General features: G+C 38.2%; 1 protein-coding gene across 1 annotated transcript in view; it reads left to right on the forward strand.

The window, feature by feature from the left end:
* Positions 1 to 273, forward strand: part of LOC108700662 (protein FAM162A) — a 4877-nt gene extending 4604 nt beyond the window's left edge. The window contains exon 4 of the mRNA XM_018233837.2: positions 47 to 273. Coding sequence (XP_018089326.1) covers positions 47 to 139 — 93 coding nt within the window. The 3' untranslated portion in view covers positions 140 to 273. The remainder of the gene's footprint in view (positions 1 to 46) is intronic.
* Positions 274 to 72089: the final 71816 nt, after the last annotated feature.

The raw sequence follows: 72089 nt of genomic DNA on the forward strand, positions 1-72089 counted from the left end.
ACTGTTGGCATCAGATCCATCATTATCCATGTATATGTCTTTGCAGGCTTTTAAAGAAGATAACACACTCCTCCAAAAGAATATTGAAAGAAAGAAACAATGGAGAGAAGAACACTCCACAGAATTCAAATCCCATTGAATCGAATGATACTGATCCAGCTCATTGTCATGTATTGCTAGTGTTTAGAATATGGCCACATTTATTGCATTTTATAGATGCTCATTTTTAACAGAGCACCAGAATCTCAGGAGTTATTGTAAAGTGGTTTCTGTATTTCAGGCAATTATTCAGGTTTTTGGATTGTCACAGTCATTCTTTCTCCGGCATGCTCGGGCGACAGCACATGTTGGTTTTCTATTTGCAGTGGCGGAACTACCAGGGGAGCAGAGGGTGCGAGCGGGCCAGGGCCCGACCCCCTCAGTGCCCCCCAGCAGCGCCGCATGCCACTGAAATCAACCCGGCAGTGCGCCGTACGGAGGGGGGGCGGGGCCTGGCTGCGCTTCACGCACCAGGGCCCGCCCCCCTCTAGGAACGCTGCTGTCTGTTTGGATGTCAAATATGGACAGCAGAGTATAAATGAGGAAACAGAACAGCATACATACATGTATATATTTTTCTGTATTTATATTTTTTTTAGCCAAATAAATATTTTGGAGAAAATAGTTGTTGGTCATACTCAAAGATATTACAGAAGGCTTTCTGTATTTAAATGTAGCACCTTTACATTTTTAGATTTTCTTTAGAGAATATTTTTAATAAATAATAATACTTGTTATTATAATAAATATTTTTCTTTTAAAGTCAGATATAAAACCAGCCAACCCTGAACTAACCAACAGCTGCTGAATCTCAGTCAGCACAGAACTAACTACTTCCTACATAACTCAGGGTGACCAACAGCTAGAATATAAACCTAAACTCGAGTAACCTAGCTACAATGCATGCCAAATACTGCTGAAAGAAAGCAACCCTGCATTCAAGGACATCTACCAAAGCCAGAAGCCCTAAGAACTGCCACTAAGGAAGAGGCATGCTTGCCAATGGCCATAGCAAGACCAGCAGTCACACTTGCCAAGGTGGCAGCCACATGCGGCTCACAAAAAACTTTAGATATCAAAATAGCCATTGCAAAATGCCCCAGAATAACACCTGCACCTTACTAGACAGCATAAGTTTGTCAAAATAAAAATTTCATTCAGACCCCTGTAGAAAGACTGCAATTAAGTGCAAAGAAAGGAGGGAGCTACTATAGTGCCAACCCCCAACTAGTTCTGGAAACACCTCGTATAATGAGACACCTACCAGCTGTATCTACACAGAAGACTCAGGCTCACAAACAAAACCCTTACATATCAAAACTGATATGGCTATTGGCAGACGGGAAAATTAATCACCCAGCGACTAATCTCCTCCACTGTGGGCGACTAAATCTCCCTCCATGGCAATAATATGGGCTTGCTTCCGATTTTCTCGCTTCGGATTTTCGAAGTCGTCCTAAGTTGCCTGTGTAAATGAAGGAGGATAACTACAGCATGAGGTTTACCTGTCATATAAGCTGATGTGCCTAAAATTATTTACTAATAGTGATGAGTGAATCTGTTCTGTTTTGCTTTAGCCAAAAATTTGTGAAACGCATTGAAGTCAATGGGTGGCAAAAAATTTTACGCGCAACAAATCTTTAAGTGCGACCCTTTTCTCTCACTCCAAATGCGACTTTCTTGTCCAAATGCATTAAAGTCAATGGGGTCGTTTTTTTTATGGTGTCTCTGGAACAATTTTGTCTTGGCAACTTTTTTTGGCAGTGACTTTTTAGCCTGCAGATTTTTGCCGCAGTTTCTTAGTTTCGCATGGTGAAAAAATCTGCTCATCACTATTTACGAAGCAGCCTCAGTCTCAGCCTCATATTGTGATATTTATGTCCTATTAATATATTCAGTATATTGTGCGTCAGTCCTTAAGCTCAGTAAGTGACAGCAGCACAGAGCATGGGCACTAAATCAGTAGAAAAGAGGAGCTACAGGGGTATCTTGGAAGCACAGTTGATCACTGCTAAAGGTCTGTGGTTGCCTTGGCCTGGTACAGAAGCCGAAAACATAATGTACAACATTTGTGTCCTACTTCTAAAGTTAAGCATTAGTTCTCCTTTAAGTCAGCAAACAAATCATCTGCATTAACCCTATATGCTAGGCAGTTGATTCTACATTGTGTGGCACTTAAAGGAGAACTCAACCATCCCCCCAGTACCCTACATAGCCCCCCTTCCCTGCTCTCCCCCCACATAGGTGATAACGTTTATAAATGTCCCTATTCCTATACTCACCTATAAGTGCAGAGTAAGCGCAGTCAATGAAAATTGGATTCAATACACTCACGATTTGTAGGTAATTCAAAGTCTTCCTTGTCGGTGCTATGCTCAGTTCACATGACTCTACGTGAGGACTTGCACTCAACTAATTCAATGCGGTGTACCTGAAGTACCTCCAATGGTTTATTGGTGCGGAGTATAAAGATCAAACACCTCCTTCGTCTGTGATAAAGTACACACATACAAACATAGCCCGCTTGAGTTCAAATATCCCACAATCTCCACCTCCCCTGAAGTGTCCTGCACTTCCAAAATCACGTGAGAATGTGCCGTGACGTATAGAAGCCATTCAGCCTACGTCACTATCTTGCCAACCAGCATTGATGCTCACATCGGCCATCTTGCCAACCACTCTTATGGTTTGCATTCTTAGTAGTTCCACAGAATGTCCAGAATTATCTTCCCACAGCACGATCTTCCGATATCAAAAGTTAAGCAAGCTGTTGTTAATGGTCCCATGAATAACATCTAGTGCCCTTAGCCACCCTCACCAACACCTTTCACAAATCAAAAAAAGGAAACAAATGAATGCATTTTAAACATATGTCAGGGTTTTACAGTTGGTATGTATCCAAGGTATAAGCAAAGTTCACTCTGGAGAGCCAAATTGGATTCAGTGTACTTTATTCAAACACAACATGTTTCGGACAGACATGTCCTTCATCAGGTGCTAATCTAATGAAGGACATGTCTGTCCGAAACATGTTGTGTTTGAATAAAGTACACTGAATCCAGTTTGGCTCTCCAGAGTGAACTTTGCTTATACCTCGGATACTGTGTGGCTTGGACGGTGCCACTGACTCTGTTTGATAGAGCCTTGATGCCTTTGGAGTGAGGGACCACCCGACAAACAATAGAATTACTTGTGATATGTATCCAATCCTATCCAATCCAATCCTATTTACAGTCAATATATTTATACCGTACAGAGTAAGTGCAGCACGGCTCATGTATTCGGGTCCTCTTCCTTCCATTCGTCAGTTTCGTTCACTTTTGGTGCATGCCCATTTGCTACAAACCAGAAGACTGCTCCAACTGTGCATGTGCCAAAAGTGACCAAAACTGATGAATGGAAGAGGACCCGAAGAATACAGAAGAGCCGGAAAATGCCGCCCATGAGCCCTGCTGTGCTTACTCTGCACTTATAGGTGTGTATAGGATTAGGGGCATTTAAAAATGTTATCACCTATGCGGGGGGAGAGCAGGGAGGGGGGACTAAGTAGGGTACTGGGAAGGGGGTTTTATTTGTGGGGGGGGATTGAGTTCTCCTTTAAAATACAAGTATTTAAATGCTGCATGAAATGCATTGCCTTTCTAGAACATTTCAGTTTAAGGGACAGATATATACATTTCAGCAAAGCTTTCTCATCTTCCCTTTGTCTAGTTTCATTCAGACTCATTTCTTTTAGTAAGAGTTATGCTTACAGTAACCCTATTGACTTTGCCACACAATTCTCTTTAATGTTTTAGAATTGCTTTGCAGAGAAAATGATCTTTGCTCTCTCTTTCTAATGTGTCATTTTAATGGTCCTATTTCTATCCCACATAATACTTGTTTCCTATTGTACTTTTTGAAACTTTGAGATCTACTAAAAATTAGCCATCACTATAATTAGCCTGCATGAGTGGGTGTAATAGACGTTAGGGAGTGTCAACTTGCTAATGAATGTCTTTCTCCTTGTCTCCAAATTCTGTATTTTCTTTTCTACGCAGTTTATTTAGAGACAAGAAGTTAAATGTGAAGATGATGATGTGCAGTATTTCATTTTGTTTGTTAAGCCCCGGAACACTCACTTGACACTGCACAGTTGTTAATTATTTGTTAAAAAAAAAAACTGCTTAAATACTGTGCAACTATAATAAAGTAGCATCTCATTTTTCCAAGTAATCTCCCTGATTGGTAGGAAGGGAGAGCGGCTGGGCTGCAGAGTATTGCTACATTTTAGTTATCTAACTGATTTAAAGGAGAACTAAACCCTTAAAAAAAATATGGCTAAAATGCCATATTTTATATACTGAACTAAAGTTTCAGCTTGTCAATAGCAGCAATGATTCAGGACTTAAAACTTGTCACAAGGGGTCACCATCTTGGAAAGTGTCTGCTCAGTGGGCTCTGAGCAGCTGTTGAGAAGCTAAGCTTAGGGGTCGTCGCAAATTATTAAGCAGAAAAATGAGGTTGGTCTGTAATATAAGCTGATGCTACAGGGCTGATTATTAAATTCTGATGCTAATTGCACTGGTTTCTGTGCTGTAGTAATTATCTGTATTAATTACTAATCAGCCTTATATTGTGACATTTCTATTCAATGTGTACTGTATATTGTGAGTGGGTCCCTAAGCTCAGTAAGTGACAGCAGCACAGAGCATGTGCAGTGAATCAGCAGAAAAGAAGATGGGGAGCTACTGGGGCATCTTTGGAGACAAAGATCTTTACTGCTAATGGGCTGTGGTTGCCTTGGGCTGGTGCAGAAGCCCAAAACATAATGTACTACATTTCTAGCTACTTCTTTAGTTAGGCTTCAGTTCTCCTAAAACACATCTGCCCTACTCAAACAGGGAATATATGTTATATGATTAGACCCTAACTGCCACAGTTCTTCTCTCGCTCATTTTTTCCATTACTCACCCAGATCTTATTTTTCTATGTACCCTAAATATAGCTGTAACTACATAGGGAGCAGATCCTGCAGTTGCATAGTCCTTTCTCCTAGAGACCAGCTAATCTCATACTGATCATTTCTTTAATAACTTAGGATACTTTAATGTTATTACTTACTTTTCAGTTCTTTCTAGGTGACCATTTAACGACCCTGGTGTACGCACAATGATGGATCACATAGTAACCAATGTAGCTGGCACTACTATTTGATTAATGTACAGCCACTTCTCTCATGGAAACTGGCAAACACATGATCAATTCTTATAATATGCTGTAATATGAACACAAATCCACAAATCTTATTGTTAGCAGGGATCTGCATTGTAAACATAAAGCAGCAACAAAGATGTCTAGATTTAAAGGACAACTAAATCCTCCATTGTGATAAGTCCCCATTGGCCCCCTCCGTTGGCCCCCCTCCCTGCCTCCCCCTGCACAGTCTTACCCCTGAATTCTTTCCCCTCTAGAAATAGCGACAGCAAATGCAGAGTGAGCGCAGCAGAGCTCATGGGCACCATCTTCATCTCTTCGGAAGTCTTTGAGCGCCATATTGGCACATGTGCAGTTGGAGCAATCTTCGGGTTCACGACAACTGCGCATGTGCCTAAAGAGACGGAAATTGCTGAAGGGGAGAAGAGACGAAGATTACTGAAGAAAAGAAGATGGCGCCTGTGAGCTCCGCTGCGCTCACTATTTCTAGAGGGGAAAGAATTCAGGGATAAGACTGTGCAAGGGGAGGCAGGGAGGGGAATCAGCTGAGGGGGTCCAATGCGGACTTATCACAATAGGGGGTTTAGTTCTCCTTTAAGCAATACTGTAAGATGCATTTTGCTTTTTCAACAGCTTGTCCCACTGTAGGAGAGAGAATGTCTCAAGTGTGGTTCGGTGAAGCACAGTTACCTATAGGACCCTGCTAAGGTAATTAAATTGCTTTGCATTACTTTTCTTCTGTTTCATTTACAACAGTAAACTGCATACAAGAGGGCCATCATATTAGAGAGAGTGCACATAAGGGTCTGTGAAAGCTATATCAAAGATAGATTCAGGCAATGCATAGAATACATGTGATGTTCCTAATTAACATTATTTAAAATTATTAATTGTAAAGAATAATAGCAGAGATGACATTAAGTTGCTGCTAGTTATTTAAAATTTGCCTAATCCTTGATGTAAAAAAAATCCAAAACAAAATATTTTTTTTGTACCACCAGGGGGTACCATTGCTCTAACATTTAGCTATTCTTTGTGTTGCTTTACATTAAGATGATTTTGGTTTTACTTTTAAAATGAAGAGCCTTTGTTTAGCCACACTTACATAACTCTTGTTTCAGTTTCTCATTGGGATAACGGTGACACTGAGGACAATAATGACACTAATAATCATTTATTTTAATTGTGTTTGGTGATCCAGTATCATATAGCCCTTTAGTTAAACAAACAGGGATCTGTCACCTATATTTCACCATGCTACTTCTTTTAGCATTAAAATCTTTTGTTTGTAGGAAGAAAACCAGCACTATAAGCTCAGGGATAGACAACAAAAAAGTAATATATAGTGTAGTATTTTTGCAAATAAAGTTACACCTCTTTGTGCAATTACTATGGGGTGTGTTCACTTTCTTCCACCAGAGGGTTTAGTTGCCCTTTAACTGTGGTTTTTAGCGATAAATGTGACCACCTCCTGTGTGTAAGTAATGGATACTCACAAAACAGATCCGCACTATACAATAGATGTTGGTTGCCTGGCGTTGTTTGTAAGACACGCGATGTTGGTCTCACCCCGATGACGTCACTGCTAGCTGACGCGTTTCGTCTGTATGACTTCCTCAAGGTTTCAAAACCCTTACTTACTGCGCAGATGCGCCTTTTATGGACGGTAGACACGCTTTCAGGGGCGTAACTATAGAGGAAGCAGACCCTGCGGTTGCAGGGGGGCCCAGGAGTGTAGGGAGCCCAGTTAGACCCTAATTAATTAGCAATTTTAATATATCTTGGTAAAATAGGCCAACTTATAAATATTTTGGGGCCCTAAATTGAATTTGCTATGGGGCCCAGTAACAACTAGTTACGCCACTGCGCTTTCCCATGGTTACCGTGGAGTGATTGATGTTAACTTGCTCTGTAATGTATTAGAGGGAGACCATGGGATGTGTTTGTAGGGGGGGCAGACAAGCCTCTTTTGAGTTTATGCTAAATTCGTGATTGAATGAACTATATTATGTGGGTTACCATTGGAAACGCGTGCGATCTAGAAGTAGGAAGAGGTAGGCACTTGCTGCCATGGTTACGGCCCATCCACAAAAGGCGCATCTGTGCAGTAAGGGTTTTGAAGCCTTGAGGAAGTCGTACAGACGAAACGCGTCAGCTAGAAGTGACGTCATCGGGGTGAGACCAACATCGCGTGTCTTACAAACAACGCCAGGCAACATCTATTGTATAGCGTGGATCTGGGAAACCCACAGACAGACTCATTACATGCTTATTCTAAGCACACATATGTGAGTGCAACCTGTATTTTATCAAGTATTTGTAACACCTATTTGGGCTGCATAGCACACAAATAGTTAAACTGTCCAGCTAGCAGTAGAAGCATGGGTTACATGCGACTTCACACAACAGGGTCAGGGCCTTCGCCAAGTGGAAGTGTTCCCTCTATGGTGTAGTGCAACTACATCCCCCAGGCTACTGTGCATACAACAAACAAATTGGGCGCCAGGAGGTTCTTGCAGTAAAACAGAAACGGTTTATTTAACTATGCACGAGGCAAGTGACCACAGGTTTAGTAGTCACACAGGAGCTGAGGCAATAGCACATTTCTCACACAGAGCTGCAGGCATTAGGCATTTCTCACAGAGGAAAGGTCTCCATTAGGCATTTGCAGAATTCACACACATTCCCTCCTGGAAGTTGTCAGGAAGCAGCTTCTACCCTACAGTCCCTCTTCACTGAGGTCCCTGACTGGAGGCAACACACAGAGCCTCTGGGAAGCTACTCCCTTACTGCAAATCCTTGTTGGAGCTTCAGCTGCTCTTTCTCTCTCACCTCTCTGCCTTTCTCTCCTAGAGAGACTATGACAAGTCTGCCCTAGTGTAACTATTCCTCATTCACGGGGTTACCTGGTCCCCGACTTCTTCTCCAAAGCACATGGGCCTTTCTGGGCCTAGCTGTACCCAGGCTCCCCTGAGCACACCCAGCTGGATCACCATCCACAGGCCAAAGAGGAAGTGGCCACTCCCTACACACACTATATAGCAGTGTAGCAGGGGAGTGTCATTCTCTCCTGGCAGATCACTCCAAGAAAAAAGGTGGGGGCCTTAAAGCTGCAGGGCAGATTAACCCATACCCATAGGGGCCCCTACATATTTATTAAAGAAGTTTTTACACGATTTTAGCACATCCTTTTTTAGAAACCGAGTGATGCCTTATATTGGAGGAGCAACTACACTTTTATGCTAGTGATGCAAATAAACGTTTGTGAGTATCCATTACTTAAACACAGGAGGTGGTCACATTTATCGCTAAAAAAACACCGTAAAAGGTCAACTAAACCCTCTGGTGGAAGAAAGTGAACACACCCCATAGTAAATGCACACAGAGGTGTAACTTTATTTGCAAAAATACTACACTATATATTCCTTTTTTTTAGTTTTTTGTTGTCTATCCCTGAGCTTATAGCGCTGGTTTTCTTCCTACAAACAAAAGATTTAATTGCGATTAATCTGAAGGAGAACAGATTTTAATACCGGCAAAGGGAGTGAACTGTAGCGTCTCTGGATTTTATTTTGTGCAGCTGATTCTTTTAGCATTGACTCTTTTTAATTTTAGCACTACAGGTATTGTAAAAATCTAAGTAATCAATACAAATTGAAATAATGATCTGTTCTTTCAGATACAAGTGCCTGTACTTATCTGTACAAATCTATGTTATGATCATCTCAGAAGTTTTCAGGTATAAATGACCTTTTCCAGGTGTCAAAACTTATATGAATGATTCTCTAGCTCACAGACACTAACAGCGAACCAACATGTTTACATTTATAAATACATTTTGTTCGCTTAATCATAGGCTAACCTACACAAAGCCACTGTTTAAAGGATCAAATACTCATCATCATTATCAAGTTTTTATCCAGCAATAAGAAATCAGTTTTCTTTAGTTAGGGCGTGGAAGCCTAACTGAACTGCAATGCTTATATAAAATACTGTAAATAACATATACAAACATTACATATACAAAATGTTACATTTCTGAGGAAGATAGCAATACTCTAGAAAATTATATTTTTGATCAGGTTGAAGCATAAAATGATATATAATAATGTTAAAGGGAACCCGTCACCCAAAAAAATGATTCAAAATCCTATTTTATCACACTAGTCAAGCAAAATGAACTTTAATTACACTGTTTAAATGATTTGAATCTTGTTTCCTTCAGTCTGGGAATTCAAAATGATAGCAAGTAGGCAGCAGCCATTTTGTGGACACTGTTTTTAAGGAAAGCCTTGCATCATCTATTGTTTGTTCACCAGAATGGTGTTCCCGATGTCCATCCGCATTCCCTGGTTATACAATTAAATGGTGAAGAGAATGGGGGAATGTGGGGAGAGCAGTGACATCTAGGAAGTGCTGAATGGAAAGTGAAAGTAATTGTCTGTCCCGCCTCTATGCCCATGGCATAGAGGAGGGGCCGACAATATTTGATTGACAGCTGAGATTTTTAAATGAGCTTACAGCAGCTATGAATGCTTTAATAAAAAATAGAAATTGGATTTCAAGTTTAATTTGAAAAGGACTTTTATTATACAGATTTTTGTGACTGGGTGACAGGTCCACTTTAATATTTACCTGAGGAAAACAAAGTACAGCTAGGACTATATATGCATACTGATAGCGAATATAACCTTTAGCAGCAGCAAAACACTTAAAGGAAAACTATACCTCCAAAATTAATATTTAAGCAAAAGATATTTCATATTAAATGCATTAAGTAGCATATTACAAAATCTTATCAAACTGGAATATATATTTAAGTAAATATTGCCCTTTTACATCTCTTGCCTTGAACCACCATTTCGTGATGGTCTGTGTTAGGGATGCACCAAATCCACTATTTTGGATTCGGCCGAAACCCCCAAATCCTTTGCGGAAGATTCAACCGAATACCGCATCGAATCCAAATGCAAATTAGGATTCGGTTTGGCCGGGCAGAAGAATTCGGCCGAATCCGAATCCTGCTGAAAAAGGCCGAATCCCAAACCGAATCCTGGATTTAGTGCATCCCTAGTCTGTGTGCTGCCTCAGAGATCACCTGACCAGAAATACTACAGCTCTAACTGTAACAGGAAGAAGTGTGGAAGCAAAAAACAGAACTCTGTCTGTTAATTGGCTCACTTTGCTGAATTAACGCTAGAGAAACGTCACCTTCGTTCCGCACCCTGGACGCAACTTCTCATTTTAGTGAATTAGCGTTGTCCTTGCAAATTTCCGCAAATTTGTGGAGGTTAGTGAATTTGCCCCAAAATCTTCTCCACTGAAGCCTCCACCTTCTCTGCCCCCCCTCTGAGCATATCTTTATCTCTTCTAAGGGATGTAAACGAGATGAAAAGCATGTCAAATGGATTGTTTAAATCATTTCAAAATAATATTTAAAGACCTTCATCCTGAGGCACAAAAAATAATGTGTTGTTTTGATTACTGAAGGTAAATGTTCTTTACAGATAGACAACAAGACACATCATTATACATCTTAGAAATACAAGAGCTTCTATTCTTATGACTGAATATATACTTTCAGAAGACGTTGATTGGTCAGGAAGCTTCATCTTATTCATTCTAGTCTCTTTAAAATTTTCATAAATCACTGGGCCTTGTTGGAAAAGATCGTGTCCACGAGCAGTGATTAGTGATGGGCGAATTTATTCGCCAGGCGCGAATTCACAGCGAATTTGCTGTCCTTAAGGAAAAGTAAATGGCTTTTAGATGAATCACTATGCCCAATAGGTGGAAATGCACTGGCTAAATGGAATGCCTTCTTCTGATATAGAGCAAATCATGGCTTAAATTATTACGTCTAGACATACTGTAGGATTCCTGGAGCTTCTACACCTCCTCCTGAATTTTAAAATATGTGGTACCCATAAGAGATTGTTTTTGATAAATGCAGCAAACTTGCATCTACAGAATCACTATTTTAACACCATGTTCCTGGAATGACACAATTTAGACCACAACTTGTGACCAATTTACAAAGATATTGACCTGCAAATGCATTTATTTTGACACATTAGGTACAATTGTGTTGGCTGCAAATCAGTACGGCTGCAATGAGACTGGAATTATTAGAAAAAAACTTGCCAGAAATAGAGCACTGAATTTTCACAAAATCCCTGGCATAAGTCTGAATTTGTGACGAAGATGAGAAGGAAATAGTTGGGCTAATTTTTCAACATTTTGCAGATTTGCACCTGGGTAAAATCCATTGCAGCTAATGGTTATTTGATTTTGATTTTTCAGCCAGCAGCAGGTAGAACCATAAAAACAAAACTGATTGGTTGGCATAGGTTACTTCCAAGATGCTATACAGTCGAAGAGTATAGTGCTGTTTTGATTATGTAGGGGACTGAGGGTATAATTGCCCTTTATTAAGGCAGTGTAAGTTTTATGCAGCTAATTGGGTTCCAATCTAGAGAGTACAAGTGTACAGACCTAGGGGTAAATGTGTTCCTGATTTTTCACTTTCCACATAATTAGACATATTGAGTCTTCCAGTAGGCTAATAATAAATAAATAATACCTGTACATAAAAATACATAGAACTCTGAGTCTGAGCAGATTAAACCATGTCTATATGTTATATCAACACTGCTTTAAACACAAAATCTTCATATCTTTATATGTATAGTCAGACAGAGAAAACTATTATATTGCACAGATGGGGCAATACAATCACTGTAGGGGACAAACATCCCATCTTGTCTATAAAACAATTGCCATTTGTTAGTTCTTCAGGGCCAGAGACACTACAGAGACAGGTCATTCAAATAATTGAAAAATGCCATTTATATAGAGGTTGCAGTCTGCGTATAAGATTTTCTTCTAACAAATGTGTCCTTGAATCATTTTTCAAGGAGACAACCTATACTGTAATTGCTTTTTAGCAAAATACAAAAAAATAACATTACAACTCGACCATTACATATTGTAGAATCAAATCAGTGTTTCTGATCAGGTTGGCTTTAACTTTAGACATATGAATCTAGTAAGATTGGCTTATTTTATAACAATGTCAAATAGAATTAAAGCCTAAACATGAATATGGCTAGAAATGCTGTATTTTATATGAAGAGCTTAGAGTTTTGGGTAAGAGGAGCAGTAGCCCTATAACAGTAATAGTCTTTCAAAGTTGTACACATGAGCTCCCTATCTTGGAACTTGTTAGGTTGTCTTTTCAGTTAAGCTGTACATGCTCAGTGTGCTCTAGGCTGATTTTCCTAGGATTTTTAGGAACATGTCAGTATCTCTTTACGTTGGCTTGTTATTGTCTAGATAAGCCTATTGGAACATGTGCGTGAAAATGGTTGGTTTTTATCGGTAGTTATTCCCCAGATTAGTCCCCAGAATGCTGATATTCTGCCTGGTTGATAGGGTCACTAGCTGTTAGTGCTTAACCCGAATGCCTTTTATGAAAGATAAATGGTCGGAATGTAAAAAAATGTTTTTAGGGAAGATATCCCCACTGCAAACAATTCTCCTTTGTGCAAATATTTTTTCCTTTGCACATCTTGTTATAGACATTTATTTATTTATTGATTTATGTATGAATATAGAACAGACTAAAATCCAATCTTATATGTGATTCAGAATTTTTGTATATTGTATTAGCCGGAAGCTGTGGCTTAGCTTCATGTGTTTTTGTTTTTTAATAGCACCCCATACACACCCCATTAAACTAATGGTGGTCCTATGCTTTTAAATATGGGCGTTGGTTTGGGCAATCTCTCTCACTCTTAAAAGCCACTTACTGGCGGGGGAGGATTTACCCTTCAGACTGAAACCAATGTTCAAAACACACGGATTACAGGTAATGCTATTATGCAGAGAACTAAGTCTTTTTATACTATGACCAGAGGTAAACAAGTTAGGGACTGCCATATGGGGTTTGGTGGCTTATCAACTTTATGATCATAGCTTTGTAACTAAAAACCCATGCACTTGCATTTATACTGAGACAGGGGACCAGAGAAGTGCATTGTAAGTAGCACTTCCATTATACTTAAATGTACTTTAATTTAGCTTTTAGAGTGCTTCCACAACCCCCGGTTGTAAATTGTAACTGGGAACTCAAACTGAGCCACTGGTGGGTACTTCCAGCCTACAAGAAAATGTTGCCATCATGACATTGTGCCCAGGGCACCTCACTTCTATTTTACATCCCATTAGTCTTAATCATGCAGATGTAATGTAAATCTGAAGTGAATGAGGTTGTCCTTGACAGAAATCTTGACGTTATCTCAGTCATCCTATTTGCATCTGATATTAGTGCTAGCCACTTGTATGATGTCCAACAGTGGTCTGCAATAGAACTTTGTAAATGGCAGAGGTGGGATTGACCAGGAGAGAAGACCAGAGAGCAGTTAGGTTGAGCTATATTGATTTCAAGGAGCCACAATGGTTCGGCAAGGATTTAGTCAGCACTCATACCTCTTATTGCTTTTTTGTCTGTTGCAAGTCCCACAGTTTCCACCTCCAACTAATTTCCAGAATTTCAGATGATAGACAGCCCCAATCGCAGATGTCTTTTCTTAAAACGCCTTTATTAAGACATGGGCTATGACCCAGATAATCAACAGTTTTAGTTGATTAGTTGCTTATCTGGGTCATAGCCCATGTCCTAATCAATTTGTTTTAAGAAAAGACATCTGTGATTGGTGCTGTTTATCATCTGAAATTCAAGGAGCCACAATGTCCAAGGAAGACCTACCTGAGCTGAAAGTATCTGAATTAATGGAATGCTGGGTCTTTGGATTTAAAGGAGAATTCAATGCCCCCAACTAATAAAAACCCCTACCCCTAAATAGTCCCCCCTCCTTTCTCCCCCCGCACAGGTGTTAACACCTGCAAATGCCCCTAATCCTGTAATTACCGCTCGTTGCAGAGTCAGTACAGCAGAGCTCATGGGCGACATCTTCGAGTCTTCGGTAAGCGATTTTTTGGCACATGCGCAGTTGGAGCAGTCTGCTGCTTCGTGATAACTGCGCATGCACCAAAAGTGATGAATAAAGGGAAGGAAGAAAACCCAAAGATTACCGAAGCGCAGGAAGATGCCCGTGAGCTCAGCAACAAGGGGTAATTACAGGATTAGGGGCATTTACAGGTGTTAACACCTGTGTGGGGTGGAGCAGAGAAGGGGGACTATTTTTATTAGTTGGGGGGTTGAATTCTTCTTTAATCTTAAAGTAAGTGATGGGCAATTTGTGCAATTTTACTTCGCCGAAAAATTCCCGAATTTTTTTAGGACGCAGTGACTTTTTTTTTGCGGCCGTTTCGCAAATGTATTCGCCGGCGACGAATCGCACAAATTTGCCGCGAATTCGTGCCTGGCGAATAAATTTGCCCATCACTACTTAAAGTACCTCTCTGAGACGTATGTGGAGTCCTTGAGGAACAGCACTGAACCCTCTGTTTACTGCCAAAATGATTTGAAAATTTTAATAATTGGTTAATTCATTATTGGTTAATTTGTTTAATATACAAATGTTAACAAAAAGCTGGACATCCCTTTTTTAGTACTTTGGTTCACATTTTTAGGCAGCAAATAAAACTGACAGTATAACAACATAAAATCTCCCCATGTGCCATTGACCTAATACAACTTCCAATGCAATGACAGCATTACCAATATTATTACTTACAAAATGTTAAAATGTGAAAATAAAATATGCCCCAACTCCATACTGCTCTGCTCTGCCAAATACTAAACATTGGGCCATATTTATCATTGGAACATTGCCCTAACTGCCACAAACATATTATATTTATGAACTGACACATTTATCAATTCAGATAATGTATAATTTCATTAAGGGGCATATTTATCAAGGGTCGAAATTTAGAGTTTAGGGGAGTTTATAAAAATTCCCATAAACTCAAAATTTGAAAAAAACAAATTTTTTAAATTCGGGTGAATAGGATCGACCTACAAACTCAAATCGAATTTGAATTAGAATCGAATTCGATTCGAGTTTTTTCACCAAAATTTTTTTTTTTTCTCAAAAGTCCAGCAAACTACTCCAGATTGATTGAAGGTGGTCCTGCATAGGCTAAAACACCAATTTGGATATTTCAAATCTGAAATTTGACTTTGAAATTTATTTTTAACTCAAATCTAATTGGGACTATTTATTAAAATAAACTCTAAATTCCAATGTAAAAATTCAAAATTTCAAAACGACCCTTGATGAACCTGCCCCTAAATGTCATTCTTTTTTATAGGTTGTTAGAGATCAGCAGCAGCCCTGAGCACTAACATAATTCTGAATGAATAATGTGACCTAAAAATTGCAACAGGGGATTAACAATTTGGACAATTTGTCAGGACAATATTTTTCCTGGACAACTCCATGTCATACTTACCGGGATAGCCCCGCCCCAGTGCTCCCATCAGAAGGACCCTCCCCAAAGCTTTAAAAGCCCAACCCCACCCCCCAGTCCGGTGTTGGTTGTAATACTTCCTTGAGTCATTCAAATTTCTTCCTATATGGTAAACTCATGGGAGCAGGCCATACAGATTGTTTATAGGCCCAATCTATGGGGTACAATAACTCCAGCTATGTACAGGTCACATCCGTGAAGGCTCGAGGACTGTATCATAGCAAGGTTATGCATATCTGCAGGCATTTCTTTTACCTGGTCTACTCCAGGGCATGCTGATCTTTAATATTATCCAGTCTTGTTTGGTGTTAGATCATGAGCTAAAGATTAAAACAATTTCAATCTGTACAGACTGCAGAATGCTTCTAGATACCTCACAGGGCAGGTAAGGTATTCCCACATTGACAGCACTCCTTCTCCATAAGTCATTCTACAGACCTCTCATTGAGAGGTGTATTGGTTATGGTCTAGAATAAATAAAGGTTCCTTAGTATTAAAGAGACGGGGAACTACACTAGGTACTGCCATGTACCGGTAGTGTCATACAGAGCGGGGTCATGTAGAATACTAGTGATGGTATTTTTCCTTCCCCCTACTAAATACTCTTTTGCAGGTACCATGCTTTTGAGCCATTTCCAAGAGTGCTCTTGTGGATGTTATGCGGTTGGAATAAACGTGCTGGTATGTAGTAGGAGTAAGACTATGTAGAAGTGTTACTCTGGGTTCCTATCCGCTTCTCTTTAATTAAAGATAATTCTCTCTTTTTAAATGTAATTGTCATGCTGGTTTCACACTCGGTATCATTACTTTGGTGTGGGTTCCTTTTATTCTCTTCCAGTCCATTTCCTCTGAAAATACAGAGTTCACAGGTTTCCACAAGGTGATTTTGGTCCACCTTTGGGGGTTTCATTCTTCTGAGTTTTTATCTGGTATAGATTATACTCGGCCACTTCCTTATGTGGAACAAATTCCCTCCCATTGGGATATTAGCTTGCTAAGTCCCGGTAAGTATGACATGGAGTTGTCCAGGAAAAGGGAAGATTGTATCATACTTACCGTGATCTTCCTTTCCTGGACAACTCCATGTCAGGTTTTCCCATCCCTTTTTCGGTAGTTTCTAGAAGCTTTTTACGAGACACCGGACTGGGGGGTGGGGTTGGGCTTTTAACGCTTTGGGGAGGGTCCTTCTGATGGGAGCACTGGGGGGGGGCTATCCCGGTAAGTATGACATGGAGTTGTCCAGGAAAGGAAGATCACGGTAAGTATGATACAATCTTCCCTTTTACTGTTTGGGAGAAATTATAAAAAAGAATAATTTCATGAACTTGACCCGTAGGCTTTAGGTACAACACTTTTTGTTAATACCATGCCTATAAAACTGTAAGAATTTGCTACCAGTACATCTCTACTTTCATTTTCAAAGATAGTGGGTACTTACTTTCAGTATTTGTACTTTGGAGACTTGACATTTCTCGGTACATTGCCAGCACTGTATTTATATCATGTAACAATATATACTGTATATAACTGGACCCAGAATCCCAACCCCAAGAAAACATCAGAACTATTTGAAATGTGGTTGTGTAGTATGCAGCCTGAAATATGTCATTTCACCTTGTCAGAGGAAAGCCTGTGAAAGTGAGAGGAAACATTAATTATTTGTGTACTGGCACAGTGAGAGCAGGAAATCTGTCATCTGTTTCATGTCATCAGAAGCAAATTCAAAGTTTTTATAATACGATACCTGTGGAATTATAAAGTATTTATTCAATTACCTAATGATTCTTCCTTTTACTTTTGCAGTGATTGTTACGCTATGAAAGGCAGGTAGAGAATTTGCAAGATTCATTTATTATGATCATCCTTTGTATTTTTGTTTGCTTGTCGTTGCAGCCTGCTTGCCTGCCTTCTGGCAAAGTTTGTAACTGTGTACTGCTATGGTCAGGCAAAGGATAATATTCCATGCAGCTATGAATCATTTAACTGACTTCTATTAACTCAGGAAATGTTCAGAAATGTGCACAGGAAGGGTAGAACTGTACTCTTTTGTATTATAATTTTAAAAACTCAATTATAATTCGAATGAACTGGCACATTTGTCAGTGCTTTTTGCTATTTTTTAAAAATGTTAGTTCATCAGGACATATTTGAACTGTGAAATCCAATGGGGTGTTAATAAAGGCTCAATGACAAAAAAAATAGATACTGTGAATATGTAATAAATCAGAAAATGATTTGTAAAGCAAATCTGAACTGCTTGTTATGTTATATTTTTTTAGGAGCAATTGTCATAGCTATCTGCCAAAATCTGAGCATAATAAATCTACAGTATGCCTAAGAATTGTAAGTCATTTCATATATATGTCATTCATAATTAAGAGTAAACATGTCATCAAATTTAACTGAACTGGAGAGATTTTGTATGGATGAATGGTCAAAAATACCGCCATCCAGAATCCAGACACTCATCAAAGGCTATAGGAGGTGTCTAGAGGCTGTTACATTTGCAAAAGGAGGCTCAGCTAAGTATTGATCTAATATCTCTGTTGGGGAGCCCAAATGTCTGCACCTGTCTAATTATGTTATAATGTATATTGCATATTTTCTGTTAATCCTATATACTTTATGTCACTGCTGAAATACTACTGTTTTCATAAGGCAAGTTATATATTGAAAGGAAGTTGCTACTTTGAAAGCTCAGCCAATGATAAACTAAACTCCAAAGAATTAAGAGGGGTTCCCAAACTTTTTCATATGACTGTAAGAGAACAAATACAGCAATAGGCAATTATAAATATGCACAATTAAAGTGCCAGGGTCTCTGTCCCATAGAGATTATTATCCGATTTGATGTGTAATATACAGGTACAAATCATATGGTACTGAGTGCTGCTATTTACACGGACAGAGCCTAGAAAAAAATAACTAGGATTTGAGAGCTGAATTTGTGCTTTAAAAAAGTAGTGCTTTACTATAGTCTCTGCTAAACTAACCGTCCTATCACTGACTCTAAGTGGTAACTCAGAATCTCACACACACCTTTTTGAAAACAGTGGGCACCCTAGTCAGCCTTGCAAATGGGCCAAGCCCCTCCCTAATAAGTTGGCATCTTATAGGTGCTAAACCTCCTGTCCATAATTAATAGGTGAGAAAAGTATTGGTCTGTTTAAATGATCCTCTTCTAATAGCCTGTTGTGCTCAACAACTTGTCACCCAAAGAGTATATTTTTTCCCATGTCTTTGTGTTTTTAGAGTAATCAGTACAAAGTATATGTTTTCCTTTCAACCTGGAACATGAAAGTGCTCTGCTGTCTTTATCTCACAAAATTAAACTTCCTCATTTCCATTTCAGTCCAACCCATAATATGCCTTTTACCATAGTCTAAGCTAAAGCCAGTAATTGTGATATACCTGGAATCAGAAATGCTTTTGCAGATCTTGCAGATGAAATATTGGAACAAAGCTATTAAAATACAGACAGACCTCTTCCTTCTGTCCACATCAGAAAAAAACGTTAAATGAGAGAAATGGTATCTTCTTTATTAGATAGCACAGAAGATGGGAGATATCATTCAGAGTAAGACATTTTCATTAAATTCACTGGTCTGTAGTTCTTAAAGCTAAATCAGCGTTAGAGGGCTCATTTACTTATGTGCAAAATACAATTTTGGGCACAATTCACCTCATTTTGTTACCCGTACTGAAGCATTTTTTCCCTGTAACACCAGCCTAATTGCAGCTGCAGGGAAACTGCATTAACCGTAATTGAGGGTCATGTACCAAAACATGTGCAATTGTACATTTACATTTTGATGAATCTTGCACAATTGTGCGGAAAATATTTGAATTTGGGATTGTCATTTTGCATGCATCTGCTGCATGATTTTTAAGATACAGGTCTGCTGCAGTGGGAACCCTGGCATTACAGTTAGATTGAAGGTGGGGGTAGCTCCAGGGTTCCCCTGTGTCAACAGACACAAGATTCAGAACAGGAGCCGGGATAAATGCACTGGCACTAAGCACAATTATATTAAAATGATATCCACAGTCCCTCTGTAACATCACATCAAGTTTTTATTTAATCTTAGTACTTATTTTCACCTCTCAGGTATTCTGCGTGTCTGAAATCTTCCGATTTACGCAGCACTGAACAATATTAAAATTATGCAGTGAGTTTGTCACAGCTTGGCTCATGTTTGAAAATGAGATGATTTTAAAACACTTTCACCTCCTACTTAGTTTCAGCAGAACTAGAACATTTAACGTCTGCATGCTCCAGTGTCTTATATAATCATAGCTCATTCCATGAATGTAAATCATAAAATGTATATAATGTAGAGAAGATATGTAAGACAATTACAATTGCTTTAAACCAATGGGGTGTAAGATTGGTGAAGTCTCCATTATTATGATCCATCAATAGACATGCATAGACATAAAATTCCATATTAATTGATAGCGAGACCATTAAAATATGCAGTGGCAGCATTGGATTGGTGATTAACACAACAAAGATAGAGCAGAGTGAACTCCAATATGTTTTACCTTATTGAAGGCATTTGTATTATATTTTATTATACTGTCTAATGTCTAATGTAAAACTAATGCACAAAATACAAAATCGTTGCATTCATGGTAAAGCTATTTTATGCTAGCCCATATCCTATATAACACACTGGTCCTTAACATCAGTGAATCTATTGTTCATTTTAATTCTTCATACTTCAATAAGTCTGTGACTGTGTAAGGGGCCCGAAGGCTCAACAGGAGTAGCTGACCTCCAGTCCAAAAGTTTGAGGTACAGATAAGGATTTAGAAGAAGAGTGGTCGAGTTCAGGCAATGTGGTCGGTTCAGGCAGCAAAGGTTCAGTACATGGAAACAGGAAAGGGTCAATACACAGAATCAAGAATTAGAATTACTAGAAGCGCACCCAGGAACTCACAAGGAAGAAACTATTGTAGGGCAAAGTCAGCAGTGCTCCAGCGTCTTTTATAGGCTTCCTTTGGTGCCAAAACGGACACAGTGACGACATGACGCTGGCGTCCGCATGCTGGCGTTCTCACGCAGGCGTCTCGACGCTGGCATCTAATTTGATGCTGGCGTCTAATCCGGCGATGCGTCTGACGCTGACAGGATGTCACAGAGCTGTGCCCAGGAGGAACCACATGGGAGACTCCACTGTCTTGGACGCCACCATCTTGGGACGCCAGGTAAGTCTTCCTTACAGACTGCACAGTGAGTGTGAGAGCTCCTGATTGAGTGTTGCATCTGAATTAAGTGTTTAACAGCTTTAAAAACCTTAAGGCGTGTAAAGCTTAAAATGTGTTTTTGAGGAATTGCATTTGAGAGACTGTAAGTACCCAGTGTAAATATGAGTGCAAATAGGTTTGCTGGAACCATTTAGTGTGTGTCTTGTCACATGTACGTGGTGTTGGAGTTGCAGTTCCATGCAGTATTTGTATGTGAGAGATGCAGGTGGGTTTTCATCTTGGAATCTGAACTGCAGACTCTAAGGGGGGAACTTTCAGCACTGAGGGCAGTGGCAAAAGTGTGGGGGGGGAGGCTCACAGAGCAACCTCTGGCAGTGTAGTGTTTATGAGGGAGAAAGGTTTGTCACAGTCAAGAGGGAAAGTAGGGCACAGAAGTGTAGGGGAGCTGGTCCACAGCTTGTCCAAAGCAACTGATTTGCCATTTTGGTGGAAGATTATAGGGAGGACAGCTCTGAACTGGCGTGTATGGAGAAGGCTGACTCTCAGAGGAGGCAGTGTCTCTATTCCAGGCAGTGGGGGAATTACAGGTTTTAGTTATAGGGTATAGGGTATAGATTCTGTTATTAGAAAGGTGGATAGGGTAATCTGCCGAAAGGACCCTTCATGCCTAACAGTCTGCTGCTTGCCTGGTGCTAGGGTTTGGCATATGATGGAACGAGTGGACAGGTTATTTGGAGGGGCTGGGGAAGACCCGGTGGTATTGGTACACATAGCCACCAAGTTAGAAGAGGCGGGGAAGTCCTCAAGAATGATTTTGAAAAGCTAGGTTTAAAGTTGAGGGTGAGGACTTCCAAGGTAATTTTCTCAGCAATATTACAAGTGCCACAAACAATGTTAAGGAGACAGCGGGAGCTTAGGGAGATTAATGCATGATTGAGAGATTGGTGTATGGAGGAAGGTTTTGGGTTTTGGATAACTGCGCTGAATTTTCAATTGGGTACAGGCTCTTTGCCAGGGATGAGCTGCATCTCAATGATGACATTGCAGCTGTTTTGGGGAGAAGATGGCTAAAGGGTTGGAGGAGATTTTAAACTAGGCATGGGGGAAGGTTCAGTAAAGGATTACTTTGTTTCGGAAAGACAGAGGCAATAGAAAAAGAGGAGGAGTTTCCCGTTTGTTAAGCAGGCTTTAAAAGCTAATATAAAGGTGGTGTTATAAAATGAGGGGGCTGAAGTCTTATGGGTGGAGTTCTTCACCGAGTGTAAAGAGTCCAGCAAATTATTTGTGGGAGTATACTATAGACCCACTAATGTAAGTGAGGAGAAGGAGGGTAAGCTCCTGATGCAAATAGAAAAGGCTGCAACTTTGTGGAAAGTAATAATGGGGGATTTTAATTACCCAGATAATGAGGAGCTAATCAGAAAAAATGCTATACTGGTTCTAGTGATCTCTAATGACCAAGAATATATAGCAGATGTGCAAGTAATTGAACCCCTGGGTAATAGTGATTTATGATAGTGATAATGTGATATCATTTAATGTTTGGTGCAAAAAAAAATATACGCTGGTGCAACAAAAAACCTGAATTTCACATTTAGTTAATTTTAGTTCCTTGAGGGCTAAGATTGGGGCATTATGCTTTCAGCAAAAACAACAACAGAAATGTTTGTCATTCAAAATGTTATTAAATTGTTACTGATGCAAATTTATTCCCTTAACGGGGTAAATGTAGAAGTACCAAGAATCACCCTATGTGGCTTAATATAGTAAAGAACTTAATTGGAAAGAAGAGAAAGGCATTTAAAAACTACCAATCTGTGGGGAGCACATTATGGCTGAAGCTAAGACTAACCCCAAAAAGTTTAAATATATTAAAAGTAAAAAGATGCATGTTGAGAGTGTTGCTCCTTTAAATTAAGGTACCAGTATGGCAGAAAAGGCAAATGTGTTCTTTTCTTCATTGTATAAAATAGGAGGAGTAAGAGTTCCCAGGCTCAATTCATAGCTGCACTGTAGGCTCAGCTCAATCTAGGCAGTGACTGACTCAGGATATGGTTCATAAAGCTTTAATAAAAATAATGTCAAGGCCAGATGGCATACATCCCCAGGTTCTAAGAGAAGTTAGTTCCATTTTAGGCCCCTATTTCTGATTTTCTCAAATTCGCTTTCATCTGGTACTGGATTTATGGATTGGAGGAAAGCTGATACAGTAAATTTGACATCTGGTGGGCAAATTATTTGAAGGTTTGTTAAGGGATCACATTCAAAATTTCTTCTTGCGAATGGCATTATGAGCAGTAATCAGCATGGCTTTATGAAGGATAGGTCAGGCCAGACAAATATGTTTGCTTTTTACGATGAGGTAAGTAAGATGCTGGACAGCGGGGGGGGGGGGGGGGGAGGGGCAGTAGATCTATTGCATGAGCCAAAGCGTTTGATACCATGCCCCACAAACGACTTCTTTTTAAACTAAAGTCTGTTGGGCTTAAAGGAGAATTCGACCTGTTTGGAAAAAAAACAGGTAGGGGGGTAGTAAGCCTGGGGGGAGGAGGGAGGGGGGTCTACCTGGGGAGGAGGGTACAGGGTTTTTTCCGAACAGGTTGAATTCTCCGTTAATGAAGTCGTTTGCACATGGGTAGGAAACTGGCTACAGGATCGGGTACAGAAGGTGGTTGTTAATGGTACATTCTCTACTTGGAGTAGGGTTCTTAGTGGGGTCCCTCAGAGCTCGGTATTGGATCCACTTTTATTTAACTTGTTCATTAATGACTTAGGGGAGTGTAATGTAAGTAATGTATCAGTGTTTGCAGATGACACAAAACTATGCAGCCCAAATGTTTTTTTGCCTTCCTGTGGATCAACTAGCAGGCAGATTATATATAGACTTAAAAGGTTGAATGAGTTTATCATGGTGTTTTAAAAAATTCCCCTGCATTTGAAATTCGACCCTTGATAAATCTGCCCCTAGGAGTTTGTAAGGATCAGTAAAATCAAAATTATTTTTTTAAAAATTGTTTGTGTATGACAAAAAAACTCACCAAGACATATTTACCTTTAAATCACAAAGTCTTAATTTTGAAATAACTTACCAAAACTCCACTTGCGCTCCTCTTCTGAAAAGGAGACAGGGCGACGATCCATAGTGCGGCGCTCGATTTCTCCTCCCTGGCTATTTCCTATAGAAGGCAGGAAGGAGAAGTCGAGCACTGCATGATGGATCATCACCCTGTTGCCTTTTCTGAAGAGGAACACAAGTGGAGTATTGGTTATTTATTAATAAAGATTTTGTGATTTTAAAGGGATCCTGTCATCGGAAAACATGTTTTTTTCAAAACACATCAGTTAATAATGCTACTCCGGCAGAATTCTGCACTGAAATCCATTTCTCAAAAGAGCAAACAGATTTTTTTATATTCAATTTTGAAATCTGATATGGGGCTAGACATTTTGTCAATTTCCCAGCTGCCCCTGGTCATGTGACTTGTGCCTGCACTTTAGGAGAGAAATGCTTTCTGGCAGGCTGCTGTTTTTCCTTCTCAATGTAACTGAATGTGTCTCAGTGGGACATGGGTTTTTACTATTGAGTGTTGTTCTTAGATCTACCAGGCAGCTGTTATCTTGTGTTAGGGAGCTGCTATCTGGTTACCTTCCCATTGTTCTTTTGTTTGGCTGCTGGGGAGAAAAGGGAGGGGGTGATATCACTCCAACTTGCAGTACAGCAGTAAAGAGTGACTGAAGTTTATCAGAGCACAAGTCACATGACTGGATGCAGCTGGGAAATTTACAATATGTCTAGCCCCATGTCAGATTTCAAAATTGAATATAAAAAAATCTGTTTGCTCTTTTGAGAAATGGATTTCAGTGCAGAATTCTGCTGGAGCAGCACTATTAACTGATTCATTTTGAAAAAATTTTTTTTCCCATGACAGTATCCCTTTAAAGTTAAATATGTCTTGGTGATTTTTTTCGTTATATACAAAAAAAATTTTAAATTTTTTTTTCATGTCAACGGTCCTTTAATTTAAGCTATGTGCATGCCTTATCTATGTGCACAAATTTTATGCACATAGTTCATTGTATATAGTGTTTAGTATATTCCTAAATAATGCTACAGTAATCTTCAATGTACTTGCTTCCATACCAAAACATTTTCCTAAAAGAAAATGAGAACTTCATATATAATAAAATATTCAAATAACCTCAGACCTTAGTTGTCATTTTCATCAATAAATATGAAACAAGCGTTTTACACCAGATTTTCTCAAACTCACATTTCCCTTCAGTATTTATATTATGAAAATCTTTCTTTGTCCCTTATTCAAAATGGGAGATTGTTACTCATTTTAAACTGAATCATTAACAGAAAGTGAGGCACTTTATCTGTAAAAAAACACAAAAAAACTATTTTAAAATAAAAGCAATGGCCCACAATAATGCAGTGTTAATCTTATGTTTAATGGAGAGAGTACAGGGTCGAATTCTTTACCAGCTTTATGCTTTTGTGTTAGCATGGCTGCAGATGGAATACACATCTGCCTGTTCTAATAGACTTTAAAGTATCAGAATTTCATTAGAAGTCTAGTCTGCAAGAAAAGAAACTATTATGCATGCAGGCTGAAATGTGAGCATTAACACAGTGAATGTATCAGACGTAAGAAATAATAAGTCAAACTTGTCAAATAGTACCTGTTTGAAAGAAATAAATACATTACATCTTTATCCATACATAGCTTGTATCATTTATGACTCATGGTTAATAATATAAACAGTTTATATCCTACTCTTTGTATAATAATGGTTGATCAGTTTAAAAAGGACATTTTTCTTGTGATATTATGGCACCATGTGTTTCAGGGGAAAAATAGTGTTTGCCTGTTGCACAACTCATTGTCAAAAATTTTTCATGCACTTGTAAATACTTGTATGTAGTGAATTAAGCTTTGCCAAAAGCAGGTTGTAGAGGTATACCAACAAAGTCTATTTTAGTGTTGATATTAACTTGATTTTTTAATTTGCTTATGTTGTCTAATTGAAAACTCATATCTGCATAGTAGGTCACTGTCTCCTCATTTGGAAAATGTATTAACTCTACTGCCAAGCTCTTGACAATAAAAACCCCATACTCCCCTACCCTACATAGACCTCCCTCCCTGCTCCCCCCCCCCAGCCTAGGTGGTACCTTTGGTAAATGCTCCTAACTCTTTACTTACCCCTCGGTGCAGATTCAGGGCATCGGAGTTCACGGGCACCATCTTCTTCTCTTCGGTAATCTTTAGGTCTTCTTCTGGTGCTTCTGCAATTTCCATGACTTTCGGCGTATGCATTGTTGTCGTGAAACAGAAGGTTGCTCCAACTGCACATAAGCCGTTACGCCAATCTATTCCCGAAGATTACCGAAGAGAAGAAGATGGCGCCCATGAACTCCGATGCCCTGAACCTGACCGAGGGGTAATTAGTTAGGGGCAATTACCAAAGGTACCACCTAGGCTGGGGGGAGCAGGGAGGGGGGTCTATGTAGGGTAGGGGGGTAGGGTTTTTTATTAGCAAGGGTTTGGTTCTCCATTAAGTGAGCTCGTTTCGGTCCGAAACGTTGGTTTTTACATATCATGTCTTAATACAAGCTTTTTTAAACAAGACCCTTGGTGCTGGCATTTTTTGGTTCTTTATTGTATATGCAATTGGATCCGTGCACAGGGGCAGGGATAATCTAGCTGCTGGGAATGAGGTGCTGTCCATCCATACATATATATTAAAATAATTATACAGTGTTTATATAGACATCCAAAATTGGCCTCTAAGTATACCTCTAAAGCTCAAGTTGTCAATTGTATGGGACCAAAACAATGGCCAGCCCATCCAATATCTGACCATCAATGGATCACACCTATCAGGAAGGTCTATAAATGTATGTGGACCACATAGCTTGATAAATCTGCATAGGTCCCTATTTGAGTAGCAACATTGGGAAAGGATTTGCTCAAATCTTTGTGTGTATGGCTAGCTTGACATGTAGTGCCTTGAATAGAAACCAAATGTCAAAATGTACATTCTATTCTATGTATTTCTACATAAGAAAATAGATAATTGTACACTGAAGCATGCAGTACATGAACTAAAGAATGGATATTCAGTATCTAAAATGCTAATATCTAGATAGACTCCATTGTACAACACTCATTTCAATGGTACTTACCTGTGTTCAGGTGGAGATAGGATATTGTCGTCTTATAAAAGAGATTTGACACAGGACTCGAGCTGCTAGCTTGCTTCACAAGAAACTAGAGCAAAAGGGATAGTGACTGTAATAATTGGTGACTTATCCAACACATTTCTAATACTTATGTTAAAAACGAAAATCCACACTTCATTTGGTTTCCAGGTTGATTGTACTAATTGTGCAAACGTATCATAATAATGAGCACTCGAGCTGCATAACAAGACAAAACATCATGCAAAATTACCTGTGCAGTGTTGGTCTTTTGGTCCCCATTATTTATGCATTTATTATCAGGAAAGTCTATCCATCTTCCTAAGTATCCTGTAGTGTTCATTTACAAAAGGCTTGTTTTTTACATATTTTCAGCAGACACATTTTAAGTACAATATACCAAGTTGCATGCCATGTCTATATGCTTCTATGCCTAAAACATTCTTATACCTGAAATTTATTTCAGTCAATAATCTTGAACCAGAGCAAAGAAAAAAGGTCTATTAATTTAGTATTTTCATATTTTATCTAAGATTTGTTTATTCAACTTTCTAAAAAGCTGGGCATGTTATGCTTGTTATGAGAAGTAATCATACTGCAATGCTTACACCCCCGCCCCACATCTATTGAATATATTATTATATTATAGTTGACTGATTTAATGGTCAAATAGCTAGCTGAGCCACACATTCTGAGATGCAAATACTTGCTGAAAAACTAGATACCGTTTTAAAAAACTATTGTGTCAGGAAAACATTCTACCTAGAGAACTGTTTATAAGCTCAAGCTTATAAGCTCAAAATGATTAATAGAATAGCTGTGACTGCAGTGTTGATGGTATGGAATATACTCTGGAAAATAAAACAAAATAATATTTGTCATAATTGGGACATTCAGAATATGTTAGAATTCAGTGATAAAAAAAACAACCTGACAGATATGTTACCGCTCTTGTGACAAGATTCCTCAAAAGTTTGATGGGGAAACACAACAATATTTAAATATGGCATTGTTCAGTCTAAATTAGTTAGTGGTAGTTCCTCCAAAGTGTCATCATTACTGCATATTATGTAGCCTGACACATTGCATTGTTTGCACGTACCTGGGAGGGCCCTGTATGACCAGTCACCCACTCAAACACACCTAGGTTTGGTCAGAATCAGCATAAACTGCCCCACATGCATGTCGTCTGGGTTACGGGTCAAGCTGCTCATGCCTATTACCCATCTTTCCTGAGCACTGCTGTGTGTCTCTGTGAGTAGTCATAACATATGTCCATGCTCTAATCAAGGTGCAGTGAAGGAGAATAGTTTTAACCTGTGGTCCCAATACAGAATTTCATACATCTGCAGTATTATCCATATTACCCACATATTTGCTCCAGCCAACCTTTTCACACTTCCCACACAAACGTATAGCACCTCATGATCACATCTTGCTCCCTTGTTTTAGTTTATATCCCTTTAAGCCCTAACAGTATTGCAAAATGCCTTGCAAAATGTTGCCATATTCAATATCCTTCTTAAGTTACAAGGCGTCACTTAACAATGCCCTGGACTACTGGAATGTTTAAATTAATGTACTGTATATTGAAAAGTTGCTTAGAGTGATATTTTCTTTTATTATGCAATTTTCTGCTGTATGCCAGGAGGAAGCTAATGTCTCCTCAAGCCCAATGTAAATGTCATCAGAAGAATGCTGCGAGTTGTGGCCACAATATTTTTTCTATAGAGCCAATGGGAGAACAAGTCAGTTTCTTGCCTACAAGATTCCACTTGGATAGCTCTACCTTAAACTCCAAATTTCCTTTTCTAAAATGTGTTTCAAACTTTAATTTATGACCCTACAATAAAATATCCCTGTTCATTATTTAGCACTGCTTATCTTTTTCTTGAATGCTTAATCATTTAGTAAAACAACTTCTCCTTTTTGCCTTATGTGTAGTGATGGGCGAAACACAAATTTTGATGCCGAAAATTGTTTGACGTTGAAATTGTCGCTGGCGTCGGAAATGTCGCAAATTTATTCACAGATGGAGAAACACAGAAATTTGTTGCGAATTCGCACCGGCTGAATAAATTCGCCCATCACTACTTATGTGTTAACCAGAAAGTCAACAGAGTAATCTTGGCTTCACAGCTCCCTTTGAAAATTAGTTTAGCATTTTCTTTACAACACTTTACTAACTACAACAGTTTTATTCAAGTGCCAATACATAATCCTTGGATAATCTTTAATAAATCCGAGTTTAATCATAATCACACTATGATCAGTCTAGACTTGTGGGCATAGCTCTGATTGAATTATCCCCATAATCCATGATTATGTTTTCTAGCAACATGCCATCTAATATAATAACTTCAGCAGGTGCATTTCTGTCATGCATTTATGACCCTTTAATCCTAAATTTGGATTTCCAGAGGTTTTTATGGCTTAATTCTTGTATTTATATCAGATTATGCAATGTGTGCCGTTGCTTCAGTGGAAGATTCAATGTAACAATGGAATTAAAGGTGTGTCGTACATTATGTCAAAATGAATGCATTAAGCTTGCGCTGTAATTGTTTAGCTTCTGTATATGAGTTTAGTTTGCTGGGTGGTGGTGGGTCCCTGAAATTGTTTTTACAGGCAATCCTATAATATACTTTAATGTTTTGATGCATGTGCCTGCACAAGTGTCTATCAAAGTGAGTGCAGTGGCTGCATGAGCAGTAGCAATCCACCCAAGTGCCCACTGAAAGAGAGAGCATTGACACTGAAAATAACCCATTGCCAAAAGTGTAGAATTCTTGTTGTATGTATATGTATCTATGTTTTAATTAATATATCACAAAACAATAATAGAACAGACAGGGATCAATACACTGATATAATTCTAACCAATCCAAAATTACATTTAAATTTACATTCAAAGTAATGCAACAAAAGGAAGGAAGTTCCTGTCCCACAGAATTTACAATCTGTATGGGTGGGTAATTTACAGACTGCTGGAAGGTGCATGGTGCAAGTGGTGAGCTATACAGTAGTATATTTAGACTGAAACCTAAGTGCCATGGTTGAGTTAGTTCTATGAAAGATAAACATTACATTTCGTTTTAAAGATAGTGAAGGTGCATTCCAAATAGGAGCACCAAGAAAGTAGAAAGACATACAGTAATTACCCATTTTGGATTCATCAGAATGTGAACTTTCCAAAAATATATGGTTTTTGGGAGTCACCATACTTTTTTGTAGCTTTTGACCCACATAAAACTGGCAGTGATTATAACTTAGGATAAATTCATGCCATCAAATGAGTATGTACAAGGGTGTTTTACCATTTTATGTAAGAAATTATGTGAGATAAATGCGACAAATTGCAATATTTTAGGCGATTTTCAGAAATGTCACAAAAACCACTGCCTTTAAAGTAGCTTTGTAGTTTGGAATAGAAGACAAAAATACCCATTTTAGATTAGTCAGAATGTGTACTTTCCAAAAATATATGATTTTTCGGGAGTCCTTGTACTGTTACGTGGTCTTACGGTACATAATATGCAGTAAGGGGGCTTTGTTCACAAAAGTCAATTTTGCAGCCGAGAAAATTCATATGCTCTATTATCATTTGCAGTCCATACATGCCACATTCTTTGGTATACAGTATCTAAGCATATTGGACATCAAACTGTTCAGTAGACTCTTGGCATTCATATTTAGGGTGTTTTACCACTGTATATGAGAAATTGGGTGAGATAAATATGGCAAATTGCAATATTTTTAGGAGGTTTTCAGAAATGTCATAAAAAAACGCATTTATTTGCAGTTTGGTAGTTTGTAGTAGAAAGACATAATTAGTATTAATTACCCATTTTGGATTCGTCAGAATGTGTTCTTTCCAAAAATATATGGTTTTTGGGAGTCACCATAATGTTTTGTAGCTTTTACTCCACATAAAACTGGCAGTGTTTATAAATTAGGGTAAATGTATGCCATCAAATGAGTATGTACAAGGTAGATTTTGGGGTCTTTACACAGGGCTGGAACTAGGGGTAAGCAGAAGAGGCAGCTGCCTAGGGCACAATGATACTGGGTGCTGGGCCTACCCCTAGTCTGTGTTCGCATCCCTCAGTCTTGCTTTCCTTCCTTCTGTCACCCACCCGTTCATCATTCTCCCCTGCCTCCTGTCAGTGTCGGACTGGGCCGGCGGGACACCGGGAAAAAACCCGGTGGGCCCCGGGCTCTTGTGGGCCCCGCCGGCCCAGATCCGCTACGTAGTTTGGATGCGCGACCCCACTTTGTCGGGGGTCGCGGTAGAATAGAGGATCTGCGCATGCGCACAAAGCTATTGCTGCGCGCGTGCGCACAAACGCAGCGCCGCGTGCACGCGCACTGGTCCAATGAAGCACGCCGGATTAGCAGCGGGGGCCGGAGCAGGGCCCTGGGGCAGTAGCCCCGGTGGGCCCGAAGCCCCCCAGTCCGACCCTGCCTCCTGTCACCCTCCCCTCCGCCACTCAATTCCTAGCGAAAAAATACGAAATGTTCGAATTGAAATAAGATCAGCGCAGCTCCCACTGATTTTATAGCACCTCAGTAACTTTTACTTGGTGCAATTTTACATTAGAAGATTCTATGGTTTCTATACTTAATAAATCTTGAATTTAAGAGCTTTTAAGAAATACATGAAAAAGATGCTCCTGGTAAATTTAAGTTCTTAATTTCATCTGCCAGTGATGTAAAGGTAAGTGCGGGGGGGGGGCAACATACAGTCCATCAAAGACAGTCCATCAAGTTCAATCCCTCCAAATGAAATCCCAGCATCCACACACACACCCCTCCATTCTTTCACATAAATTATATATACCCATATCTATATTAATTATAGAGTTTAGTATCACAATAGCCTTTGATATTATGTCTGTCCAATAAATCATCCAAGCCACTCTTAAAGGCATTAAAAGAATTAGCCATCACAACATCACCCGGCAGTGCATTCCACAACCTCACTGTCCTCACTGTGAAGAACCACCTACGTTGCTTCAAATGAAAGTTCTTTTCTTCTAGTCTAAAGGGGTGGCCTCTGGTACGGTGATCCACTTTATGGGTAAAAAGCTCACCTGCTATTTGAGTATCAAAATGTGAAAAGAGGACTTAACCTCAAGGACTCTATCTATGAGTAAAGAATATCATATCCAAACAATTTAAAAGGCAATATTTATTCACAACCATGCCCCAAATGTTGATTAAAAACAAATATAAAAACAAGGTGCTGCATATGGGAGGAGGGATCCCTCTTTTTGAAACATTTGACCCTACCACCCGATTTATATAAAGCGGGTTGGAAGAACCAATGATATGTATAATAGCTGTAGCTGTGGAACAGACTCCTGGGTCTGTGGAGATGGTTACATTTGTATAATTAGGCACATCTCTATGCCACTAGTTATGTCCAGTGATTGGTTGTCACACAGCTAATTGAGTAATGTGCTAGAAGGTAAATGGTATTAAATACAGCAGAGCGTGGAACATGGGCACTGCCCAAATTATTTTAATGTTGCAGGGTTGTCCCAAAGTCATGAACACTAAATCTCTCTCAACAACACAATTCAATGATGTGAGTAGATGGAATGTATTATTATAGATCCGCAATGGGGTCTGTGTATCACAGATAGTGGTAAATGGTGTTTGGAGTCCAGGTATAACAGTCCAGCGACTTCCTTGGCGATTTAGCAATTGCAAAAATGTCCTGTCCACTCCCACAAAACACAAACAAGTATACAGACCGTACTCCTGCAGTTTTCACCGCTGTGCGGATTTGGAGTAAGCGAGTGGGATGAGATTAGTGTCCGTGTTCCATATCTACCGATTTAGGAAGAGTAGATGAGTTCCACCGCCATGCTTAAAGTGCCTCTTAGCAGAAGATATTGGAGAGGGGCCCCTTCTCCCAACAGCGCCGCACCAACCTCGACGACCTTCTATTTGTCTATAATGACCTCTAATGTACTTGTAAAGCGCCTTTTTTCCAGAGCAAACAACCCCAACCTTGACAATCTACCCTCATAATTTAAGTATTCCATCACTCTAACCAGTTTAGTTGCATATCCATCTTATTGACTGGAGTCCAAAACAGCACTGCATACTCAAGATGAGGCCTTACCAGGGACCTGTCTTTAAAGACAGACCTGGCCCTGTCTTTAGGACCTGTACTTTACAGCCCAACTAAATTGGTATATTGGCGAAGAGCAGTGGATCCTCTAATGTACTTATTATACATTCTCAAAAAGGTTACATACCATAACCATTGCATTATGTAACCTCTTTTTTATTAGGAATTCTGAAACAAATATAGAAGCAGTTATTTGCATATCACCAGTTTAAGTGAAATTACATTGACTGTCTTGAATACTACAACACAATGACTGAATGAATAGTTATTTCATATATTGATATTGTCCTCAAAACATAACTGCTCCAACTCTTTATGTATCCTCTGCAGTGCCTGTTTTATGTCATGTAATTATTTAGTCCAGTTGTTATGATTATTTTACCAATGGGTTTGATTGGATCTAGAGTAAATTAATGGAATGATTAAATTAACAGGTAATAAAATCATTGGACTAGAAAATAGAATATACACAGATTAAACCAAAAATAAATGTTGTTGAACTGATCAATTCAAGAACAATTTTCTTAACACGTTTATGAATCTACTTTTTTGTTTCCATTAAGAAATAAGTGAAATATTTAATAAATATCTATGTGGTTAGGTGAATCTTTAATCCTACCATGTAACCACGAACACCCAAAAGGAATAAGTAATTTGCCCAGGTGGAGTAACCCGTAGCAACCCATATTAGTTAAAAAAGTGACCAGTGAATGGTTACTTGTAAATGCCGGGGAATTCCTTACCACTTCAGTTAAACTGAAGAAGCCACTTGGATGAGTGGTGAAACATTTTGAAGAAAACCTCTAAATGTCCACTGGCCTTGACTTAATTCTTCCAGATACAGTAAATGGAGCCTGTTGATTGGTTGCTCTAGATCAGTGATCCCCAACCAGTAGCTCGCGAGCAACATGTTGCTCTTCAACCCCTTGGATGTTGCTCCCAGGGGCCTCAAAGCAGGTGCTTATTTTTGAATTCCAGGCTTGGAGGTGAGTTTTATTGCATTAAAACCAGGTGCACTGCCAAACAGAGCCTCAATGTAGGTTGACAATCCACATAGGGGCTACTAAATGACCAATCACAGCCCTTATTTGGTACTCCAGGAACATTTTTCATGCTTGTGTTGCTCCCCAACTCCTTTTACTTCTGAATGTTGCTCACGGGTTGTAAAGGTTGGGGATCCCTGCTCTAGATGATCATACCTGTGCACATTTTATTACACAGACCCATTTTAATAACATTATAATAAAAGACTTCATAATGAATAATAAATTTACTGCTACCCATACACCATGCTAGCTGTTATGTTGATTATACTGGCTTTATCCAGCTGTATTTACCATGAAAGTGGCATGGCAAATTATCTCTGCTTTGGTTGTATAAAACACATTACTTGAGTTTAAATCCTGATTCACAGAGATGTGAATGAAATCTATGAAATTAGATTGTTATCTATAATATAAGTTATACATAATTAATATAAGTTATAATTACTAAAGAGGTTGCACATAGCAATATAAGATTCTGGGTGGCCTAGTAAAGGTCATACAATGTAGCAATACAAATGGTGGGGAGTATGGCTTCAGTTTTTCTGTGCAATTCTTGACTATAACAGGGCTACTAGCATCAAATAATGAAAAGATTCTGAATAGCTTTAATTATAATAGAGTGGGCTAAGTACATGAGCACTGAGTACTTTCAGGTGTTAATGGACTCTGATGTTGGGTGAGTAGTTATGGGCTAATTGCCTGTAAGTGTAAGAGAAGATCATATATAGATATAAATATCTGGTACTTCAGTGTTGCAGCCCCATTGGGACTATTTTTAAAGTGGAGAGCCAGTTTAAGACATAGTTGTAATAACAACTAGGAACAGGTAGGACCTTCACTCAACCTAGGAATGCAGACTCTAGCACCACACAGCCCCAAAGTTTTCAGGCAGCACAATGACATCTAACAGGAGCATTTTACCAAAGAAAGGCAATAGCACTGCAAGGAATGACCAGGACCACCAGAAACAAAAGAGACAGAGATAAAGTGACAGCATCCCCACACATTTGAGGTACAGTCTGCCAAGCCTCATGGTGGGAAATTATTCAGTGTCTTTAATACATTACAGAACTGTCTAACAAGCATTCATGAGTAATTTTATTTGCAACTTTTTACGGGTGTAGCAGACTTTGAGGTCTTGAATGTGTATTGGAATAGTATTGGTGTGTAGGGAGTTGGTCTGTAACATAGAAGGAAAAGGGATGGACCAAAAAAATCAGGTGTTATTATTTCTTTGATTTTGCTACTTAGTTAGCAATATATACTGTATATTTTCTCTATAATAGTAACAATAATAAGACAATTCCTTGTACTTGATGTTGAAGGGGATCTCAACCCTAAAACAGTTTTTTGCATAATGGAAAAAAATTATTCTAGTTAACTTCTCAATGTACATCAATTAAAATGAAGTGGTTTTATAGTTTATGTAATTGTAAAGCAGGATTTGTCATTTTCTGCACTTCTGCAGCCATCTTCTTTTTCTTAGTGTCTTCGGGTCTTCTTCTGGCACTTCGGCAATTTCCGTGACTTTCGGCACATGCTCAGTTGTTTGGGACCAGCAGACTGCCCCAATTGCGCATGCTTCGATACGCACTTACTTCCCGAAGATTACCCAAGCAGCTGAAGATGGTGCCCGTGAACTCCGCTGGACAGTATCTGCACCGAGGGGTAAGTAAAAAGCTAGGGGTATTTACTCAGGGTAGCAGCTAGGCTTGGGGGGAAGGAGGGACAGGGGGGTCTATGTAGGGTATGGGGGCTAGGGTTTTTTTAATAATGGGTTGAATTCTCCTTTAAGGCGTGTTGCTTGAAATTGCAGAAAGACTCATTATTTGGAAAACACAAGGACCCAAACATGCGGAATACTGTGCAGAGTACGTGTACCTCCAGCAGCTGAATAAAGCAACAAGGTATAGCGAGTTACCCTAGAGCCTGGTTAGGTGATCTACACCTACTGTATTTAACATATGTGAATAGTGATGGGCAAATGACCCATTTTGCTTTGCCGAAAATTCGCAAAAAGGCAAAAAATTTGCCAATGCATTGAAGTCTATGGGTCAGTGTTTTTTAATTAAATAGGCTCCAGTGATTATGGCGTTCTATAGGAGTTGATCTGTGCTCTGATCCGTAAATTAAACTTTATCATGCAGTACAGTAGTAAAAGGCAAGAAGAGAATTTAGTGTTTCTTAATAATAAGAGCTTACTATTTGTCCACCATTGATGCATGATTGCTGCCAATTCATTTTTCAGAAAAGAACGCAAGTGTTAGACCATAATGCATAAATAATCATTAACTGTCTGTTCTATTTTTATTTGACAGCAAGTTCTGTGTGAGAATATTGATGAACGTTTGATTCTCAGTTGGTTTGTTAATGAAAGAACAAAGTGCTCTGGAACAGAAGCAGGACTTGCTCGAATGCTGTAAACATATGGTTCATTTGCTCTTTTATTGTGATAAAATGTAGCCCATAAGGATATTTTTTTCCAGCATAATTGTTTTTTGCCAGTGTCCAATTCCACTCTACAAAAAGACTCCTTATCTTTCTTTTGAAAAATACCTCAGTAGAAGATCAAATAAAAAACCACGGACCTTTAAAAATATTGGATACTCAATCCAAAATAATTCCATTGTCAGAAAAAGGACATTTTTGTTTTTTAGTTGCTGTGCAATAAATGTGGTGAGGCAATGTAATAAAGGGGAAACGTTTGCCCTGCTTCTTAAAGCCTGTAGCAACAAATAAGGGTTACTAGAACTACCTCAAAGCAAATTAGCATAGTTTATTACATTATCCCCACTGTCTCTTGCAGGCATCAAGTCCAAATTACAAAAATCAAGGGGAAAGTCCAAATTGCCTGCATTGTTCCTGGACATTGCTCTATTTCCAGCATGGTTATGTTGGCTGGTCTAAAACTGTATTATCACATGATTTAACAGCACAAAAGGAGATGTTGTGAATGAAGCATAAGTGGATGCATTTTTCTGCACTTTGACACTGTATCTTTTGTTAGTAAACAAGCCTGCATATACATGTTGCGAAAATAGAAAATCTGCCTGAAGGGAACTGTGTAGAATTTTGTTTGCACCTTTGCATACTATGTGCAATAGTTTTTTTTTACAAAAGTTGTAATTTTGTGGAAAAATCAAGAAAAGGTAAGTCTACTTTGCACACGATTAGCAAAAATGTGTATTCTATTGGGAAGTGTATTCTTTCTTTCTTAGTTCTGTAAATCATCGTTCTATTAATATACATTTTCCTGTTGGTCTGTTATATTATTTTCAGGAAGCACCTTTAATTCTGAAAGTTATTTATTTTAGTTTGTGCATCTAATACTTTGTTTTCTTTGTTAACATTCCATTGGTATTGGCTTTTAGGACAAACTTAAAAGAGCTTTGACAACACTTGTTTGCTATGCAACATTGATGAGTTGTTGTGCTCTTTTTCAAATCACTATAATGTTATTTGTTTATATGTTATTTTTTTACAATCTTAAAAAAAATGAATATGATGTATTTTTTTATGAATCATAAATCCTAGGTACTAATAATAATTGAATAGGGAGCTTTGGTACAGTGCTATGAAAAAATTCAAGGTAATATTAAAATCATTAAGATCTGAATTTCCTGTTTGGCTTATACCTTTGGCCACAAGAGGCCAGAATTACACATATCCTATATTTAGGTTTGTGTTCATAACATCATAAGGTTCCAGAAGATGGTAAGAGTGGTTGTGTGTGTGTTGGTGGGGGGTAGGGTCATAGTAGGAGAGCTCTAGAAATACTTAAGAGAGAGTCAGAGGGCATAGTAAGCAGATTACAATGGTGAGTAGGGATGGGCGAATTTGACCCGTTTCATTTCGCCAAAAATTCGTTGCCGACGAAATGTCGCAGGCGAAATGTCGCAGGTGGCCATTAAAGTCTATGGGCGTCAAAAAAATGTTGTCGCTCGCCGAAATTTTTTTGGACGCGCGTCTTTTTTTTTTTTACAAGTCTATGGGCGTCATTTTTTCAGCGAAACACGGCAAAAAAATTCGCCCATCTCTAAAGTCAGATAAACAAGGGGTTTGTGATATTGACAATCTTGTTCATATATTACATTTCTCAAAATATTTTCTGAGAACGTTTTGGGGGCTTTCTAAACTTGGATATTCATTGAGTACATGTCCATGATTCAGTCTTTAGTCAACATGTGCTGCTTTGGGATAACAAACATTCACCCTCAGGATTGGAGAGAAAGAAATCTGTGTATGCTGTGTAATTTCTAGATCAATTGATTTTCAAACAGCATAACTAAATTGGTTTCAAGACACTATAAAAAGTTGCAGCATTTGTTGAGGAGCTTTAGATGATTAACCTACTTTTATGCAAACCAAGAAAATACAGGAAGCAATCTAGAGTTGAATCCCAATTTGTTCTCATACATCCCTGTTAAGTTTAGGAGCCTGGGGGCCTGTAACTATATAAATAACTTAATGAAACAGGGCGATGATCCATCATGCGGCACTTTATTTCTCCTCCCTGGCTATTATCTATATGAAAGGCGGGGAGGAGAAATCAATCGTCGCCCGATGGATCATCGCAGTGTCGCCTTTTCCGAAGAGGAGCGCAAGCGGAGTTTCAGTAACTTGTTTCTTAATAAAGGCTGTGCAATTTTAAAGTTTAATTAGTCTTGGTGTTTTTTTTCCGTGGTATACTAACGAATTTTTTTTTTAAATATTTTTGATGTTACTAAGCCAGAGAACAACAAAGACTGGTTCTTAGTAGAACATATCTTATTCTATTCATTCTGCAAAAGATTCATAGGCCTCTATACTGGTCTTAAGATCATTGTTCTAGTCTTAGACCACAACAAGAACAGTTCTGAGGGCAGATTTACTAATGGGCGAAGTGGCCATCACTAACAAAAATTTGCCAGAAATCTCATCCACAGGGACATCGGCAATTTACTAACAGATGCAGTTTCGTGCTCCAATCATCAATCGTTAGTCCGCAAATTCACTAAACTTTCGAATTTCACAGAACATGACCCCTTTTGCCAGAGTTCCCATCATCACCTTAGACCAGGCAAACTGATAAGATGAAGCTACATCCTCCTCAATCTTATGTCAGTGACATCATATCCTGTATGCCGAAAAGTCATAAAAGTTGTAAAAAACTATGGTATTTTTTCATTTTTTAAAGCGGAATTGTCTTCAATTCGAAAGATTGTTATGAAATGGTTGTGCTGAGGAATTAACGCATGCGAAACTTCATCACGGTTCGGCTGCCCAGACGCAACTTCGCATTTTAGTTAATTAGCGTAGTGGATCGTTTACTGGTGAAAATTCGCCCTTTAGTGAATTTGCCCCTGGTGTTCTCCAACACCACAATGCTATTCATGCACCGTTAGCAATGTTACCAGGGGACTTAACACAAATGTACAAAGGTGACCTTTATTTTACAGGTTGATACAAGTATTGTCAAATACAGCAGTACATTGTGCAAATTATGACAATATAATTAGATGCAACATAAACAAATCTCCCAACTGCGATTTATACTGTGCTTTACTATAATGTGCTGATTTAAAAAGACTTGAGCAAACAAGAAGGGGCACATTTACTAAGGGTCGAAGTGAATTTTCAGATTCAAAAACTTAGAATTTCAAAGTAATTTTTGGGTACTTCGACCATCAAATTCGACTTCGATTCTAATTGAAAATACTTTGAATATTCGACCATTCGAAAATCTAAGTACTCTCTCTTTAAAAAAGTTCGACTTCAACACTTTGCCATCTTAAACCTGCCGAATTGCTATGTTAGCCTATGGGGACCTCCTAGAACCTATAGCCAAAATTTGTTTAAGTTTTAAAAAGTCGAAGTACTTTTTTTGAAAATCGCTCGATCGATCAATTAAATTGTTCCAATCGATCGATTCCATCGATTTCTACGATCGATCGAACGATTTAAATTTGACCGAAAACGGACAAAAAAATTCAAAAAGAAAAGTTCGACAATCGAATTTGGCCTATTCGATGGTCGAATTTCAACGTTTTTTAACTTCGTAATTCGACCCGTGATAAATGTGCCCCGAAGTGTGCTGCCTTGAAAAGAGAACAGGCATTACCAGCAGCATTTCCTTCTTCAGTTCAGTATAATGGAAGACTTCCCCACTGTCCATCATTCAGGCTCTAGGTAAGACCAGTGTTAAAATTATCTGATACTTATTGTTACTTTTTTCAGTAGGTTCTTTTCAACTAAGGAGTATTTTCCTGAAAAAATGGATCAAATCAGATTTAGGAAACCCTCAAAAATAAAAATATATGGAGTTGAATAAGATGATTGTATAGTATGCCCTAACAGGGCTCTTGCTGGAAAATGTGTATATTTAGGGACAGATTTATCAAAGGTCGTGGTGAATTTTCGAAGTTATAAACTTCGAATTTGGAGCTATTTTTTGTGTACTTTGACTAGGAAATAGTCCAAATTCGATTATAATTTGAAAAAAACATAGAAATTCGAATTTCGAAATTTATCATGTACTGTCTCTTTAAAACCTCGAATTCCACCATTCACCATCTAAAACCTGCCGAAGTGCTGTTTTACCCTATGGGGTACATATTTGGAGTCAATTGGTGGACTTTGAGAAATCAAACTTCGAATCGAATTCAATCTAATGCGCTATTCCTTCGATCGTACTATTAGAATTCGCCCGAATACGGACCTCTTCGACCCATAAAAAAACTTTGGTTGGTCTTTTTGAAACCCTTGATAAATATGCCCCTAAAACTGGCCATCGACGCAAAGATCCGATCGTACGAATCAACGTACGATCGGACTTTCCCATCTCCCGACCTGCCACTAACCATTCAGATCAAATAAAATACAAAAGAACAGATCAGCAATGTTCTGCCCCTGACAGCAATCGTACAAAAGTTATGTCCAACCAAAGCTAGTGACAGTCTCCCACTGAAAATCGTCAGATCAGCAATACATGCAGAGTTATTATCGGCAGCCGAGTCATACGATCAGATCTATGGGGCAAATTCACTAAAGCGCTATGCGGCTAACTCTAACGCAAATTCGTCAGCATGACGTAATTTCATTACTTCGCCGATTTACTAACAGGCGCTGGTGTAAATTCGCTAGTGAAGTGGACCTACTCTAGCGCTACTTCACACCTTTACGCCAGGCAAAGTTGCACTATGGCAAATGGGACGTAACTACGTTAATTCACTAACTTGCGCATTTTACTGAACGTTACCTCTTGCGCCAGACTTGCCTTCGCCACATCAGACCAGGCGAAGTGCAATAGAGTAGATAAGGATTGCTTCAAAAAAAGTTGAAATTTTTTCCAAGTCCCAAAAAACGCTGGCGTCTTTTACTTTTTTAAGGGTGATAGGCTAAAAAAGATCGTAAATTTTTTTGGGGGTATCCTCTTTCCCCCTACATTTCCTAACATATGGCACCTAAACTATACAGTGGGCACATGTATAGGGCAAAATAACAACTCTATTTTATGAAGCTTTCCCAACTTGTGTAGTGTAATGCATTTGCTACATATACGGCCATTGTATTTTTTTTTTTTTTTAAATGTATCTTTTTATTGAGTTTCAAAAGAAAACAATACACATAAATGCAATAAAGGGAAAGTAAAATAAAATATAAAAGCATAGTATATAGGAAAGGAGAGAGGGGGGGTTTGGGGGGGGTATGCGTTCCTAGGATACCTGAAGCGGAGGATCAACGTAAACCAGCCTGTGTCTGACTGAGGACCATTTCTCCCAATTCCTATAAAATTTCGCTGCACTAAACGTAGCCAATGCAGCCAATTTCTCATATTGATAATGAATGTCCACTTCCTTGATAATCTGCCGAACCGTGGGAACCGTGACGGACTTCCATTGCCTTGCAATCAATTGCCTAACCGCAAAGATCAGATGGTGCACGGTTGTGCACAACTCCTTCGGAACGTTTGGATCCAGAAGGCCCAGGAGAACAGCTTCTGGGGTAAACTTTATTTGTAGGTTCAACTGAGTGTCGCAATAGGCCTCCAATTGTTGCCACAACTGCTGAAGCTTAGGGCATCCCCACCAGATATGGAGCATATTATCACCTTTCTGGTGACATCCCCTCCAGCACGTATTGGGTACAGTCCTGTAAATGCGGTGGAGTTTACTGGGGGTCATATACCAATCATATAATATTTTCCTAGAAGTCTCCAGGTGAGAAATACATTTAGAAACTGTGGTAGGAATAGTAAATATATGCAACCAGTCGTCCTCAGACAAAGATATGCTCAATCTCTGCTCCCACTTGAGGATTGTGGAAGTGCTCTTAATCTCAACAGAAGGCTGCAGTGTTCTATACCAAAGTGATATTCCTCCTTTCAGAGGTGTTAGGGTAGTTAACGGCCATTGTATTTTAACTTGGCGCGGTATACAAATTATACATCGCTAGCATAACTTTGCTTTGCTTGACAAATTAACACTAGCGCAACTTCGCTACCGTTCGCCTCCCTGAGCGCAACTTTGCATTTTAGTGAATTTGCGTAGCGCTGGTGAAACTACGCCTGGCAAAGTGCGGCGGAGTGTGGCGAAGCTGTCGCCGGCACAACTTCGGATCTTAGTGAATTTGCCCCTATGAGTCTATGGCCAGCTTTAAATTTGCTGGGGAGACTTCTAAAGAACCTGCTAATCAACTAGATATGATCAAGATAGCTAGCTGTTCAGGAAGGTTTTCAATATGCTGCAGAAACTTCTTATATTTTTAAAGAATGGAAGAAGGAAAGAATAAGTGAAGAGGAGTTGAAATCTGAAGTAGGATTTCTTTGAGATTTTATCTGAGGCAGATTTTTTTTAAAAAAAGGGGAGGTTCGGGCACCTATTTGACTGTAAATTCATCCAAAATCCAAAATGTTTCCCTTCAAACCCTCGCTTTTCAAGGGACATTTGCTTGTGGCAGGAGATTAGTAACCCTTTTAAGAGATTTATAAAGGAAAACTCCATTTTGGTAACATATTTAACAAAACAAGGTGTAATCTGGAGCTGACAACTGATACTAAGGGGCAGATTTATCAAGGGTCGAATTGAATTCGAGGGAATTTTCGAAGTAAAAAAATTCAAAAAAATTAAGTAATCTTTTGGATACTTCGACTGTCGAATAGGATACTACAACTTCGAAATTACTTCGAATTCGATTCGAAGTAAAAATCGTTCGAATATTCGACCATTCGATAATCGAAGTACTGTCTCTTTAAAAAAACTTCGACTCCAATACTTCGCCAAATTAAACCTGCCGAAGTGCTACGTTAGCCTATGGGGACCTTCTACAACCATTTTCTAAGTCTTTACACATTGAAGTACAATCGTTCGATTGTACGCTAAAATCGTTCGAATTGTTCGATTCAAACGATTTTACTTCGATCATTCGATGGCCAAAATCGGTGAAAAATACTTTGACTTCAATATTTGAATTCAAAGTCTTTTATTTTGACGGTCGAATTTCAAGTATTTTACACTTCGAAATTCGACCCTTGATAAATCTGCCCCTAAGAGACTCGGAACAGTTTGGCGCGAAATTTGAACCTTTATAAGGCCCATTATGTCTCCCAGCCAGTGCCTGTGATAGAACTCTGTTTCTAAGTGGTTTCTGAGCCTAGTGCATCTGTTCCTGGTTTCTGTATCCTGTTTATCCGTGTTTGACCCTGCCTGTATCCTGACTATTCTGAACTCTGTATCCTGACCCTTGCCTGCCTACGACAACTCTTCCTGCTTAACCCCTTGATTGACAACCCGGTTTGACCCTTGCTTGCCTGACGATTCTGATATCCGCCTGCCTCGACCCAGCCTGTCTGACGATTCTCTTGCCTGCTCCATTTGTACCGTGACCTACGGCCCAAAAGACTCTGCTAACAGCCGTGCCCCTTTGCCAGCCAGAACACCTCGCCTTGCACCCCTCGTTAAGTCCAGGTGGCACCCAAGTAAGCTGAGGGCTCCTCCCGAAGCCCAACAGTAGTCACACTACTGGTGAAGCCGAGCCGAGACCAGGGTGCTTGGCATTTGTTCTGGTATTGGGTGCCGGTCGTGACAGTAGAAGATGGCTGTCAGACTGAAAGGTTGTGCAAGCACAATGCTATAATCGGATACACCTGAAATAGGTCAAAATATACAGTGACTTTTCATAGACGAAATTGATATTTACATGCCCATTTCACTTACAGAAATGCAGGCGTTATAACAAACTTATTAGCATACAGTATGTGGAATAATCGTCTTAACAAACTAAACTGGATCCACTAAATCTCAATCTCTTATGTGCAGTACAGTTAATGCAGACTGACTTACTGAGTCAGTTAGTAACAGCTAATGAACTAAAAAGGTGAACTCTCTCACCTAAACCATTAACAATGAAATAGCCTTAAACCCTTTCTTAATAATCATTCATGATTTTCTAAATGCACAAGCATTCCTGTAAATATAATGGCCGGTTATACAGAGAATGGCTCCATAATATTTTCAGTTTTACCTTTCTGTTATGTAATGTAATGTTATCACTATGATTATGAAATACCAGACTATTCAAGTCTTCTTGTAAGAACCCTGCCTTTAGTCTACTGAATAAATAAATCACTTTAGATATCGATTTTTGTATATCCCTCAATTGCACATTACATCTGACAGCTTGATATTGTGTTATGGTCTCTTTTATAGAAGTCTGTGTAGAATGCTAGCTGTCATCAAGCAAGGTAGTAAAAGACAAACACTCTTCAATTTCTGCTGTGCAGATGAAGCAATATACTCCTATGAACTGTTCTGTGAAATACAAGGCATCTACATATGAAGCTGATTAATTAGGTTCATTAATTCGATTTCAGGAAAATACTTTGCTCTTTATTTTGTGGCAGTGATGTTTGCAAGGATGTGTCGGAAACACAGTGGACACTGTTCTGAGTATCTTTGGGTTTCTGGAATATAAATATTCAAAAATAAATATTCAAATCAGCTATACTGTAGCTGAACATATTGAAAAATCAGTCATTACATTTACTTATTATATATTCGAATTCAGAGACATTGGATTGGACGGAATGCAGGGTATCTGGCAAGTACAAAAATATTTACCCACTACCCGTTGTGTCAATGATTTATTTGTTCATTTCTGCTTATGATTTGCAGTGAATTAGACATTAAGAAGCCAAAACACCTATCTTTTTTTCCTTGTGTTTGAAAGATAAATGCATGTCCTCTTGGAAACCTTTATGTACAGTATGTTATAGCTGAGAACTGGAAGAGAAATAAAATAACCTCAGACACATGTACAGGTATTAATTCAGCAATGTTCTCAGCATAACACAAAGAAACACATTGTTTAGAAAATGACCCTTCCATTGTGCACTAAGCACTCCAGGCAAACATTAGTCAATTATTTTATTCTACTGAACAGTAATGAATAATTAATGAATAGTTTGGAAACAGAATCCTATCTTTGTACAATTATGTGTATGTTTTTGAAAATGAATATGATTAATTTGAACCTTCTGTTCAATTAGTATTGTAAACACAATGGGGCAAATTCACTAAAAGAACGCTAGCGTTAATTCGCTAGCGTTTGGCATTTTCGCTACTGCGCAAATTCACTAACGAATGCTGGCGTAGTTTCGCTAGTGTTACTTTGCAACCTTACGCCAGGCGAATCTTCGCTAGCGACGAAACTACGCAAATTCACTAACTTGCGCAGTGTAGTGAACGCTACCTTTTACGCTAGACTTCCTTCGCCACCTCAGACCTGGCGAAGCGCAATAGAGTAGATAGGGATTGTTTAAAAAAAAGTCAATTCCCAAAAAACGCTGGCGTGTTTTCTACATGATGGCTGATAGGCTGAAAAAGATCGAAAAATTTTTGGGGCCTTTTTGGGCTCCTTCCCCCCTACATTTCCTGACTCATGGCAACTTACCTAGACAGTGGGCACATGTGTAGGGCAAAATAAAATTTTTATTTGCTGATTTAAAGGTTTTCTAGGCATTTGTAGTGCAGATACGTGTTCCTCCATTGAAATTTGAATTTCGCGCCGTATGCAAATTAGCCTTCGCTAGCGCAACTTCGCTTTATATAGCGAATCAATGCTAGCGCAACTTCGCAACCTTACGCTACCCCTGTGCGCAACTTCGGATTTTAGTGAATTTGCGGAGCCCTGGCGAAACTACGCCTGGCGAAGTGTGATGAAGTGCGGCGAAGTGCGGCGAAGTTGCGCCTGGCGCAACTTCGCATCTTAGTGAATTTGCCCCAATATACCTAAAGGATATGGTAGCTTGAAATTTACATGTTGCAGAAAAGAAGTCAATTAGAGGCGCAAAGCCAAAGAAATCAAATTGTACAACATCTGACAACATCTATATTGGTCTATAGGTATTGGACTGGTTATCCAGAATGCTAGGGATCTTCATACCTTAATTCTGCTATAAAATCATGTAAAAATGAAATAGGCTGGTCCTGCTTCCAATAAGGATTAATTATATCTTTATTTAGATCATGTACAAGCTACTGTTTTAAAAATTTGGATTATTTGGATAAAATGGTGTCTATGGGGAAACTGCCTTTCCATAATTCAGAGATTTCTGGATAACAGGTTTCCCGATAATGTATTCCATACCTGTATTAAGTGCAAAAGACAGGGAGATAAATACCATGGCAACCTGTTTCTTTAATAATCATTCATTTTACAGTTTCCTTCCCTTAGTAAATTTTTCTTTTTTCTCTTCTTCGGTGAACTATTTGTATAATTAGATACAGTACTTCACATACTTTCTCTAATTAGGCAATCTGGGATTACTTCTGCATTAATATAAGGACACGTTTCCAGTTTTCATGAACCCCCACTACTGTATGGTCAGTTTACATATAAGCCCTTGTTGAAAATCCATCAAAAGAAATGTTTTTTGAAATTATTTTTTATGTTATCACTCATCGAGCTGGATGGATGGAAAAGGTCATGGTTATGATATGCCTCAAACAGGAAGAGACAGAAAACAGGAAAAACCTCATGGTAGGTGGTGATTAGAAACCTGCTGGTTCAAAACATAATTAAGAAACATACCTAAAAACTTTGCATAACACCCTATAGCTGCATCTTTCATATGACAAATAACAGGAGGAATAACTGTTATCTAAACTAGTTTGTGGCAATTATGCATGTTATGATAATCTTTTGTGCCAATCTCTAACAACCGAATGCTGCCGATAACTAAGGGGCAAATTCACTAAACAGCGAAAATGCGCTAGCGACACCTTCGCCGCACTTCGCCAGGGCGCCGCTAATTCACTAAAATGCAAAGTTGCGTTTAGGGAGGCAAACGGTAGCGAATTTGCGCTAGCGTTAATTCGTCAAGCAAAGCGAAGTTACGCTAGCGATGCCTAAATTGCATACGGTGCAAGTACAATGGACGTATGTGTAGCAGCAAATACATTACACTACACAAGCCTGGGAGAGCTTCATAAAATAAAATAGAGTAGAGAATTTTGCCCTATACATGTGCCCACTGTATAGTTTAGGTGCCATATGTTAGGAAATGTAGGGGGGAAGGAGGGTACCCCCAAAAAAATGTACAATCTTTTTCAGCCTATCACCCTTACAAAAGGAAAAGACGCCAGCGTTTTTTGGGACTTAGAAAAAATTCAACTTTTTTTTTGAAGCAATCCCTATCTACTCTATTGCACTTCGCCTGGTCTCAGTTGGCGTAGGCAAGTCTGGTGCAAGAGTTATTGAATTAGCGTAGTTATGTCCCTTCACCATAGCGCAACTTCGCCTGGCGTAAGGGTGCGAAGTAGCGCTAGAGTAGGTCCACTTCGCTAGCGAATTTATGCCAGCGCCCGTTAGTAAATCGAAGTAACGAAATGACGTCACGCTGGCAAATTTGCGCTAGCGTTAGCCACTTCGCACTTTAGTAAATTTGCCCCCTAAGGGTCAGATCTTTTAATTATGAGACAAAGTAATTTGAGAATTGGGACAAACTTTAGCAGCGAAGATAGAAGTATTGTTGTTGTTCACTGAGACGATGTATTTGCTGGAACCTCATGGAGCACTCGCTTTAGCAGTATTCCCAAACCACTACATTATTCCTATGTTGCATTGTTGGCAATTATAAAATCTAAATAAGACCAATGGTAACTGCAGCACTGGTATTCATGTAAGTACAGGGCCAAATCCAAGTCATTATAACACTGGGTAATGTATAGAGAGAATGAGTCATTTATGAGTATTTGTTTGTTAATTGTCTTGACAGACTCACGTCTCTAACATGTCTAACATGTGGCCAAGAACACTGCCATCTTCAAGTTATAAAGCAACAGAGGAACTAACCCAACATTTACCAGTGCAGTCCTACTCCCTACTGCCAGAAGCTATCAGACTGAAATTTGAAATGAACTATAGATGCAGACATACAAAAGCCATTACTTATCTTGCACAGCATATATCACAAATGATGAACACATATTAGAAAAACAACACATTTAACAAGAGACGATACATTCTATGCCATACAGTAAAAACACTATTCCCATTAGCAATTCAATTTTTAAGAAGAAACTATTTAATAAATGGTCTCCTCTTTTTTTAATCACATAAACAGAGTTATTTATTAAAGACTAAGATTTTCTGACATATGTCTCTAAAGTTTCTGAAAGAAAATAAGCATTCATAATAAATATTATATTTTTCTTTAATCACTTCATGAAAATGCAATCTTGCACCACAGGATATAAATTGCTATTGTTGCTTAGTAACTTAATAAATGTTTGTTACATTGGCATTTTTTTAAATAGTTTATTTTCATCAGTAATTAAAGCATAGAAAGAATAATTGTAGAAGAAAGGCAAAATGCTTGAAAAAAAATGATGCTTGGTCTGATGTTAGATTACCTCCTTTAAGATATGATTGGTTATCTTCATAAACAGGCAAAATGTCCAGGGCGTGTGTCTTTTTCCTGTAACTATTTCTATAGCATTATTTTTGAAAATGCGTCATATTAAAATGTTTGCTTTTCGTGTGTCAGTGAATGACCTAGTCACAAACCCTTAATAAAAAAAAACCCTACCCCCCTACCCTAATAGACCCCCCTCCCTCCCCACCCCAGCCTAGCTGCTAACCCAGGCAAATGCCCCTAAGTCTTTACTTACCTCTCAATGCACCTTCAGTTGCTTCGGTAATTTTTTTCGTGACTTTCAACGCACGCGCAGTTGTCGCGATACAGAAAATTGCTCGAACTGCGCATGCGCCGCTCCGCCGGTCTCATTCCGAAGATTACAGAAGAGAAGAAGATGGCTGCCGTAAAGGGGTAAGCAGCTAGGCTGGGGGGGAGGCGAGAGGGGGATCTATGTAGGGTAGGGAGTTAGGGTTTTCTTTTATTAAGGGTTTGTTTCTCCTTTAAGAAGGATATTAATGAGCTGCATAGAGAGCAGAGACATACAACTACGGATGCAAAAATTAAACTATGAGGAAAATCTGTCAGGGTTCGAGTTATTTTCTAGAAAAAAAAGGGTTCTTGTGAGGGGACATAATTACTCTTTATAAGTACATTAGAGGGCATTATAGACACACAGAAAAGATTAAGAAATCAGTCCGTCGCTTGAAGCAACCCAAGAAAGTCATACATAGTCAGGGCACTGAGGTTGGGCAACAACATACTTCTGATTAAAAATTATTTTGCAGATACATGAGAGAAAACTTGATATTAGCTGAGCTAAAAAAACTGTATGAACCAAACCAAATTCATTGTATGATTCAAAATAGGCATATTGGTTCAACAGTTCTCTATTACAATTACGTCCAAACTTGCTCCTCATGATAACCAGTGGCTGAAAGATGAGAGTCTATTAACACTGGTCACTATAGAAAACCAATTGTTGTCTTATTTTAATCTTACTGTTGGAAGCAGTGGCTTCAGAGGAAGCAGAATTGGGGCCCAGGAGGTATAGGGGCCCTATGAAGCCCTAATTCATATACAGTTTCGATAAATATTGGAAAAACCTCTAAACATGTCTAGTTATGCCACTGGTTTGAAGATAAACTGTGCTGCTATCACAAGACCAAAGAGATACATGATGGGAACTATACAATAAATACAAGTTGCCTCTGGCATAATGTACTGTTCACAAATGCCTGGGATTTGTGAAGGAAATAAATGGGATAAAGGGAATGTAAAGCACTGATTCCAGTAAACATAAAAGAAGTGGCACTCTCCCATTGTGTAAACTTGTATCAGCACCTTTAATCAAAGATATTTTGCATTCACAATTTAGCAGAAAGTGATTATCAATAAAGCCTCTTAATTCGGTTTCCTAACGCGTTTCGTCATGTCCCAACTTTCTCAAGGGGAATGGTGTGCTGCCCATCACCTTGAGAAAGTAGGGACAGAGCGAAACATGTTGTGTCCTGACTGTTGATCCAATTTTACACAATGGGATCGAGCCCCTTCTTTTATGTTTATATGTAGACTTTGTCTGCTTGGGACCAGCAGATTAAGGAGGCAGCACCCCCCCCATCTAACATTTGTTTTTGACCTTTGGAGTATTTGGACTTTGTTATTCGTGTCCATTATTCATTTCTACACTTAGGGGCATATTGACTTAGGGTTGAATATCGAGGGTTAATTAACCCTCGATATTCGACCGTTGAAGTAAAATCCTTTGACTTCGAATATCGAAGTCGAAGGATTTACCGCATTTCCTTCATTCGTACGATCGAAGGAAAAATCGAACGATTCAAAGGATTTTAATCCATCGATCGAACGATTTTCCTTCAATCAAAAAAAGCTAGGAAAGCCTATGGGGTGGTCGAAGTTTTTTTTAAAGAGACAGTACTTCGACTATCGAATGGTCGAATGGTCGAATAGTCGAACGATTTTTAGTTCGAATCGTTCGATTTGAAGTCGAAGTCGTGGTCAAAGTAGCCAATTCAATGGTCGAAGTAGCCAAAAAAATACTTCGAAATTCAAAGTATTTTTTTATTCTATTCCTTCACTCGAGCTAAGTAAATGTGCCCCCTACTGTAACTGCCTTAAACCAGTTAGCGCCCATTTCTCTTCATCTTTTATTAATAGTGATTACTTATCCCAGCAAGGGGCGCATAAAAATCTGTATTTTATTCGCCAAAACAGTTCACTCATCCCATTCTCTCTGAAACAGCACTTTGTAACATTATGTCCCCAAAACATTTTCTGGGATCTCACAAAGAATAAAACTATCACAAATTTTCACATAGTAATCTGGTTATTGTAAATATATTTTTTAGATATTGAGTTCCTGCATGTTAATAATGCTGATGTGTAACATGTGCTCTAATATTTAGTTTAAAGTTGATGCAAACATAAATGAGATAACTGCCATGTATTACTTTCCAATGACTCGAAGTTGCAAAGTTGCATTTTTTTTGTATACATTTTCCAATCTCTAGGTCGTTTTCTTTCGCTTTTATATGTCTCTGGGTTTAATATTCCTGTGTAACTCCTATGAAGTTTATAATCTAATTTGGGTTTAAATGCATGCCCTTACCAATTACATCTAAGGAAATACACCCTAAGCAGCTATTCTGAGGCTAAGTGAATACTAGCCCAGCATGGCAATATACATTTAGCTTATTTAAAAGAAAGAATTGGCTAAGAAACAGAAAACTGCAAGCAATGAAGACACTACAACATTTTAACAACTCCTGCAGGACATTCGCCTGTTTTATGCAAAGCTTTATAAAGAAACTATTCCGCAAAACAATCTGCAGATTTAAAGAATGCATCAGATCTCTAACATTGCTTCTGCAGTAGGTTGAATGGTGCAGAGAGAAGTCAGCACAGTATTATGTACAAGGGGGTTATTTATCAAAGTCCGAATTTATTTCAATATTTTCTGCTACAAACTCCGAACAAATTCGCTCGGGTTTTTTTGCTATTATTTATTATTACATTTTCCAGAAAATTTGCTTTGCAGCTAAAATTAGATTTTCACGATTTTTTCAGATTTTTTTTTGCCCGAAAACTCAGAAAACTTCGGTGTATTGCACGAAACCCAGCGCACATCAAAAAATCTTTGGGACTTCTCCCATTGACTTATATGCAACCTCGACAAGTCTGAGATGCCGGATTTTCTGTTTCAGACTTTTCCATCCTCGGGGTTTAATAAATTCCGAAAAAAATTTAAAAGTCAGATTTTATTAAAAAAAAATTAAAAATTTTTCGGGATTTTTGCATTAGAGTTTAGTAAATAACCCCCATAATGTTAGACCTATGCATAGTTCTTTTTCTTATTTAACATGCAATATCATAAAAAAACTGAATGAAACAATATTGACAAATAAACAAAGTAACCCAAAATGATTTAGCAAGTTTACAGATTCAATGAATTATCCCTAAATTGTCAGGAAATTAGTGAATATGCAGCTGTACAACTACATATTGAATGTTACCTGCAACTAGGGAAAATTAACCCATTTAACCTGTATTTCCACCCCTCGCCCCTCTACCTTTTTGCCCCTGTGTTTCATACAAATTCACAAACAATTCAAAATCAGATTCTATTTATTTGGCGTAGGCCATAGACAATGCGTCTATAAACACACAGCTAGGTCCCATTTATGATGAACGTGATCTGGAAACCCGTTATCAGAAAGTTCTGAATTACAGAAAGGCCCTCTCCCAGAGACTACATTATGACCAATTAATCCAAATTTTTAACATTATTTTCTTTTTCTCTGTAATAATAAAACAGTACCTTGTACTCGATCCAAACTAAAATATAATAAAGCCTTATTGGACTCAAACCCATCTTACTGTGTTTATTTAATATTTGAATGATTTTCTAGTAGACAAGGCATAAAGATCCAAATTACAGAAAGATCCATTACACGGAAAACCCCATGTCCCGAACACTCTGGATAACAGGTACCATACCTGTATAAGCAGTACAAAAAATAATAATAATTGAAAGCAAGGGGTGGAAAAATCATTGAATTCATTTAATGCAATGCAAGTGTAGGGATGTGTAAATAGCCACCCCTAGTATTATTGTCAGGCAGTTCCTCCATGTTATGGACACCTAAAATGGGTCCTAAAATACAGTTGGGAGGGGTACTGTTTTGCTCTTTCTGCTCTGAAGCCAGGCTTTCAGTGTCCATTTTGTGCTGGCTCTAGCCTGAGCTAACAGGCTGAGTCTGTGTGGAATCTGAGTATTTTAGGAATAGTAAGAATAGGCTACTCACATTTATAGATCACTCTAGGAGTGATAGTCAGTCAGTTTATTTAGCTGAGCAGTCTGAGGCTCCTACGAGGATTGTAGTGGGATTAAGATCCCAGGGTACTCATTGCCCAGAAGTAGGGACTAAGTGTACAGACCTAGGGTAGATAGATTCCCCTCAGGTTCCACTTAGGGAAAAGGCTGAAAACTGGGTGTACCTCCTCAAAGCTGCATGTATTGTTCCTATCTCTGAGGAGAATCATACTGACCAAAGGTGCTGCGAGTACTGCCTATTCAATGTACTGTATGAACCTGCATTGCTCTGATCTATGTACACTCCACTGAGGATTATATACTGTGTTCAATAAATCTGTTATTTGTTATAAGTTATAAGAACCACTGGCGCCCAATTCTTTGCACCTTGATTACTGTTACAGTTGCACTACACCCTGCTTCCACCTTGATGCGAAGGCTCACTCCCTAAGGTTTAAGGTCTCATCCGGAGCATATGTAATAGGAGTGAAGCCCATAGTAGAGTTAGGTGCACTCAATTTACTATAGCGCTACACAAGTATTTAAATTCAATTATTAAATTGGAAATGATAGGTAATTCCTTTCTCAGCATTTATGTCATTTTTGGAAAACAAACTGGCAAACAATTCATTAATTAATTAATTAATGTTTAAAAGCTTTGTTTTTTTTTCCGCTTGCCTGCTGTTGAGAACTCAGAGATATGATACTATTGTTGGATTGTACTGCAATTACAGATTTCCAATTTTTCAACAAATATAATCATATTCTTATTAAAACAACTTTATTTTGTAAAGCAAAGCAGAATTGATGCATTGCTCATTTATTACTAGGAATACATTTTATGCTTGTCTCTTTGTTTCTTATGGCCATAGTGGAATTTACATAATGATTACTTTACTATTCACACATTTAATTTCCTGTAACCTGGACTAATCTGAAAGACTTTTTAAAGATTGCCTGTGGGTTTAATATAATTTCAGATGATAAGAAGTTGGAACAGGAATAATTAAGTGTTTTTTTTTTTTTTTGCTTCAGGGTTGTTAACACTTTTGGGCTATTCATCTCTGTTTTATATTAAAGTTAAAAAAGGCAATGTTGGTTAATTTCCTAACTTAGGTGCTAAACTGAACCAGTGCAGTTGCCAGTAGCAGCCAAACAATAGTTAGGTTTGACCAGCCTACTCGAAGTTTTGAAAATTAAACAAATCTGGTTGCTATGGGAACTGTAAAGATGCAATTCAGCACCTGTCTTAACTCCATTTGCCAGCTCCCCAGCAGGGGATTCATTTTTTACTTGTATGTATACCTATACCTGAAAATGACTTGACCCCATTGTTAATGAAACACGAGGAGCCAGATATGGGCTAAAATGGACACAGCATTTATTCACATTTTAAAATAAATAAATAGGACCTCGCCAGCCTCACACCAAGGCAAAATTCCATAAGAGATCGCTACTATGCTCTGCCGCTCCTCACTTGAGATCAGCACTATGTCATTTTATATCCACCACTGAGTATTAGACTGCCTCTACGTACAGAGAGGATGGGCCCAAAATCTGCTACCAGCAGGAGTTGCATCTCCCACCATTAGTGATGAGTAAAAAATTTGCGAAACATATTGAAGTCAATGGTCTTCAAACATTTTTTTACAGTTTTTTTAATGTACATGACAATTTTTGTTGCTGCAAATGCATTAAAGTCAATGCCATTTTTCCTGTGGCGACTGTTTTGTCTCAGAAACTTTTTTGTCCATATGCATTAAAGTCAATGGGCATTTTTTCTTATGGTGACTTTTTTTTGTCTCAATGGCAATTTCATGGGGTGCCCAGGACATGGATTGCAGTAGATCCCGTAATGTTCCTGGTAAACCGCAACCTGCCAGCTGCCTGGACTAGAGGACATGGAACACTAGAGCATGATAGCAGTGCATTCTTATAACCACACCCACAGCCTATTCTGACCAACCACAGACTAGAGAGTGCTGCTAGCATTTTGTTTGTTTAGCACTCCCCCATGGCACAACGTGTAGCATCACTGCGTTTATGTGCCTGTAGTAGTGGCGCCACAGTCTCACTTTTGCAACAAAGAGGTGCTGCAGTTATTTCTTCTCTAGTACATGTTTGACCCCTGGCAAGGGTCTCTGGACTGCTCTGCACTCTGCCCAAAGGGGTTTCAGGGGGTGGTTGAAGCACACACATTTCTACAATCACAAGATGACACTTGTGATGTTGTGTTTAACTGTCTGCCAGAAGCCAAGGAGCTGGACAGTAATGGTGGACCTTTAAGCAAAAGATCTGGGATTGCGGGCTATATTAAGAAAATAGGGACTGTCAGGCGGTATGGAGTCCTGTTTTACGAAACAGACGACGAGCTGGCAGTTCCAAAGGATGAGCTAACTGGGAAGGGACCTTAGAAAAAGCAATGTTCGGAAGGTCGAAAAAGCTGGGTGAGCGGTGTCTCTGGTCGCTCGTCTAGTGTCCACTCTTTGGACAGGCTCAAGCAAGTGTCTATATAGGTGGCAACACTGACCTCCAGACACACGGACACCTGCTGAAGCTATGGATTGTTCCATGAGCGTAAAGTCACTTCATCCTCTGTATCTGTCACACAGAGCATGGCACCCCACCAAGCATGAGAACCCCGGTTGTTTATTGTTGAGGAGCACCTGCCGTTTTATGTGTCTTCCTGGAATTCAGCAATAAAACTACCCATGAGCTCTATTGGATGTAACAAAAAAGTTCTGTCAGAAATTGCCTTAGCTGGCAACTCATAAGTGGGTGACTCTCAAAAAAACCCACCCAAAAAAACCCCTGTGAAACATGCAAAGAATGAATCACTAGTAAATATTGGGCCAGGGAACAAGCATGAATCTATCCTTTTTTTGCATGTATATAGGACTCTACATATTAATTTCAATATCATGATCTTTTGTTATTTGGTTGCCAGTCCTCGTTGCAGATGACTTTCCCTGCTGCTCTTTGAAGTGTGCCCCTGAATGATGCACAAGGGGAGGAAGGTGATGGACAGAGCCGCGATAACAGTTGTCATGGGTGGCTGTGCAGGGAGAGATTATACAGCGCACATGTTTGGCGCACGATTCATAGGGAGAGGGCACAACATGGGGGTAGATCAGGTAAATCTCCTTATGGGGGCCAGGAGTAAAGAGTTGATCCCAGGGTAACAAAATCTGGGCACCCCTGGTCTAGCCTAACCTAGATGGGGATACATACCAATACATACAGTTAAATATGGTCCCATACACAGTATTAGTCTATAACAATATACGCAATATGCTTTTTTGACATTTATGTTAAAAAATAGCCATACTTGAAATTCTCCATTCCCCTTTCTCACAGGAAATCTTCTGTATTTGTTTTAGATAAATAAGCCCTAAATCCATTCCTATGCTGTACCTAACTATTTGGATCTAGCATAATGAGAAAAAGCCAGTCAGTTTTTAGCACAACAGACTGAATGTTAGATTCTTTGCATTAATTATTATTGTTTTATTAAAAAATGAAATTAATGATGAACTAAAAAAAGCATAACACACATCGAGTCAAGTGATTAATTATGATGAGAAGAGATGAGTAATTTGTCATAGCAAAAAAAAAAAAAAGCAAAAGCAAAACAAATTATATTGGATATGCAACTATCCAGGCAAAGATCTGCATTGCTTCAATGCATTGCATTTATTACAATTTTCATAACGTATTGTACTCTTTTAGAATATAATCTTACTTACAAACATGTAACAAGGTCAATGTCAGTGGGATATCAAGTGCTAAATATTCCATTCCTATTTGCTAGTGGAAATCTTTGAATTCATTGCATTGTCATTGTGCTAATAAATACATAACTCAGCAATGGCTGTAATGTCAATTTTGTATCTAATTACATTTACACACATTTTTTCCCATCTGAAAAGTTGTTGAGGCATAATAGAGCACCCCATCAAGCAGGGACCTTAACAGAGTTATTCTGCTCAAAGTCTGTCCAAGTGTATATATTGTACTGTTGGTCCCTAGTTTCCATTTAAATGCTGAATATCATTTGCAACTGGACTGGCCACGAATCCATGCCTGGCGAATAAATTCACCCATCACTAGTAACTAGGTCATACTTATTAAAATGAAAACGAATAGACTAGTAATATGCGGGCCAGCCCGATACCCGAGTGACCCGCAGGTTTACATGCGGGTCAGATGGGTTCAGGCTGACCTCGGACCCCCATTTGCGGGTGGCCACCTTGCACTGCCGTCTTCCGACTTCTGGCTTCCTTTTTTATAGACGCGCGCCTGCTCACCCCACCCCTTTTGTGATGTCATTGGCAGGGCGGGTCGGGTACGGGTCTATAAAAGGAATCCAGATGTCGGGCGGGCGCAGGCTGAGGGAGGGTGGGTTAGGGGCGGAATTTTACCCCACCCGAACATTACTACCATAGACCCAATTTAAGCTTACCTAGCCTTTGAGTTTTATTTTCCGTTGACTGGGATTAAATCCACATTTCTGAATTTTCACTGTATAATATATCCAGTGATTATGGAAATGCAAAGAAAGTTTTGTAACCAGGATTTTAAACAGATTTATTCATGTATTTAAAATCATGTGTAATTATTATTTGAACCAAAGCATAATTTTGATTCGTACATACAGTATATGCCATAAAAGTACATTTGTCATTAGTGATGGAAGAGCAATGAAAAGCTAATACACATTCAAATTATGTAAAGAGAGTGAGGATTGAAAATTGCTTTTTATGGTCTTTTGCTACATTAGTCAAAAATAATGAAAGTTCACAGAAAGTCTGTGCATTTCTAATACAAAATTAGATTTTTGATTTCACTTTGTAGTAAGTAGGGAACAAATTTTGACTATGACTATTACATGCAAATTAAGCATTTAGATCTATCTGGCCTTTGAGAACATTACAGTGATTCAGTTCTCTTTCCTGTAAACTATGATCTTTACCTCAGTGCTCTGACACACAATACTGTATGTTGTCCACAATGCACAGTTGTGCATTGTGCAATTGTACAGGTATAGGATCTCTTATCCGGAAACCCGATATCCAGAAAGCTCCGAATTATGGAATGGCTGTCTCCCATAGACTCCATTTTTTCCAAATAATCCAATTTTTTTAAAATTATTTCCTTTTTCTTTGTAATAATAAACCAGTAGCTTGTACTTGATCCAAACTAAGATATATAGTGAATAAAGTACACCCTCTTGTAAAATATAAGGATATTATAAGTTACAGAGGAGTTTCATGACCATATAAAAACACGAGGCCGAAGGCCGAGTGTTTTTATACAGGTCATGAAACTCCGAGGTAACTTATAATATCCTTATATTTTACAAGAGGGTAGCTCCAAGGATTGCACAGCATCGTGCTCCAATAGCTGCAACAATGCTCAGTTCAATATGGAAGGCAGGCAGGACATGATTGCAGCTCAACGCAACTATAAGGAAGTGCAAAGAGCACATTTAGGTGCAAGAACCTTTAATGAAAAGTTGCCTACTGCATCTGTGGACTTAAATGAGCCCTGTAATCCTAGGATTTCAAGAGGTCTATTGGCCCCACAATATATCACCTTTTCTTTGTGTCATTTTTATCTCAATAAACATATTCAAGAAAGTACTGTAGCTCTTTATTAAGGGTAAACCTGTGACATTGTCATTTTCATGAATTTTTCTTTTGTGGAAAAAGTCACAATAAAATCGTGAAAAGGTTTTTTCTGCCCAAAATCTATGTTTTTTTTCAGAAACCCAGAACATCTCAGAAAATCTTCCAGTTTTTAATGGGACATCTGTCATTGACTTTTACATGTTTTTGGCAGGTCTGAGTTGGGCTACGTTTTTCAACAGACGTTTAACACCTTTGGGCTTTAATAAATCTCGAAAAAATCTAGTTTTTTTCTCCTAAAAATAATTTTTCCCTTTAAAAATCCTACCACAAAAATTCTGAGCTTAAGAAATAACCCTCTCAATATACACATCCCAGTAATAATTATGTATAGAGTTGTAAAATATTTTTCAAAAACTGGAGGCTAAATGAGGGACTACTCACTGATAATCAAACTTTCATACTTCCAATAAATGCCTACAATGAATGAAAACATCCCTCTAATATCCAGTTGCATAACCTCATACTTCCTGAGTAAATTTTCTTGTTAATACTATTATTTTTTTTTTTAAAACTGTATCTGCTAAAACCTCCAAAAAACATCACATTATTCAGAATGTGCATGGCCTCGAATTTTTGTTAAAAGTTGTTTTTCTGTAATCTGGATTATTTAAACATTATGGGGCCGATTCACCAAGGGTCGAATATCGAGGGTTAATTAACCCTCGATATTCGACTGGGAATTAAAATCCTTCGACTTTGAATATCGAAGTCGAAGGATTTTAGCGCAAATAGTTCGATCGTACGATCGAAGGATTTTTCCTTCGATCGAACGATTAAATCCTTCGAATCGAACGATTCTAAGAATTTTAATCCAACAATCGAAGGAATATCCTTCGATCAAAAAAATTTAGGAAAGCCTATGAGTTCGGTAGCTTTTAGATGGCGAACTAGGGGGTCGAAGTTTTTTCTTAAAGAGACAGTACTTCGACTATCGAATGGTCGAACAGTCAAACTTTTTTTAGTTCGAATCCTTCGATTCAAAGTCCTAGTCGTAGTCGAAGGTTGAAGTAGCCCATTCGATGGTCGAAGTAGCCCAAAAAAACACTTCGAAATTCAAAGTTTTTTTAATTCGAATCCTTCACTCGAAGTTAGTGAATCGGCCCCTAAATAAACCCAATAGGGCTGTTTTGAAACCAGTGTGAATTCATGCAACTTAGTTACCATCAAGTACAGGGTACTGTTTTATTATTACAGAGTAAAATGAAATGATTTGCAAAAATTAAAATTTTGTGCTAAAAATGGACTCTATGGGAGATGGTCTGTCTATAATTCAGAGCTATTGGATATTGGGTTCCTAGATAAGAAATTCAATAGCTGTTTTAATAAGGAAAATAATTGTGTCTGAAACCATGAAACTGTATAGAGAGTATACAAAGTTGATTAAACGATGTATTGCTAGAATGCATGCTTATATCTAAGCATATGATAAATGAATCCAATGAACGCATTCATTTTGTTTTGCATATTAAACATTGCCATGTAAAAAATGCAGCCAATTTGCAAGCACTCTCCAAGATCAGTAAAGCAGCTGCTATCTTCTAAATGATCACACGCAACCCTTAGTAGCTAATGATACTCTTCTTAGTACATTCAACATAAATAACAAAATCAATGAAAACAATGTACTATTCTCAAAAAGAGTGCTAGGCTTTGTGTGCCTATGCTGCAATCTGAAGCATTTATAATCCCAATTATAAAGGGTAATGCTGCACATCTGTATTGTTGACCTGAAAGACATGTTCAGTTATTAAGGACAAATCCTCAGCAGAGACATATCCTTGTTTCGATTGACTGGCAGACTGATAAGAATTAAACGAGGTAACTACAACATTATTCTGTAATTCTTCCAGCATCACCATAAATCGTGATCAGATTACAAATGGGTTGTAAGGCTGTATCTCCTGTATTTAATAAACAGTGTGTTGTAAAAAAAAACTGAAAACTGTGCTTTCACTGTTCTATTAATATTATATAGATATACTGTATATAGATATAAAAATTATGTGTTCTGATGTAGAACTTTACAGCTGATTATTGGAAGCCTTCCTGTGATTAAGGAAAAAACATACACTATGGGGCACATCAATATTCATTTAAAATTGTGCAATCGTGAAAAGCATATAATATAGCATTCAGCAATGGACTATAAAAAAAGGAATAAATGATGAAACCAGCATGGCCCAGAATGGCAAGCTAGCTCAACTTTTATGGATCCCTAAATAAAACAGGCCCCCAACCAAAAATGTATTACCTACTACAAAATTATTGACTGTAAGGGACAAAATGGGAAATACAATAAATACAGTTTTCCTAACATCAAAACTCTTTGACATGATGGAAAATCCTGGAACAGTAAAGCAGTTGTATCTGAGTATTATAATCAACTACAAAAAGGGGAAGACCATAAATTGCCATACATTTGTAAGTGGGAAGAGAAAATACAACTCCAATTACAGTCTTATCATTGCCAAGAGATCCTTTTAGCCCCAAAGGCAGCCAAAAGCTGTATAAACCACATAGAGACTCATATGAAGTTGATATATAGGTGGTACCTAACGCCAAAATCCATCCACCTCTGGACTTTTTTTCTTATATTCTTTTTTTTATTATACTTGTATATGCCTTTTTGTATAACCATGTACAATTATTATTTTGGGGGGAAACCTGGCACATTATTTGGACAAATGCAGAAAATCTGATGTTTTGATATTGCAACAAGGCAACACTCAAATAACTGGCAAAATAAATGTATTGCTCTGAGAAAAGCATAATGGCTTTGGAAAGTATCATATCATGCTGAGCATGATAGTGATAGAGACAGTTTGCTGGTATTAGAACTGTATAGCAAATTTGATTGTCTTACGTTTGTCTGATTACATGGGAAGAATAACAAAAAGTGCAATACATCAAAAACTTCTAGGACAGCTCCAGTGTGAGTTGTCGTATCATGTTGGCTCCCCCTATGACTTAACAATCTTCCCTCAATGAAGGGTTAATACTGACAAGCAAAGCTGCCTAGATTATTATCAGAGGCAAATATCTCAACTTTACCTAGTATATGTAATGAAACTGTAATGAATTATTTATATATTTTAGAGTAAAAAAAATAACTGCATTTCCAATATACATAAACCACATAGGTGAAACATATAAAATAGAAAAAATCAGGCGTGCACAATTCCTTACTTTAAAATAGGATATTACCAATATGTTCATGCAATAAAATCCCCATGTGGTTTAACATCACACATTTAGGGGGCTCATTTAAGGAAATAGAAAAAAATAATTCCCTCTTGAAACACGTGAGTGTCCCTTGAATTACACATTTCCTATCTATGAAGTATTAGTGGGGTCCCCATCTGAAATTCTACATGGGTATATTTTTAGTCTGGTGCAGGCTAATAAGGCCTGTTAGTTTGGTCGGTACAACTCCCTCCACTAATTGCTGGACTTTGGAAGGGAGGTCCAGCCTATAATTAAACTGCTGAATAGTAGAGGTGTGCCAGTGCAGAACCCAGTAAACTGTAATTGTCTTTAACCATATAACATCTTAAGATTCTGTTACATTGGTCAGTGGAGTCCTGAAACACTTCCTTCCTTTTTATTTTTTTTTACAAGGATGCATTTGAAACATCTACATTGGGTGCCCCACTGGAAATAAGGGTAGTGTGTTTTTCTGTATAAAATAATTTTATCTGATTTATATAGTACACTTCCCATATCAAAAAGTTTGGGAAAGATCAAATGGCTCAAAATGGTGTTGTGCCTTGCCATCTTCTGTTAGATAAGTGATCTCCTGCTGGTTAGAACTACTGCCTGACTCAGTACCTGCTTTGCAGGAATCCCCTAGTCCATCAGAAGTGAGAAATATTATTTTAGGGGCAGCTAAATTACTTTGCAACTCATTTATCTAATAACTCTGTTCCTCAAAAGCAAAAAAGCAAATATTCTCAAATGCAGATTCTGCTTTTTGTCTGTTTTGGGGAACAGAAGCAGTTATGATACAGGAGGGAGAATTTTACAAGAAATGTTTTGTACTTGTACAACCAGACATATTCCATAAATTACATGTACATTCAGATCCATGCACAGGAAGTATGCATTTGCTGTGCAGCTCTCTAACATCAGCAGATAGCAAAAGCATGAGTTAATTGCTCTCAACTCATAGTGAGTATGTACAGTACCCACAGGAGTAGAGATCAATGTTGTTTAAAATATAAATTGGTATTGCTTCATTTTTATTGCATTCAGCATTGATATCCATGGGAAATGTGAGATCAATAAATGAATGTGTTACCATAAAGTAAATACGCAGAACCTCACCTACCTAAATGGATTGTGAACACTACAGTGTGTATAAAGCTTTGAATGAGTGATTTTCACTTTACATTTAATATGCGAAATTTGAAAACACGATTTAGAGCCAAAAGATGAGGAATTAATAACAGATGGTTAGTGTCAGTAGGATGTTTTGTATAGTATAGGAAAGCGTGGCCAACATAAAAGAATGATAGGTATAAGGAATAAATATTATAATTATGGCCATATCAAACTGTCTATGATACTTGAAGCGACATGAATTGCCGCTTGCCTGAACAGATGTAAAGTATCAGATGCCAAGAAATAGTAGATATCTGTAATTGGGACACAATAGCACTAGCACTTTTATGTAAATCAGCGATATTTGTGCTGAATTTTTTTTACATCCAGTTGGTATAATTTAAGGTCTTTGGTGTGAGTGATGTGTGTGCCCAATTCTTTTGGTATTTTCTGCATGGTGGCAAAGGACACAGGCCACTGTGGAGGTTCCTGGAGGTTGTGGTAGCTCTGGTGTCCCCACAGGACAGTGGGAGGCAGCAGTACCATTTGCAACTATATTGAAGTACGAGGAGCTCATGTTGATGCAAGGACATTTAAGGGGTTATTTACTAAAATCCGAATGTAGCTGATTAATTAATTTAAAAAAATCCAACCAAACTGCCAAACCACAAAAAAAACAGATCAACAAAAAAATGCAACTTTTTTGGATTGTTGCACCAAAACCACAACTTTTTCAGATTATTGTGCTAAAAATCCAAATTTTTCCTATTTCACAGGCGAAAATTTTTTAGTGAAATTGGCCAAAATGTTCGGATTATCATACAAAACCCCGCACAGACAATAATATCTTCAAATTGCAAATAGGATCTCTGCCACTGACTTCTACAGGACCCCAACAGGTTGAAGATGGAGTATTTTCGGATTCAGACTTTTTGCTAGGGATGCACCGAATCCACTATTTTGGATTCGGCCGAACCTCCGAATCCTTCGCGAAAGATTCGGCCGAATACCGAACTGAATCCTAATTTGCATATGCAAATTATGGGTGGGAAGGAGAAAACATTTTTTACTTCCTTGTTTTGTTACCAAAAGTCACACGATTTCCCTCCACGCCCCTAATTTGCATATGTAATGCAATGATAATAATACATTTTGAATTTTTTTGAGTTTTTAACATTTGGACTTTCATAAATAACCGCCTTAATGAATGAATTTTCTACACATAACTAACTGCAGGTTAAATTTCCTGGCCAGCAACCGGGACCTGGGGTACTACTCTTAAGTTACCATTCTGTTTTAACCTGAATCCTGGTTCTCTTCCTGCTTTTCTGACCGCTCCTTTTCTGTTACTTTTACAAACAAATCCTTTCCCCCTGTTCTTCTTAATGTGGGGGTGCCTCTGGGTTCTGTACTTGGTTCTATGTTTTTCTCCTTGTACACTCTCTATTTAGGATACCTTTTATCTTTATTTGGCCTTGAATACCAATTGTATGCTGATCACATCCAGATATATTTAGACACCCCCTCACTGACGACTGATGTTCAGACCCAGATCGCAGACTGCTTAGTAGCTATCTCTTCCTGGATGAACCAAATCCACCTCATACTCAACTTGGCCAAGAGTGAGCTCATGAATTTCTTTTTGATGGCATGACCATTAACTCTGTTAACTCAGCATGCTGCTTGGGGGGTCATCTTTGACCAGTCTCTCTCCCTCTCATATTATTAATACTGTCAAAACTTGCCGCTTCTTCCTCCCCAATATAGCCAAGATACACCCATTTATTTTACAGACAACAGCCAAAACACTAATCCCTGCCTTGATCTTATCCCTTTTAGACTATTGCAATCTCCTACTAACAGCTTTTCCTGACTCCCATCTCTCTCCCCTCCAATCAATCTTAAACTCCTTCTGCTCTCTCCTAAGAGGGAACCTGCTCAACCCCAACAAAATCCCTAGCATGGCTGCCTGTTAAGCAAAGGATACTCCTACTTTACTAAAATTCAAAGCCCTTCACTCCTCTGCTCCTCACTACATTTCTTTTCTTGTCTCACTGTACATTACTGGTCATCTCCACTGCTCTCAGAGCCACCTTTTCTTCACACCATCCACATCCACTGCCACCTCTCGTCTCAAACCCTTCTATTTTGCTGATCCATTCCTGAATTTCTCCATAAGGAATCCGTTCTCAATCTCTTCAAGAAAAAACTGAGAGTCTACCTTTTGGAGCAATAGAACAGTAGCCTAGTCTTGTACCTAGTGAACTATGCCTTACCTTGTGCAATTTTTCATCTCCAATTTATGCCTCGCATCCACTTAGAATGTAAGCTCTATGGGGCATGGACATCCTTCCCGCTGTGTTTCTTACCACATTGCACTTAAGCTCTTTGTCCTGATATGAGCTCTGTGTATATTAATTGTGTGATTTGTCTTCCCAGTGTATACTTTTATACACATTGTACTTTTATGCATTGTGCAGCTCCTTAACAATGCTTTATAAATAAGGTTATACATACATGCATACATAACAGATCCCACCATACCTATATAAGTATTAAAACAAAAGGACAAAATAGTCCTTAATCTGAAAAGATTTCATATTATCAAGTGACTCCTTAACAGACTTGATTTTCTAGCAAACAGCCTTAACATTTACAAACCTCTCCAACATCAGCATTACAAATGTATTAATTAGACTACAAAAAACTGAAATACAGAGCTACAATGGCTTGAATCTTCTGTAGGAATACTGTGGAACAAACATCTGTTTAAAAAAGGCTTCAAAAGTTTGTGATTCCTGAATCAAGAAAGTCTTTTGCTCCAGAAAGCTCTGAAATCAATAATAATACATTTAAACTCAAAGACTTTCTATGAAAATCTGCAAAAATCTGGTGGATGCATGACATTACACCAAATTATTTCTCTTTGTGAGTTTCCCTGAATGCAGTGATTTATGAATTTTTATCTCATATAGATACACTGTTCAAACACAATTTATCTTTTATCATTCCTTGCATGATACAGATTGGAACAGATTAAATTTGCATTTCTTTCTATACAAAACTTTGTAATGTGAGAAGTCTTGTAAAAAAAACATTTTTCCCATTTTACAGATAAGAAGAGTTTGTTTTAGAAGGGAAGTTTTCAGAATGCCTGTATTTTCCAATGAGTGTTATTGTCATTTGAATTGCATCTTAAAAAAAATGATTTATATACAAAGTTAAAAACACCCACAATGCATCATTTTTTTTCTCTTTGCACCCTGCTTTCCATGCTTTTTGGATTGCTAAGGTTGCTCCTTTGGATTGCTAAGAGTGAGCATTTTTGTAGAAAGATCATGATCTGAATGTTATTGCCTGAATGTTACATTCAACTGTTACATTCAAGGCCACTATCATTTTCTAAGCATCTTAATATACAATACATGCAAAATACATATACAGAAACACTTGCCACTAATTGTATGAATGCAAGAGAGGAAATGACAACAGAAATCATTAGCAACATAGGAGCTTAGTCAATGTAGATAGAACATACATAATTGCTCCAGGGTCAATTTTGTATTTAAAATAAAAGAGCCATTTGGATGTAGCAATAGGTCAAATGGCTAATTAAGCAGTTAGGCTGAACACACAAAGGGCTTTCTCTTCTCCAGCATATTTTAGCATAAAGTAAAGCCACCCCACCTCTTAACTTTAACTCTGGGAAGGTTCCAAGAAAAAATGCCCTAGTCATTAATTTCATTTGTATCTGGGATTAACTAGCCTAGATTAATATACAAATTATTATAAAAAAATCCCCCTCCCTCTGATCTACTAGCTAAAAATGTTAAAATACTCACACAGATTAGGACCTAGGTATAATCTACTCTGGAGATGTATGGAAAGAAGCTGCAACATCACATTACTTCTAACCAAACAACAAAATATGTTATACTGATGGTGCAAAATACAGAGTACTCCACAAAATCTAGCCATATGTACTGTAGCTACTACCTACTTGAGGAACTGCAGTCAGATTATTTACCATCATACATTGTGTCTGATACAATCAATGTCCTAATCTAGCACTACTGAATCATAGTCCTGCTCACAACAGCACAGCAAACAAATCTGTGATATACTAACAGAAAGTAGAAAGCTGCTAGTATACGGATTAAAAGTTTTAAACCCTCCTTAAATACAGAGCTGCTTCATGTATATACATATGACAGAAGGGGTATCCTCTAAAAGAGGCTAAATGTGCAATCATGCTAGGATCATGTTTCAAGATGGATCATAGCCATAGCCTTTAGCTCAGAAGAATCAGCTGACATGAAGACCACCATCTCCATAGGTTTTTCTCCTGTTCTGCTTCCACCACTATTTAATTTTTTCCAATTCCTTACTTGGCTAATTAAGGTTGCTATCTGTTAAATGTTGATACTGTTAATTATTTCATGAAAAGAGCTTAATTAATGACATGGCAACCAAAACCTGCCAATGACTATGGTAGGTATATTATACCTAGGTAGAAAAAGGGCAGGATTATTCTGGCATTCATGGATTACTCTGATCACAAAAGTCAATAAAACCGCAATGATTGTAATGAATGCAGACTGCAGGTCAACTTAGTTAAGAAAAAATGCCAGGGAATAAAATAAAAGAAAGAGCAGAAAGGTTATAAAATGATTTTGTCTAATATTTGATGCTTTATGCATATTCATCATTTGGTTTTAGTGCTGCTTTCAGGGGACCTCAAGATCAAAGTTTCTGTCCTGTCACCACAATAAAACTAAACACTCCTCTCAATCTAATACATTTTAGTTTTCTCATTTTTTTCTTGAGTTATTGACATACTTGTGCTGAAAAAATAATACAAACTATTCTATTTTCTCTAAAGTAAGCTCACAATAGCTTGGTTTTGATTGCACGGGATTTATATAGGAAGGTGCAAAATGAAAATCCTGCGTTTTACGTTGTCATTAATTTCTAGCCTGCCATTTTGCCAGACAGTTTCTATAATACGCACAGTAAAAATAAAATAAATGTGCCATAAACCAGTATGAGTTGCTGAATTGAAAATCTAAACTTTCAGGAACTTATGAAGTACATACAAGGTCAACCAGACTAATGTTTAGTATGCAATGAATGATTTGTATTAAAATCTTACAAAACATTGCTTTACTAGTAAATAGTTAAGAAGCACACAATTGTGGTTGTGCATTTTTATGGATTTGAAGCAATTCTCAGGGTGGGTTGTTGTATTGTGTCTGGTGTTGTGATGTGCTTATTGCTCATATCCAGCAGTGGGAACATTGGAATTACCTCCATTCTGGGTGGCAATAGAGACAAATTTCAACTCCCTTCATACACTCTGCAGTTCCACAAACATGCAAGTACAGGGACCTGCAAACATTCATGTCACATGCCCTTAATGAGCTTGACCCTGCCACAACAAAACATATTAGACCCAAACTGCTCCAACCTTGGTACAGTATGCATCTTGTACAAAACCTCTGGCACAAATTCTGGTCAAAAACAGACATTTCCAGCTGCACTGATCTGCCCCAGTCACTGAAGAAGAGGAAGTCTCAGAACTCTTGGTCTCCTCATCCCTTAGTGCCTGACAACTTCATTACATTTCTTCCAAATTCTGCAATGCAATCAGTGTCTAATAATAGCTGTATCTACTTAAACTCTTTCCCTCCCAGTTTAAAAATACACTTGTCACCTCTAGTCTGACAAAATCCTCCATTAATCCCTCCAGTCTTGTTAACCTCCATCTCTCTACTTTCCATTGTCTTTACTTGAACACTGAGTTTACAACTGACTAATGCTATTATTCACTAACAATAACATACTGGCCCCTGTACAATCAGGGTTGAGGCACAAACACTCCACTGAAACTGCTCTAACCCAGCCACCTACCAGTACCATATCTATGTTGATGATACTCAGATCTATCTTTCCTCTCCTGATCTCAGCCCAGAGCTCTAAACTTCCTGCCTGTCTACTCGGATGTCCCAATGATACCTTAAACTAAAAATCTCTAAGGCACAAATGATTCCCTTTCCACCATTACAACACCCCTAACATATCAGAACGTCTATCATAGTTAACAACTCAATTATTACCGCATCTCCTTATGCCCAGTGCCTTGGGGTTATTCTTTACTCTACACTGTCCTTCACTCCTCATATCCATTCAATTACTAAATCATGCCACTTTCACTTAAAGGAAAACTATACCCACCCAAACAATGTAGGTCTCTATTAAAAGATACTGAGTAAAACAGCTCATATGTAAAACCCTGCTTCATGTAAATGAACCATTATCATAATAATATACTTTTTTAGTAGTACTGTATGTGCCATTGGGTAATCATAAATAGAAAATTGCCATCTGTTGCTTAAGTTCATTTTGGGGATATAGTTTTCCTTTAAGGAATTTTGTTTATTACCCAAGCTGTCACCAAAGTTCTGATTCACTCCATCATATCCCACATTGATTAATGTAACTCTATTAATTGTCCTTACCCTGCAGAAACTGTCTCCTCTCTGGTCCATAATGAATACTGGAATACCCCTTGGGGATTCATACATCAGCAATATTTTTTATATATTCTATTGTCATAAATTACTCTTTGCTATCAACTTCATGGTTCTTTTTGAAATTTGAAAATCGCATAGTAGTACTCATGATAGTTTGCCCTTTGAGTGTAATTGATCATAGTATCATAATAGGAGGCGGTAAAAAAACAGACATGTCCATTAAAAGAAATCCTTACCTCCAAAATGAATACTTAAGCAACGGTTTACATCATTATTAAATTACGTATTAAAGAATCATACCAAACTGCAATATATATTTAAGTATATATTGTCTTTTTACATATTTTCTCTTGGGCCCCCACTTTAATGATATTCTCTGTGCTGGCTCAGAGAAAATCTCACCAGAAATACTGCAGCTCTTATTGTAAAAGGAAGAAGTGTGGAAGCAAAAGACAGAACTTTGTCCATTCATTGGCTCATGTGACCTAACATTTGATTTTGTTGGTTTGTTTTTGTGCACTGTGAATAGTAGGATCCCAGTAGGGGCTGCCCTTAGTTCTTAAAGTGGCAATTTTATATTTAGGATTACCCAATGGCACATACTACTCAAAAAGTATATTATTTTCAAAATTATTTATTTACATGAGGCAGGGTTTTACATATAAGCTGTTTTATGCCTATGATTCAGTATCTGTTGAGATACAAATGCGTAAGGCAATGCCTTAATAGAACCTAATAAATATACATGATTTTTATTATGGTGTTTTGAGTGCCTGCTCAACCATATCACAGTTTTTTTTGCAATAAACTGTATTTTTATAGAGACCTTCATTATTTGTGGGGGTATAGTTTTCCTTTGATTTCAGCCTCTTTGTCAACATGTTTTATAGAATATTTACTGAAAAACAAAGTATGGTATATTTTTCAAGTTAAAATTAAATCTTGATCTGAAAATATGATGGTCTAATTACTTAGAGCAGTTAGATGTACACTAAATTTCCTCTTAATTAGGATATTGCTTTTTAACTTTTCGTCCTAATGCTGCCATTTTCTAATGTACATCACTATGAAAGCAAAATAATGCAGATACATTGTTAAGCTCAAACAATGCACTTGGCATGTGGGAGACAGATAATTTGTTAAATGTAGCCAATGAAAAAGGTTAATTAAAATGAATGCAACTGTGTCTAATATTGCAAGTGGATTTTGGGATATGTGAACTCAGTGACATCAGTTGTCAAGGAAATCTTCAAGTAGTCATTTTTCTGCATTATCATATATTCCTAATGAATGTTTACCAGTAGCTCCCTGGTATTAACAAGCTTAGCATATGCAATGCATCTTATAAAGAAGTATGGTTTATAAGGTCTTAGCTTAAAACTATCACAATAAATTATATAAGACATGTTAACATAAGGGAACTTATATTTAGTACTGAGACTTTTTACACTAGGGGGGTTATGTAATAAAATACACTATTTATCATGCTGTGTAAAGGAGTGGAGAAAAACATCACCAGCGATGTTGCCCATAAGATCCAATCAGATCTTTGGTTTTGTTTTCTAACTTGTAGGCGACTATTAAAATCTAATTTCTGATTGGATGCTATGGGCTATCTCACCAGTGATGTTTTTCTCCAGCATTTTAAACATCATGATAAGCAGGGTCCTAAGATTGCCAAGGAGCAATAACCCATTGCAAACAATCAACAGTTAGTATTTACTGGTTACCTATTGAAAAGCAAACATCTTATTAGTTGCTATGGGTTATTGATACTAGGCAAACTTAGTGCCTTTTATTACATATGTTGGTAGGTGTTTAAAGGTTCATCTTTCAACAGAACAGTGCTCCAAAATTAACACTCGAGTGTCACGGGGACAGTAAGGTGAATCTAATATGAGTAAGCATCATCAGACTAACTTGTACATACAAAAGGGGAGAACAAAAAGCAGGGTTTTTATAGCTACAACATTATTATCATAAAATTGACAGGCCACCATACCACGTCAGGCTAAACCCAATATGGCTTACTTCAATT

The sequence above is a fragment of the Xenopus laevis genome, chromosome 8S (genome assembly GCF_017654675.1).
Source record: "Xenopus laevis strain J_2021 chromosome 8S, Xenopus_laevis_v10.1, whole genome shotgun sequence".
NCBI lineage: Eukaryota > Metazoa > Chordata > Amphibia > Anura > Pipidae > Xenopus > Xenopus laevis.